The 72089-nt window shown below is 36.2% G+C and overlaps 2 protein-coding genes and 1 long non-coding RNA gene across 5 annotated transcripts in view; all 3 read right to left on the bottom strand.

The window, feature by feature from the left end:
- LOC111482164 overlaps positions 1-549 on the bottom strand; it is a 1471-nt gene extending 922 nt beyond the window's left edge. For all 3 annotated transcript variants that reach the window (XR_002718143.1, XR_002718142.1, XR_002718141.1), the window contains exon 1: positions 509-549. This is a non-coding gene — a long non-coding RNA (uncharacterized LOC111482164). The remainder of the gene's footprint in view (positions 1-508) is intronic.
- A 22796-nt stretch (positions 550-23345) lies between these two features.
- On the bottom strand, positions 23346-23855 carry LOC111482025. The gene has a single exon (XM_023127647.1). It carries the CDS (start codon positions 23853-23855, stop codon positions 23346-23348), a length of 510 nt encoding a protein of 169 aa, XP_022983415.1.
- A 36686-nt stretch (positions 23856-60541) lies between these two features.
- Positions 60542-60886, bottom strand: LOC111482024 (cysteine proteinase inhibitor 5-like). Its single transcript, XM_023127646.1, has one exon. It carries the CDS (start codon positions 60884-60886, stop codon positions 60542-60544), a length of 345 nt encoding a protein of 114 aa, XP_022983414.1.
- Positions 60887-72089: the final 11203 nt, after the last annotated feature.

Genomic DNA, 72089 nt, shown 5'->3' with positions numbered 1-72089 from the left:
TAAAAATAAAATATACATTCCCCACGATTCTTACATCACAAAACTTTAAATTCATCAATCATAGTGAAAATGAAATAATATCTCCGTTCATTATGTCATAAATAAGGAAATATTGAATAAAAATAAAATATTAATAACAAATAGTTTCTTTTGAAGAAATAATTTCTCCGCTCATTATGTCATAAATAAGGAAATATTAAATAAAAATAAAATATTAATAACAAATAGTTTCTTTTGGAGAAATAATATCTCCCCTCATTATGTCATAAATAAGGAAATATTGAATAAAAATAAAATATACATCCCCACGATTCTTACATCACAAAACTTTAAATTCATCAATCATAGTGAAAATGAAATAATATCTCCGCTCATTATGTCATAAATAAGGAAATATTAAATAAAAATAAAATATTAATAACAAATAGTTTCTTTTGGAGATGGAGGGATCAATTCCCGTACAAAAAATAATAGTTTCTTTTGGAGATGGGGGGATCAATTCCCGTACCTTTCGTATGCTAAGCGAGCACTCTACCATCTGAGCTACATTTCCACAATTCTTATATCACAAAACCTAAATTTTCCATCATCAATAATAGTGAAAATGAAGAAATATCCCTGCTCATCATGTCCTAAATAAGAAATAATATATTTAGTAATCAATTCATTTGGAGAAGCAAGGTATCGATCCCGTATGTAACACCCAAAAATGAAGGAAATTAGCTCCCACAAGAATACGCCACCCATGAAAGACTCAAAGGATCAAAAGTGGAGAAATTAAGAGGATTAAGCAAGGACAAGGATCTTAAGAAGTCACTCCAATATCCTAGCAAGTAATCTTAAGGAGATAAGGGTAAGTGACCTTACTATCGGCGTGATTATATTTGATGTTGACACGTGCCTTGTGGTTCTGCACGTGTCATATATATTGATAAATCTGAATTGTCTATGGATCGATATGCTTCCTATATGTTATGTATATGTTATAATATGTGAATTGTATGATAATAATTACGGTACGATGTGTTCAAAGATATGTTTGAGACATGATACAAGAATGATGCACAAAACGAAATGTAATGATAGGAGTAAAATACGTTCATGAAACGTTAAGGATAGGTTGCATACTGTAGGGATATGGATAAGAGAGATTGATGGAAGAATACGGTTAGGTTACAGGTAGAAAGGGATAGGTTTGTGATAGATTGATAGAACGATAGCGTTAGGTTAAGTTCTTGTGATGAGATGACTAAGGTACGTTCACGTAATGATATGTATGTGATAGGTATAAGAACTTTAAGGCTATGATAAGTTAGAGAACAATATGACTACGAAGTGTTTACGTTATGACTTGTTTATGATATGATACATTGTGATGCAATATGTCATGGTATGATGTGTATGTGATGATATGATATGTTAAAAGCATAGAACGTTATGTTAGGTCTCTTAAATTATGTGTATACAACATGATTTGAATGACATGAAATTACAATAAATGACATGAAATATAACCCCGTTAGAATTATGTATGATTTGAGAACTGAAGAATGAGAAACGATATGACATGAATGATGAACAATATTTGAAACGATATGATATGTACACAATGTTAGCGGGGTTATATTAAAGGATAATGAAAATGGAAAAGTTTTGGGACCTCATGCATTATGTGTGCACATGCATTTGGGCGAATACCCCTAACCCATCACTAGGGTACAAACGCGTATATCCAATGGCAGGACAATGATCCTTATGCTTTGCATAGCGCTGCCATGACGGTTACTAGTTCTAGCGGGTATCCGGCCTAAAGGGCTCCCAGAGTATGTCCACTAAATAAGGAAAGTGGCCTAGCGGTGTGCGAACTAGCTGGTGAGCCCATACTCGCATGTATGGGCTGTGTGTAGAGTATATGGTACACGTCCAAAATTATCCGTTAGGACAGCACCGTAGAGAAAACGGAATGAAAGATAGGACCTATCATCTCATTGCATGTGATTGTTGCATTTAACCCCAGTAGTGGGGTCACTTACTGAGTATTTCTTTAAATACTCAAGCAATGTGCTACTACATTTTTCAGGTTAAGACAATGCATTCCTGTACGACTGACGACGACATCACAACTCGAGACCATGGCACATGCATAGAATAGTGGTATTTATTTTCTTAGACTAAGGCTAGAATATGAAGTTTTTAACTTAAACGCTTATTTATTTTATTTAGTCTTTTGTTATGTCGTTTTAAAGAGGTTTTCGAAACACTTAATTCCATGGATGTGTTTTAAGATAAAGGTTATGTTTTATGGAATTTAAATGAAGTCTTCCGCATTCAATGATTATGGTACGTATACAGTAGCGACCTTAAATTAAGTAGAAAATTTTGGATAATTACAGTTTTGATCTGCCTTACTTGTAGTTGCTTTACTCACAAAAATATTAGAATGAATAGGAAGCAAATCAAGAGGTGTAAGTGGATTAAATCTATAAACATCTTCAAGAAGGGAACAATGAGTGGTACTATGATTTGCTCTAAAGAAGAACGGTACTATGAAGAATTGCTCTAAAGGAGAACGGTACTATGAAGAATTGCTCTATTATATGTCATCTCTACAAATGGCAAACATTAGTCCCAAGACTTAATATATTCTTACAAATAATAGGCAATAATCCAATTTATCCCACACCATACTTTTCAAAAGTGACTTAAAAATTTAATTATACCTATCTTTTTTTGCCAAATCACATTTAAAGGCGTATACAATCCATATAAAATATATATCCCATTAAGACACCACCATATTATAGAGCATTTAGGAATACAGAGCGGGGTGTTCGGGGTATCAATCCCCATACCATTCGCATGCAAATAGAGCACTCTACCATCTTATCTACATTCCCACAATTCATGCATAACAAAACCCAAAACTGCGCTTCATCAATAATAGTGAAAATGAAAAAAATATTTATGGGAAATATTGAATAGAAATAAAATATTAATAACGAATAGTTTCTTTAGGAGATGCACTCTACCATCTTAGCTAAATTCCAATTCTTGCCTAACAAAACCCAAAACTGTGCGTCTTCAATAATAGTGAAAATGATTCAATAATAGTGAAAATGAAAAAATATTTCTCCACATTAGGGCAAAAATAAGGAAAAATTGAATAGAAATATTAATAACGAATAGTTTCTTTTGGAGATGCACTCTACCATCTTAGCTACGTTCCCACAATTCTTACATAACAAAACCTAAATCTGTATGTCATTAATAATAGTGGAAATGAAAAAGTACCTTTAATTCGATTGAACTCCTCTGCCTACTTACTTTACTCCTCTCGTCTTCTCGTGGAGCTGCTTCGCACCTTTCCTATTCATTCTGCTGAACCTCTGCTCTTTCGGCTCCCCCTTCTTGAACTGTCTGTTTCATGTCTTCGCTCCTCTATTTATTTATTGGTCGAGCCGCTTCGCTCATTCGCCTAACTATTCGTGTCTCATCGCTTCGCTCCTCTCCTTTGTCTCGCGTCTTCGACTATTTATGCTCATTATGTCAAAAATAAGGAAAAATTGAATAGAAATAAAATATTAATGAGTTTCTTCTAGAAATGCATTCTACCATCTTAGCTACATCCCCACAGTTCTTACATAACAAAACCCAAAATCCTTGTACCTCTCGCATGTAAAGAGTGCACTCGACCATCTTACCTACATCCCCACAATTCTTACATCACAAAACCCTAATCGTCTCGTCATCAATAATAGTGAAATGAAAAACTCCCTTTGATCATTATGTTATAAATAAGAAAAATTGAAAAGTAATAATATATTTTAATAATTGATAGTTTTCCTTTAGAGATGGAGGGTAGCGATCTCCGTACCTCTCACATGCAAAGCAAGTGTTCTACCATTTTGATGGTGTTAATATAACACATGGGGAAGCAATTTGGATCTTAGGCACTCTTAGTACATCAATTATAATAAATTAGCTAGCATGTTCAAAAGCATTAAAACTCAATGAGTTTGAATACTAACCTTTTGTAGTTTAAATTTCTTTTTCCTCACGAACCGGTTTCGAACCACCAGTATTGTCTTCCCTACTATTCTCCGACCTTAGAACGAGATTGTAGAATCGAGTGAGTGACTAAATTTGATAGGAATTTAGTATATGCAAAGAGAGAGTTTTGAGAGAATTTCTCTAAGTTTTTTCAAGAATACTTTACATGTACCTTGATCACTCTATTTATTGATGTTTGTATGTTCATCCAAATTTGAGATTACAAAATTTTGACACTCAAAATTTCACTCAAATTTATGGGATTATGTGGCAAATATGCAAGTTTGGTTAAATCAAATTTTGACACTTGAAATTCCACTAAATTTGTGGGATTATTGACAAACATGCAAGATTGTTAAACCATATATTGACACTCAATATTCCACAAACTCAAACATGGATTTTCCCATGATGTGAAGTCAAAATTTTGAGTTTCTCTATTTTAATTCAACAATTAATTTAAATAATTACTTTCAAATCAAAATAATATTAAATGATTAATTAAATAATTTAATTAATATTTAACATTAAATCAAATGCCAGTCCCAATCAATTCCGGCCCATATTGATTATGAATCCCTATTGATAATTAAAATATTTAAATCTTATTTACATATCTCCAATTCTCACACTTTGTTTAATTCGTAATTAAATAAAAATGGGGTTAAATATATCGTATATACTTAGCACATATTCCCTAATTTGAGTTCGAACACTGAAAACTCACTCGTCCCACTGTTCTAAGGTTTAGTCCGATATGAGCTAGCAGGGGGACCTAATGGACCTATAGATCATGGGCTTCAATGATCTGAGATTAATTGGCTAAACTCATTAACCTTTTAACCATCATTCATTAACTAATAGAACACTACACTACAGCCTAGTAGTTGCACTCCCCTCACTATAGATATATTTTTGTCCATTTGATATAACATGATTAGTAAGTCGATCCTTCACATGTTGTTCGTAACTAGAGTTGGGTCAATTTACCGTTTTTACCCCTAAAGTTACTTCTTGTTCCTTAAGTCCCACTGATCCTCTAATGAACAATTGGTTTGTGGTCCAACCACCAAACCGAATCCCTCTCGGGCCAATGACTTGGAGTTAGTACTTAAGGGAACAACCTCTCTACTATCCCTAAAAGCGGGTAGGAGTGAATTCTATCTTGCACCCTATGTCCCCAGCTATTCACCCAGTCTTACCCTTGAAATGGGAGGCTTATTGAGTCGGCGAACTCGAGCCACTTTCAACCATGAAAATCTAAGAATAATTCTGAATAAACAGGAGTTCATAGTTAGCTCAGTATTAAGGTCAAGTAACCTAGGTCATCGAGTGAAAAAATCAGTCTCATCGGTAAACGACATTTAAAGTGAGAGTGATTTTCTTCATGGTCTGATCTTATGCAATACTCATTGCATAGGACACCCCCACTCACATGTCTCCACATGTACAATTTGAGCTACGTCCCCACGATTCTTATGTTACAAAACCCTAAACGTCTCGTCATCAATAATAGTAAAAATAAAAAACTATCTTTGCTCATTATGTAGTAAATATGAAAATTTTGAAAACAAATATTATATTTAGTAATCGATTCATTTGGAGAAGCAAGGTATCGATCCCGTACTTCCCACATGGGAAGCAATACCATCTGAGCTACATCCCCACGATTCTTACATTAGAAAACCCTAAATGTCCCGTCATCAATAATTGTGAAAATGAAAAAAAAATATTTCCGCTCATCATGTCATAAATAAGGAAAGATTGAACAAAAATAAAATATTAATAACAAATAGTTTCTTTAGGAGATGCGGGGTATCTCGATCCGCATACCTCTGCATGCTAAGTGAGCGCTCTACCATCTGAGCTACATCCCCATAATACTTGCGTCACAAAACCCTAAATTTTCAGTCATCAATAATAAGTGAAAAATGAACAAAAGTTACATCCCCACAATATTTGCAAAGATTGAACAGAAATAAAATATTAATAACAAATTGAAAAGAAAGAACATACTTAATAATAGATAGTATTATTTTGGAGATGCAGGGTATCGATCCTCGTCCCTCTTGCAAATAAAGTGAGCACTCTACCATCTAAGCTACATCCCCACAATTTTAATTTCACAAAACCTTAAACATCTCGTCATCAATAATAGGTCCAAAATGGGAATTTCAAAATGGGAGAAAATTAGGTATAATTTATGAATCATTTCGACATAGAATGCATTGATATTATTAATTCAATTATTATTTAGATTATTTTAGGCTTATCATTTCACATTCACAGTCTCATGGTAATGTATGTATTTAAACTTAGTGTCATTTTTTTGTATTTATTAACTTCATTTTCCAATCAAACTCAAGACCTCTCACACCCAAAGAGAGAATCATACCACTAGACCAATTGCCCTTGTTATGCCACTTAAAACGTATGTATGAATTCTTGGGCCTAGGTATTAAGGTCGTAATTTGTCGTATTGCAAGAAACACATGAAGTCTTCGATGCGCTTGAACTGAAGCCTTGGATGTAGAATGTGTCTTGGAGAACAAAACAATAACATAATAAGAACAAAGAGATTTCTACTAGACCTTCTTAAGATTTGGATAGGCATACTTACCGAAAGTAGGAAACATGAAATGATATTAAGAGCATTATCATTATAGTTTTAATTGCCTTGGTTTTTGTTTTTCTTCTTTTTTTGTTTTTCTTTATTTCCTAAGATGGTAAGTATAAAGTCTTGGGAGGTAAAGAAAGACTTTAGGTTGCTGCTAAATGGCCAAGCCATTGCGAACATGCTTAAGTTTTGATATCTCTTTTATGTTTCCTTTATGTCGACTTGGTTGCCTAACAATTGGTGTAGAGAAGTTAAGAGGCATGTTTGAAAAGTAAATAATAAGAACAACAAGTTCATATAAATATGAAGTCCTTCGATAAGAAAAGATTTAGACATAGGGGCATTTGAGGTTGCACCGTAAGTGAGGGTCATACCACTAAACCAAATGTCTTTTCTTAAATACCTAATATTTAGCTTCTACTCAAATATATTTTTCTCTGAGTGGTTGGACGGCTATAAAATGAAAAGTTGATGGTCTAATATTTTACTTGTGAGTAAGGCATGTTATATTGAATTGTTATAATATACAAGAGTTATAAAATAAACAAACAACCCAACAAAGGAAACAAACTAATCAATTTGGATTGGATTGATTCGGTTCATCAGTTTGATTGATTTAATTCTTTTATTTTGCCTCGTATGACAACAAAATAAAGTTGTATTGAATGCACCTTAATTTCATATATGACAAACTCATATGAAACATAATTGCACTAATAGTACTCAGAGTTGGAGTCTATAAGTATTTCATGAACCTAAGTACAAATCATGCTTCATTAAAGATGAGATAAACCTTAGTTAAGTAACGGGAACTTTAAATTGCTTCATATGGAGCTTCAATTACTCTATGCTAACGAGAACTTGATAGGAATTTAGTATATGTAAAGAGAGAGTTTTGAGAGATTTTCTCAATGTTTTTCAGGCAAACTTTCCATGTACCTTAATCACTCTATTTAATGAGTCATATTTGCATGTTCATGCAAATGTGAGATTACCAAATTTTGACACTCAAAATTCCACTCAAATTTATGGGATTATGTGACAAACATGCAAGTTTGAGTTAACCAAATTTTGACACGTAAAATTCCACTCAAATTTGTGGGGTTTATTTGGCAAACATGCATGTTTGGTTAAACCAAATTCTGATACTCAAAATTCCACTCAAATTGGTGGGGTTATGTGGCAAACATGTAAGTTTAGTTAAACCATCGGTGAAGTCAACATTTTGACTTTCTTTATTTTAATTCAACAATTAATTTACATAATTAATTTCAAATCAAAATCCTTTAGCACATAGTCCTTCGTTCTCCTAAGATACTTGAGGATATTCTTAACGGCAGTCCAATGAGCACGTTCCGGATTGGACTGATATCTACTGATAATTCTCACAACATAGAATTTGTCGGGTCGGGTACATAGCATGGCATACATCAGACTACCGACTGCTGATGCATGGAGAATGTGTCTCATATCCTCAACTTCTTGAGGTGTCTTAGAACTTTGTTCCTTCGAAAGTTGAACTCTGTGCCTGAAAGATAATAATCCTTTCTTGGAGTCCTGCATCTTATATCGAATCAACATTTTGTCGATGTACGATGCCTGAGACAATGCTAGTGTTTTGTTCTTGCGATTCCGTACAATTTGGATTCCAAGAACAAACTGAGCCTCTCCCAAATCTTTCATTTGGAATTGTGTTGCTAGCCAATGCTTAATGTAATGGTGTTAATATAACACATACAGAAGCAATTTGGATATTAGGCACTTTTAGAACATCAATTATAGTAAATAACTAGCATGTTCATAAGTATTAAAACTTAATGAGTTTGAATACTAACATTTTGTAGTTCAAATTCATTTTCCTCATGAACCGGTTTCGAACCACCACTAGTGTCTTCTCCATTATCCTCCGACCTTAGAACGGGATTGTGGAATCCGGTGAGTGACTAAACTTGGGAGGGATTTTGTATATATGAAAGAGTGTCTAAGAGAGGTTTTTCTCAAGGTTTTTCACCAAGAAGAAGACCTTTCATGTATTATGATCACTCTATTTATAGAGTCATGTTTGCATGTTCATGCAAATTGGAGATCACCAAATTTTGACACTCAAAATTCCACTCAAATGTTTGGGATTATGTGGCAAGCATGCATGCTTGAGTTAACCAAATTTTGACACTCAAAATTCCACTCAAATTTGTGGGGTTTATTTGACAAGCATGCAAGTTTGGTTAAACCAAATTTTGACACCTCAAAATTCCACTAACAAGGGTTGTTCCATTAAATGAAGTCAACATTTTGACTTTCTTCATTTTGATTCAACCATTATTTGAATTATTAATTTAAATTAAAATAATATTAAATGAATAATTAAACTATTTAATTAATATTTAATATTAATTCAAATGCTAATTTCAATTAATTCCGACACATATTTGATTAAGATATTTAAATCTTATTTAAATATATCATATTCTCTCTTTTTGTTTAATTCGTAAATAAAACTAAAAAGCGATTGAATATATCGTATATATGTAGCGCATTCTCCCTAATTTGAATTCGAACACTTCGAACTCACTCGTCACACTGTTCTATGGTTTAGTCCGATATGAGCTAGTAGAGGGACCTACTAGACCTATAGATCATGGGCTCCAACGATCCAAGATTAACTGGTTAAACTCATTAACCTTGTTAACCAACATTCGTTAACTACTAGAACATTCCACTATAGCCTAGTAGTTGCACTCCCCTCACTATAGATATATTTTTGTCCATTTGATATAACCATGATTAGTAAGTCGATCCTTCATAGGTTGTTCGTAACTAGAGCTGGGTCAATTTACCGTTTTACCCCTAAAGTTACTTCTTGTTTATTATGTCTCACTGATCCTCTAATCAACAATTGGTTTGTGGTCCAACTAGTAAACCCAATCCCTCTCAGGCCAATGAGAGGGTGGGGCCCCTTGTTCAAGACCTGGAGTCAGTACTTAAAGGAACTACCTCTCTTCTATCCCTAAAAGTAGGTAGGAGTGAATTCCATCTTGCACCCCACGTCCCCAACCATTTACCCAGTCTTACCCCTGAAATGGGAGGCCTAATGAGTCGGCGAACATGAGCCACTCTCACCCATGCAAATCTAAGACTAATTCCGAATAAACAAGAGTTCATGGTTAGCTCAGGATTAAGATCGAGTTACCTAGGTCATCGAATGAAAAGAAAATCAGTCTCAACAGTAAACGACATTATAAAGTGAGAGTGATTTTCTTCATGGTCCGAATTTATGCAATACTCATTGCATAGGACGCCCCCACTCACATGTCTCGACTGGCGTATGGAGGAGCACGACAGGACAGATGAGTGACACGTAGCGACCGCGGGCTGGAAAAATGCATCAGACATGCACAACCGCGTCGGCTTGAGTCTGAACTATGCGAACCGAACTGAACTGGCCGCTGGCTCGCGACTACGCGAGAAGTCGCCGCGTAGTACACCCTTCAGAGCGCATCAGTCGCGTGTGTAGGAGCGTGAGTGACCTTTCAACCTTCGTTTGCTTGTTATTCATCCCAATTTCAACTCTGATCCTATTTTTATGTGAATTAGGACCTATCAAGAAAATTCCAGAATTTTTGGAACATTTTTCGGCAAATAGTTCAAGCTTGGGAAGACACGCGTCAACCAAGTAAGTAGCCATTTAGATTTTTATGAGCAGTACTTGTAGGAACCGCTTGGAATAAGCATACATGCTATCATACCCATAAACTTAGCTAGCCGAACCTAGCAAATTAGTATGAAAACCATGAAAATGAAATAAATAAGGAAGTCTATGACTTCTAGATATGAATGATTATGTAATCTGTTTAGATTGATTTTTAATATGGATGTATGCATGAGGACGATGGGAAACTTGTGAAATCTGCACTCCGGGTGAAGATGGACGTTATCTTCCCGCTAAACATGTTTGTTAATATTGCATGAATCGCTAATGTTAACTCCTATACATGATGTTTGCTTGCGTTATTTTTCTTGATAAATAGGAAGAAATTGTGAGCTTAGATTAGGGTGCTTGTGACTAAGTAGGCTAGACGAGACCCTAGGTTGGGAGACCTCTAGAATACCATGCATTTAGACATGCAAAACGATTATCGGTGGATCTAGAGCCCAAAATTCCAAACATGATAGGTTTGTGATCCCTTGCATGAGAATCCTATAGATGCATGAATCCAAGTCTAAGCCACCAAGTTCCACCCTAGAAAGAATAGTAGGTCACCCAGTAACTGTAAGTAGCCCGCTAAAGTTGAGTAGTGTGGATAGTGTCATCAGAATCTCCACTTTCCTCTCTACTCTGAAAACGTACCGTCGAGACAGAGCTCCGGTACAGAGATCGTTGAGCTTGGCAAATCCAGATAGGGAAGTGTGACAGGTGCCCAGACCTAGTGGTGATAGCTAAGGAGTCTTCTGAACAGGATTCCTGGGCCGTAGAAACCCGTCCCTAAGAAGAGGACGTGGAGACACATAGGATGACTCAGTAGCTGACCGACACACAGGGGGTCGCAGCCCAAATTTAGTGGATGTATAGTCCCGTGTGAGGGTTGTCAGCTAACCTCCACGGATGATGTTTAAAGAGAGTCACGTATTCAGATCTAGCCATACGATCCCCTCATATTTATGAGGTTGCGTCTCACCTCAAGACACTGATCCTTCCACTACATAAGATGAGCAAGCCTCCTAAGATAAAAGAAAGAGAGTTGTAGCATGATTCGCACTCACTAGAACCTAGAGATAAGACCGTGTATACATACTCAGATAAGAATGCGAAAAGAGCCTACAAGTAGGTTGCTTATGAGTATATTTTTATACTCACCCCTTTCTCCCTATTTTTTTTGTTTCAGGTACCAGTCAATACGGGGAGGTGTTCGAGAGCTGCACTGTCACAGAGGGGTGTCATTCCGGAGCGTCAGTCCCTTGTCGGTCTTTTAGAGTCCTTCGTCCGTTTTCATATTTGGAGTCTTCTGTATTTTATTTTATATTTGTAATTCCCATTTGTAACATTTGACTTTGATTTTATATTTAATTTTGGTGTCTTTCCTTCTCTTATTTTAGATTTTGATTGATTTTTACCTTCTATTTTATTTTCTTTTCGAATTCGTCTTTTTAGTCACGATTCGATCTTTCGAAGCCATAGAAACTAGCCATCTGAGCTTCGTAGGCCAAAAAAATTTATGGCTGCAGGTGCGACATGTGGTGCAATGAGGCATGAATACATGTATTCCGGCGATCGAGTTTTTTTTTTTTTTTTTTAGTCTTTACGGAATCTATTTGTGTTTCATTTTCCACAATGGTGTACAACTTTCAAATTTATTTCATTTTTTGTGCTTGAAAATTTTCTATAAAATCTAGACTTTGATATTAAGGTTGGCATCAATATTTTATTCTTCAATGACAACTCTAATATTTTAGTCAGATATACTCATTTTTATATTAAATGTTTCCATATATTTTAGAACTTAACTGATTAACAGACATTTAGTTAGAGCATTAGGCAAGCATGCAACTTATGTAGAAAAGAAAAGATTTGATGTGAAGTAAGGCAAAGGTGATGAATATGTCTAAGGACTTCATGGATGAATGAGCTCGAATACCTTTGTTCTGCTATTATATAAAAAAAAAATCTTCTCATCTTCACGCCAAAGGCAGTGCGAATAGTTGCATTAGTCTTCAAGCCAAATTCTCTTCTTCGGCCAAAAAATCTCAAGCAAAAGCTTCCCATAATTGCTATTAAAGTTGCACCAAAACAATGTTGTCTACAAACTATTTTCTTCGAATTCTCCGTTGTATTCCTATTTGAACTGAAAAATATTCTCCCCTAAATCATAAAGTTATGTTAGATGGGCACACATTCAATTGAAAAAATGAAAAAAATTAGAACCGTAAGAGCCTATACAATTATATAATTAAAGGTTCAATTAAATAAAAATTCTTAAATAACAATTTATGCTTAATTCCACTGGGTGAGGCTATGTATGCAGGGATGAAGAGGTCAAATACTTAAAAAAAAAAAAATTACCCCAACTTAAAAGAATTTTAATTAAATCCTTAAAGATAAAAAAAAATAATAAAATAAAATAGTGATTTTTAATAATCAAATTCATATTTTTTACTAAAACTTGTATTTTTTATTTTTTATTTTTTTTAGGTTGGATATTATACTTTTCAAATTGTGGATTTCTGAAATTCCACCCGGTCAAATAAAAATTAAAATAAACTATCAAATCTATAAATTTAGATATACATAAAATAATATGGTCCCGTTGAGTATTTGTCATTGTGCAACACCCTTATTTACATAAATTGCCATGGGTCAGTAAAGGTAGGTCTTGATAATTAAGAATCATTATTTTCCTTAGAGAATGTAGATATTTACTTGCAAAACAAGTGAAAACGTTAGAAGCATGTCCAAGAGTGCTAGTAAAATTGTACCAAAACATTGTAGTCTAAAAAAAAGAAAAAAAGAAAAAAAAGAAAAAAAAGAAAAAAATCCAGTAAAAAGTCTTGAGAATTTTGGTGAGGGAATCCTCATGCACTCTACCCACATACCCACATGCCCTTCCCAACACCAAGGATAAACCAAAAGAAGCCATGCCCCATTCTGCCCTCACAACACATGCCTAAAATAAAGGAAATGTGAGTAATAGAAAGAAGATGGACGATCATTGTTGTTTTTAGATGAATACAAACTAGTGAAGGCATGAACCCCCATCTCTTGTTTTAAAATTGCCCTCAATCTCCCCTTGATATATAGAATATATCTCCATCAATTCGAGAAGGAAGCATCAAGAAAAAGACCGACATCGTATTCATGGGCGGGGGGAAATTGCCCGTTATAAGGACCAGGTTGACTCAATGACTTTAAAAAGACAGGTAAATTTTTGTGAAATAAAACAAACGAAATTTAAAACGTAACATACATTATATTTATATTATATCAAAATAAAGTTTATATAAAGTATTCAAAACACAACACAACTGTTAAAGTACAAAATAAGGAACGACACAAGACAGTTTAAAACAAAAGAGTTGAGGATGACAAGTGAGGTTTGTCTATGGCATCTGCTCTAGTGTCCCTCTCGACCTCGACTAGCTCCTTATTATCTGAAAAAAAAAAATTTGAGAACTAGGAATGGGTACAAAGAATCAATAAGAAGCCTACTTGTAAGATCTTAATCGTGTCCTTGATAAGCTAGGGTACCACACTCTTTCTTTTTTTTTCTTGTTCTTGTTCGTGTCATAAGTTCTTGTACTGTTTCTTAATTCATTCTCCAAGACACTCCCCTTATGATTTACGGTACTAATCATAAACTTGTCGACCTGTGTCCAAGGCTTCATGCGTTCCAAGCGACACAATCTTAATACCTACGATTAAGGCTTCATGCGTTCCAAGCAGCGTAGTCTAAGTCATGAGCATGATGTACCGTGGGAGGTCTTAGGAGATTCTTGATTCTTGACTAAGGTAACTTACTCTCTTCTTGCTCCATCGTGGCCTTAGACTACTCCCCATGATAGACCATAAAGGTCACGTGATTGATGCATGCATGAACATGGCATATCCTCATGTCATATAAAATAGGCCTTATAGAAAATAGTTGGTAATTTGGAACATGTCTAGACCTTAAGGTAGGATATGACTACTTTTTTTGTTTTTAGGAAGTAAGCCTCAGAGGTTATCATGTCAAGTATCGTGTTTTAGCTTCCAAAGTAACCCTTAATTTTCTCTCCAGGAGTACATAGGTGTAGTTGTCATAATTGTAGCATCTTGCTGGCAAATCGTGATGCAGGGCATCTCATTAGGTCAGCGAAATAATAAGTCCATCATGGCAACATGCTCATGGTACATATAGCAGGGCATCCTACCTAAAGAGAATTAAGGACCTCATGGTACACTTCGTGACAGGATATAATGGTTACTTCGAGCATGGATCCTAGCAACTTGTTAAACATAATATTTGCATTAACCTAGGTGTTTTCTTGGATTCTTGATGATCCTAGGTTTATGAATAACGTCCTGGGTCAAGCTTGGAACTTATAAGTTCTTCTTAGGAATAGCCCGACACTATCTTGTTCACATAGAATCTTATTAGCAACCAAGGGTACTTGTGTAGAATCTTTTATTTCATGGATACCAAGTTAGTCATCCTAAGAGGTAAAAGTCATGGATCATGATGTACGTTTTTCCATATATCTTGGTTTCGTTACCTAACATTTTCCAATGATTCCCAAACTTCATTACCTCATACAACCTCCTGAGATAAGAATTCATACAACACTTCATAATATTTGGAGGTCATTTAGGGCTACACCCGTAGGTAGTATTCCTCACGGGCATTATGGTCGTTTTACCCCTAATTCTTGGTTTTGTTACTTAACAACTTGGAATGACTTTCAAACATTAATAAATCATCATATATCATAAAATAAGATCTACTGTAGAGCTTCATAGCATTTGGAGGTCATCTAGGTCTTGAACTGAAGGTAAATTACTTTAGGGGCATTATGGTCATTTTACACCGTTTCTTGGTTTACCTAATTATCCTTATCCAATGCACCACATTTCCTATATAACCTCAGTATTAAAATTTCAGAAGCAGCAGAGTATGAAAATCCATACAATTCCTACAAGTATTTCTTAACAAAAAGTCTAAGGTGGCTAATTATCTCATCATCGACATTCAGGACCTTCATAATTGAGCTTCCCATATCTGAATTACTTCAAATTTCCTTCCACAGACTTCTTATTGTGTCTAGTTTCTGAAACCATAAATTTTTTCTTGAGAATCAATTTGAAAGGGGTTAAAATTAAGAAAACCCGAGGGAATGTTGGATTTTTGGTTGACTTGGTCGGTTTAGTTGAACCGACCACATCATCGTCTTCTTCCTTTGGATGGGAAGAGGACGCGCACGTCCATTCGCGCTGCAATCACGCCGTTTCTTCCCTCAATTTCTTCATGAAACTTAAAGATGGTAGTACAAGGAAGAGTTGGGGATTAATTTCATACCTTCTCATGGATCGTAGCCTAAGATATTTGCCTCCAAAGTTCGTCCAAAGTCTTATTTCTTGTTGGAGCAAAAACAAAAGATTTTTTATTGGGTAGCCAATCTTGGGGTTTCCAAGGCCTGACTTCTTCTTCATGGAACCTCTTCCATATCCTTTTCTCAAGCTAAAGGAATTGGTTTGGAGGAACATCTTTGAGTGTGGGACCTTAATTTCTAGAAATCGTTCTCGGTATGCAACTTACACGAAACGCCAAATTTTTTATTTCTTGGGTAGCTTGTTCTACGATGTTTCAGCTCTTGATTCCTTTATCAAAGTTACTCAACTTCTTCCTCTGAAGCTAAAGGAATCTAATTTGAAGGAAAAGGGTCCGCAGATAGGAATTGGAAACTTCCCCCAAAATTTTACCCGAAATGAATTTCCTTCAATTGGTCACACTCTAGAAGTTATTTCTCTTCATGGCCTTCTATTAAAACATTCCTTTGAGGTGCAGACACTGATTAGGATCGTTCTTTCTTGATGAATCATCATGTATCCTCATATTGGTTTTTCCAAGTTTTCTTTGAAACTCTTCAATGGTGGATTGGATTGGGGAAATGGTTTCTAGCCCTTTCAGCACTCNATTGCTTCATAGAACTTGAGGGTAATCCATTTTAGAAACTGTAGGAACAAGTTTCTTTCAGCACTCTATTGCTTCATAGAACTTGAGGGTAATCCATTTTAGAAACTGTAGGAACAAGTTTGAAGAGAAATGGTTGAGAATTTTCTCGTATTTAGAAGAAACCCGAGAGTAGGAGACAAAAAATTTAAATGCTTATTGTGTTGAGAATTTTCTCGTATTTAGAAGAAACCCGAGAGTAGGAGACAAAAAATTTAAATGCTTATTGTCTTTGATTAGGTGCTCGACCTTGCTCGATTCTTGTTCTAAACTATTGCCCCAAGTTCAGACTTTATAAGGGAACCTTCCACGGACACCTCAAGATAATCTGTTGAAAATATCGGCTCCGATCATAGCCTTGCCGACCTTGGTTTTGAATACTAACTATTGGATGTGATGATCTGTAAGTGTTTTAGATCATATCCAATTTTAGAGACGATCCAACGGCTGCAATTTGAGTTTTGAAGCATTTTGTTCATATTGTCACCGTAGATGCTGTGATTTTTATCATTGTGGCATTTCTGTAATTATCCATTCATCAAAGGGTATTTTTGGTATACTTCTTCATTTGGTCATTTTCCCTTCTTGAGTATCTTGAAATTCCTTCTAGATAATTTTCCACGAAAAATCCATAATTTTCTTAAACTTCTTCATTTGGTCATTTTCCCCTTCTTGAGTATCTTGAAATTCCTTCTAGATAAGGAATTAAAAATCTGGAGAGATTCTTGATCATCGGAAAAATGACATTTTTGCCATTTTCACTTACTTTTTCCTTTCCAATCTCTTGTCATTCTTTTGTCCTTGTTTAACCATTCAATTTCTTCTCTTTATGATCCTTTAAGTAGAACATGGGTAGCTTATTCTTGTTAGAGCTAATTCTCTTTATTTTTAGGGTGCTACATTAACGACCCAGCACGTGGCGACCCAGCACGTGGCTTCTCCCTCAAGCAATGCGTGTCTCGCATACAGATGTTGACTCCTTTTCAGTCGACTCAAAACTTTATCATTCAGCTCTTATTTTCATGTTCAAGTTTAGAAATGTAAGTTATTAATGAAAATGAGATGGACGTTCAAATAGAAAACAAATTTCGACGATAATTGGAGCAACATCCGGAAACAGAATACAATTGTCCTTGAGTGTAAGGAGACACCGCTAACAGATATTGTCCTATTTGGGCTTTCTCTTTCGGGCTCCCCCTCAAGGCTTTAGTATCAACATCCGGAAACAGAATACAATTGTCCTTGAGTGTAAGGAGACACCGCTAACAGATATTGTCCTATTTGGGCTTTCTCTTTCGGGCTCCCCCTCAAGGCTTTAAAACCCATCTGCTAGGGGAAGGTTTCCACACCGTTATATATGGTGATTTGTTCTCCTCTCCAACCAATGTGGGACATCACAATTGTAATGACCCAGATCCACTGCTAACAGATATTGTCCTCTTTGAGCTTTCCCTTTCGGGATTCCCCTCAAGGCTTTAAAGCACGTATGCTAGGGGAAGGTTTCCACACCCTTATATATGGTGATTTGTTCTCCTCCCCAACCAATGTGGGACATCACAATCCACCCCCCTTCGGGGCCCAGCGTCCTCGTTGGCACTCTTTTCCTTCCTCCAATCGATGTGGGACCGCCCCCAAATCCACCCCTTTTAGGGCCCAGCGTCCTTACTGGCACACCGCCTCGTGTCTACCCCCCTTCGGGGAACAGCGAGAAGGCTGACACATCGTCCGGTGTCTGGCTCTGATACCATTTGTAACTACCTTAATATTTTACTTATTTAATCTGAGGTCATTACTATACCTTGGAATGCGGAACATACATTAAATGGGCCCTATTAATAAATGCGACTCACTCTCGCCTTTTATTACCTCGTGAAAGAGAAAACAAGGAAAAGAACAGAACATTATTGAAAATAAAGGAAAAACAACCAATCTAAAATGAATGTTTTATTCTACCCTATGATTTATTATGCAAATATATTTCAACCTATACTAACCTATACTAATGATGCAAACCGAAGTTAGCCTAGACTACGAAATGGAAAAAAAACAAACGACTATCTTATGCATGTGCCATGGTCCCGAGGTGTACGATGCCGCCGTCGTTGTCACATGGGTGCCTTGCCCTTATCTGCAAAGGTAAAGTAGCACGAGACTTGAGTATTTCTAGAATACTCAGTAAGTGACCCTCTATCAGGGTTATGCAACAATCACATGCAATGAAATGATGGGACCTATCGTTTCATTTCGTTTCGTTTTGTTTCGTTTTTCCTACGGTGTAATCCTAACGGGTAATCGTGGACGTGTACCATATACTCTACACATAGCCCATACGTGCGAGTATGGGCTCACCAGCTAGTTTGCACACCGCTAGGCCACATTCCTTATCCGGTGGGCATACTCTAGGAGCCCCTTAGGCCGGGACCCGTTAAGACTAGAACCGTCACGGTAGCGCTATGCAAAGCATAACGATCGCTGTCCTGCCATTGGATGTACGCGTCCGTACCCTCGTGATGGGATAAGGGTATCCCCCTAAATGCATGAACACAGAATATGCATGAGGTCCCACTAGTCCTACAGTTATCATTAATGAACATAACCCCTTGTCACGTTTTTTTGTTGACATGTAATTCTCATTCTCGTTTCTTTACATATTATACATATTCCTAGCGGGGTTATGTTTCATGCAATTTACCGTTATTCATGCAGTTACATTCAAATATTCATACAAACAAGCCATAATCGTTCAAGGGCCACACATCGTCACATGCATAACATATCACATCAACTAAGCAGCATACATGCATACACGTTCACATGCTTTCGTACTTATGCACATTAAACTAGCTTACAATTTAATGACGCGTGCATATGCACGGGCACGTGCCAACATACAGCAAATAACGCGTAACCTACGACGGGTGAGCCACTTACCTGGCTAGCTTAAGTCGTTGTCACGAATATATCTTTAATGAAAGTTCGATTCCGTCCTTTGAAATCTTGGTCAACCTATATTAGCTCATGACATCAATTTCAAGTTTGAACTCTATAAAATTTTGTTAGACAAAATTTAATGGAGTTTCATGCCTCTGGTCTTTCCTGTGTTTCATTTTTAAATTCTGTTCAACAGATCTTCCCTTCTCCCTCTAATTACTTTTCCCTTCTCCCTCTTTGTAATTATTTTCCTTCTATAAATAGATTTCCAGTTCTGTAAATAAGATATTCCTCTAATTCCATATTTATTTTCATTCTATAAACAGATATTGTGGGCAATTGTTTGTCTACTATCATACAGATTTATGGATTGTGGGCCAATTGTTTGTCTACTATCTTATCTATTTATGGATCTGCCAACTAAAATTTCATTGGTTCTAACCTTATTTCCTATAACTTCCAATGCTAACAAAAAAAAATTTAATTAATTGAATATGGGATCTGATTATTACGTGATCCGTAAAATAAGAAAGAAGATTTGATCCTAAATTGATTTCTTATAACTATAAAGGAAAAAGGAAATCTGAGAGGATTTTAGGGTAATAGCAGACCAAAATCTCTCCACGATCTGCATCATATCCTTATTGAAATGCTATTTTACTTTTTCCCAAATCTGACATTTTTTTCTGTTTATTGATTTGGATGAACTGTGATCTGGTGGGTTTGAGGAAAGAGGATAGGGTTGAAACCATAGGTTAGTGGAGAGAGGTTGGTCAATTTTATTTTTATTTTTATTTTTAAGTAATCCTTTTTAGTTATTTAATTACGAATTATTATTATTTTTATTATTTTAACGTATATATATTTTTTAATTATTTTTATTTGTTTATTTATTATTATTGTTGTTGTTATTATTATGATTATTATTATTATTATTATTTCGGGCTATTACATTACCTACCCCTAAAAAGAACTTTTATCCTCGAAAGTCTCGGATATTTTTTCTTTATTTCCTTCTCTCGTTCCCACGTAGCTTCCTCGATTTGGTGGTTACGCCACAATACCTTAAAGAAACCTATGTTTCTGTTACATAAGGCTTTCACTTCTCGGGCTAGGATTCTAATCGTTTCTCCTGATAACTTAAATATTCCTCGATTTCGAGAGGTTTGTAGTCTATTACGTGCATCGAGTCTGCAATATATTTCCTTAACATGGACACATGAAATACATCGTGTACGCTTGAAAGTGAAGGTGGTAAAGCTAGTTTGTAAGCTACCGAACCTACTCTTTCTAAAATTTTGAACGGTTCAATGAATCGGGGACTGAGATTCCCCTTGCGTCCGAATCTTAGAATACCTTTCATGGGAGCTACTTTTAGGAACACTGGGTCCCCCCTCTTCGAACTCTAAATTCCTATGCCTAACGTCGGCGTAGCTCTTTTGCCTACTCTGTGCGGTACGTATTCTTACTCTAATTTTTGTATTGCCTCGTTGGTGACGCGGACCAGCTCGGGTCCTACCAGTTCTCGTTCTCCTACTTCATCCCAGCACAATGGGGATCTACATCATTTTCCATACAACGCTTCAAAGGGTGCCATCCCAATGGTTGCTTGGAAGTTGTTATTGTAAGAGAATTCCATTAAGTGCAGTTTGGTGTCCCAACTCCCTGTGAAATTCATAGCGCATGCCCGAAGCATGTCTTCTAGAATTTGGTTTAATCGTTCTGTTTTGCCATCCGTTTGTGGGTGGAAGGTGGTGCTAAAGTCGAGGTGGGTACCCATTGCTTTTTGGAGTCCGCGCCAAAAGGCCGATGTAAAATGCGGGTCCCGATCCGACACAATTGACACCGGTACTCCATGCAACCTCACAATTTCTTTAACATACAATTGAGCCCAATTGTCTACGGTATATGTTGCCTTACCTGGTAGGAAGTGAGCCGACTTTGTCAGACGATCCACGACCACCTAGATCACCGTATAGCCCTTTAATGTTTTGGGTAGGCCTACTATGAAATCCATGGCAATGTTTTCCCATTTCTATTCCGGTATACTTAGAGGTTGTAGTAGCCCGACGATTTTCTGCCTAGGGGCTTTTACTTGTTGGCACACCAGACACTTACTCACGTACTCCGCGATATCTTTTTTTATACTTCACGACAGTAAGTGTTGTTTCAAGTCTTGATACATCTTTGTTCCACCTAGATGTATTCAGAAGGTTGAGTTGCGTGCCTCAGTTAGGATTTCATTCTTTATTTCGCTCAAGGGTGGGACACATAAACGCCCTTGACATAATAATCAATCATCTGTTGACTTAGAGAATCCGTCCACTGGGCCTACTTCCAATTGGTCTAGGATTTTACTAAGGCTTGGATCCCCACGTTGTGAGTCTATGATCCTTTGTCTAAGCGGGGGGCGAACTGTTAGTCGGGCTATTTGGCCTGCAACTTCTTTGGTTACTACCGCTATATCAGCCAGTTCGAAATCAGTTCGCACTCGTGGCTCCATGGTGATGGGGGCCAACGAGTGTACTGCTTTTCGACGCAGTGCATCAGCAACTACGTTTGCTTTTTCAGGGTGGTACTGGATGTCTATGTCGTAATCTTTTACCAGCTCTAACCATCTACGTTGCCTCATGTTCAATTCTTTCTGTGTGAACAAATATTTTAGGCTTTTGTGGTCCGAGTAGATCTTGGTCTTTTCGCCATACAGGTAGTGTCGCCAAATTTTTAACGCGAACACTACTGCTGCCAACTCCAAATCATGTGTAGGATAGTTTTTCTCGTAATCTTTTAGTTGGCGTGACGCATACGCAACCACCTTGCCATGTTGCATCAGTACATAACCTAATCCCTTTTTAGATGCGTCACTGTAAATCACATATCCCACAGAACTCTCTGGAACTGTGAGCACTGGCGGATACTAGTCTTTGTTTTAGCTCTTGAAATCTGGCCTCACAAGTATCGTCCCAAACAAAAGGTACACCTTTTTTTGTCAATTGGATGAGAGGCGTGACTATTCTAGCGAAGTCCTGGACAAATCTTCGATAGTAGCCTGCCAATTCCAAGAAACTTCGTATCTCGGTGACCGTTGTTGGGCGTTTCCATTTCATGACCGCTTCTATCTTATTGGAATCTACGAAGATTCCGTCTTTAGAAACTACATGCCCCAGAAATGAAACCTGTCGTAGCCAAAATTCACACTTAGTGAATTTGGCAAAGGCTTTGCGAAGGTGCTCTTGGTGTTCTAGGTCCGTTTTCGAGTATATCAGGATATCGTCTATGAACACGATCACAAACGAGTCTAAGCACTCCTTAAATACTCGGTTCATTAGTTCCATAAATATCGTTGGGGCATTGGTGAGACCAAAAAACATCACCACAAACTCATAATGACCATATCTGGTTCGAAAGACTGTTTTTGGTATGTCTTCATTTTTAATCTTAATTTGATGGTATCCTGATCAAAGATCTATTTTAGAAAACATTATCGCCCCACGTAGTTGGTCAAATAGGTTCTCAATATGGGTAACAGGTACTTGTTCTTTATCGTCCTCTTATTTAATTCCCTATAATCAATGCATAAACGCATTGAGCTGTCTTTCTTTTTGACAAACAACACTGGCGCACCCCAAGGGGACACGCTAGGTCGAATGAAGCCCTTATCTAGCAGATCTTGTAGTTTTGTTTTAAGTTCTTTTAGTTCATCTGATGCCATGCGGTACGAGGCCTTAGAGATGGGTCCAATTCCTGGTTCCAGATCTATTCCAAAGTCTACCACTCGTGATGGAGGAATTCCTGGGAAGTCCTCTTGGAAGACATCCATAAATTCGTTTACTATGGGTTTTTCCTTTCCTTTTGTATTTACTGCACAGGCTAGAATTGCCCACCCCCCTTATTGTATCAGGCATCTTGCTTTCATCATCGATATTATTTTTGGGGTGGTACCTATAGAGGTTCCTTTAAATTTAAAGATAAGTCCGTTGGGAGTTGTGAATATCACCTCCTTCTTATGGCAGTCTATGCTAGCAAAGTTTTTCAGCTAACCAGTCCATTCATAGTATGACGTCAAGATCTGTGATATCCACTACCTTTAAGTCCACATGGATGGTTTGTCCAGCTATTACCACTTGTCCGTCCTTTACTCTATTTTTCGTAACTAAGTCTACCCCTGCTTGGGTACCGACTGACAATGCATGCATTAAGGGTTCTACTACGAACCCTGCTTGTTTAACAAATGGTAAGGCAACAAAGGAATGGGTAGAACCAGACTCAAACAATGTCAACTCAAAGTGTCTTATTATAGAAAGCGTACCTGTCACCCCGGTGCCAGATGTTCCCGCCTCTTTAATGGTCATTACATATGCCCTGGTCTGTGGGCGAGTTTGTACGGTGGGCTCTCGGATGACAGGTCCTCTAAGGGGTTCCCTTGGATTTCCCGAGCTCTTTGTAGGGCAAGTTCTTGCCACATGACCTGCATGACCACAGATATAACACATACCTAAGCCCGCCAAACATCTCCCAACATGTTGTTTTCCACAGTTACGGCACAGGGGCTTCTCCATTGCTAGGTATCGGCCTATTGGGGGTGGAGCAGGTGGCCTACTCTGATATTGAGGTCTCTGGGGGTGGAGCGTTTCCTCCCTGTGATGACCGTTGGCTCCGTTTTCTTTTCCTCTAGGGGTTCCTCTAGGGTCTTGGTCGTCCTTAGGGTCTCTTCATAGGTTTTTGGGTTAAAGGCCTCTAACATGCGGTGGGTTTTCGGGTTCAATCCAAACACAAATTTTTCTATCTGTTTCAATTAAGTGTCAGCTAAAGATGGTGCAAACCTTCTCAATCTCATGAAGTCCTGATCGTACTGATCCACCGTGCGATCACCTTGGGTTAAGTGGTTAAACTCTTGCTATTTTTTTATACGGGTTTCCTTTGGATAATATTATTTTAGAAAGGCTTCCTTAAAGGTCTCCCACGTTGTAATTCCCCCGCCCTGGTTGATGCTCTGTTTATTATCTTACCACCACACTTCTACATCTTTTTGTAATATGTATGTCGCACATGCCACCTTATGTTCATCAGAGCATCTCATTGATTCAAAGGTTGTTTCCATGTTTGCGATCCACATCTAAGCCGCTGTGGGATCTTCCTTTGAATAGACAAAAGGACGGGGGTTATACCGCCTGAAATCCTTTAACCAACTCGCACCCCTATCCGGGTGCGGGTTGTTCACCAGTTGGATAGCTACCGCATCCACCGGTTGCGGGGCCGCCGCGTTGGCTGGTTACGTGGCCATTGCCGCGCTTGTTGCGTAGCCAACAACGTGGCCTATTATGTGTCTAGCATTGTTTGCATAGTTTTTTGGAGGGATTCTAACAGTAACTTTGTGGCGGGGTCTAACCCGGCCTGTGGTGCAGCTTGAGAGGGCGGTGCATATTCAGGAGGTGGTACAGCTTGTGGAGGAGGTGCATATTTAGGAGGTGGTACAAACGCATATGAGCCGGTAGTCGACCCCTCTTGGGAAGAACTTCTATCGGCGTCTCCTCTTCCTCCTCTCCTAATGGGAGGTCATCCTCTCCCTCTCCTACCTTTTTTACGTCCTCTGTGCGGGGCACATTGTGATGTCCCACATTGGTTGGGGAGGAGAACAAATCACCATATATAAGGGTGTGGAAACCTTCCCCTAGCAGACGCGTTTTAAAGCCTTGAGGGGAAGCTCAAAAAGGAAAGCCCAAAGAGGACAATATCTGTTAGCGGTGGATCTAGGTCGTTACAATTGTGATGTCCCACATTGGTTGGGGAGGAGAACAAATCACTATATATAAGGGTGTGAAAACTTTCCTCAAACCTTCTCCTCGCAGACGCGTTTTAAAGCCTTGAGGGGAAGCTCGAAAGGGCCAAAGAGGACAATATTAGTGGTGGATTTGGGTCATTATATGACCTTACTATCAGTTTGGTTAAAAGTTGTTGTTTGTATAATGACATGTTCCTCGTGGTTCTACACGTGATATATGCTTGATTTGTGTGTGAAAACTTTCCCTAAACCTTCTCCAGCAGATGTGTTTTAAAGCCTTGAGGGGAAAGCCCAAAGAGGACAATATCTCTGTTAGTGGTGGATATGTGTCATTACATGACCTTACTATCAGTTTGGTTAAAAGTTTTTGTTTGTATAATGACATGTGCCTCGGGGTTCTACACGTGATATATGCTTGATTTGTGTAAAATGTTTACGAAACGATGTTACTATAATGTGTGTATGAAACGATGTTACTATAGTGTGTGTATGAAACGATATGACTAGGATACGTTTAGGAAACGACACAACTAGGATATGTTGATATAGCTAGAATATGTTTATGAAAAGATAAGACTAGGATACGTTTAGGAAATGACATGACTATGATATATTTATGAAACAATATGACTAGGATATATGTATGAAATGAGATGACTAAGATATGTTTAAGAAATGAGATGACTATAATATATTTATGAAACAATATGATAAGAATATGTTTATGAAATGATATGACTATGATACGTTTATGAAATGATATGACTATGATATGTTTTATGAAAGAATATGACTAAGTTATGTTTATGTAACGATATGACTGTGATGTGTTTACAAAACAATATGACTATGATATGTTTACGAGATGATAAGCCATGATATCTTCGTGATACAACGTGACTATGAGATGATATTTGAATGTTATGACACGTGATATGATGATGTACTAATGATATGATAAATGTTATGGTATACACGTTTGGCGATATAGTACATGATATGATAAAAACAGTATGATACGAAGAAAAATGGACGGAGTTGTCTTACACAATAAAGAATAAAAATTTTGGGATCTCATGCATTATTGTGTGTTCATGCATCAGGAAATGCCCCTCTTTTACGATGGTACAGACGCATACACTACGAGGTAGAAAAATGATCATTATGTTTATCATAATGCTACGATGGTTGCTTTTCCTAATGGGTGTTCGACATCAACAGCTCCAGACAATGCTCGCCCGACCATGAAAGGGGCCCAAGAGGTGTACGAATCGACTAGTGGGTTCATACTCGCACGTGTGGACCATTTGTAAAACAGTAAATACACATCCAACTAACTTGTTTAGTATAGCCCCCTAAGGAATATAAACTGATATGATATGTCCTATACATGATTGTATGTGTTTGCATCTAACACCAAGAGTGGGGTCACTTACTGAGTATTTCTTATAATACTCGTGTCACGTGCTACTGCTATTTCAAGTAAAGGCAAGGCATCTCTGTACGACTTACGACGACATAGTCATTCGAGACCATGACACATGCAAAGGGTAGTTGTATTTATTAACTTAGAGTTAGATCAGAATAGAGTGTCTTAAATTTAATGCTAATTTATTTCATTTAATATTTTGTTATGTCGTTTTAAAGATGTTTTCGAACACGTAACTCTATTGCAGTATAAGATGAAGTCTATATTTTATGATGAACTTAAAACGTTAATTTATAACACAAAATGAATAAGTTATGATGACAGTAGTGACTCTAGGTAAGTACAAATCTAATGTCATTACAGTATTCTTATTTCAACTTAAGGATATGCTCCTTATATTCGAAATTTATGTAAGATGCTCAAAAATAATAACCAAGACTATATGTAAGGTGTTTAGAAAATTGTTACCTTTGAACTTAAATTTGTTAAACTTCTAATTAAACATTCAAACTATAATTATATTTCTTAGGCCGCTATCCTAAGTAAGTTAATTTGATGTGTATTTACTGTTTTTCATACGGTCTAGACATACGAGTATGGACCCACCAGTCGGTTCGCACTTGTCTTGGGCCACTTTCTTGTTAGGCGAGCATTATCTGGGAGGTGTTGATGTCAGACACCCGTTAGGAATACCGACCTTCGTAACATTATAACAAATATAATGATCGTTCTCTTGCCTTATAGTATACGTGTTCGTACCATCGTAAAAGATGAAGGGGTATCCCCCGAAACATGAATACACAATGATACATAAGGTCCCAACATTTCTCCTTTCATTATGTTGTATAATAACCCCTCTGTCATTTTCCTTTATATCATATCATTCTATCATAACTTTCCATGTGTACATCAGGACTGTGCATTATGCCAATTTATCACATTGTTTGTCAATCATATATCTCATCATGTCAAACATATGTCATATCATAAACTTACCATGATTTCTAACGTATTATATAACATTGTATAACATCATCACATCACAGAATAATATCATCATACATTGTACATCACCATCATACAATATAGTCACAACATCATAAATATAAATAATAAATGACACGTGCAAGGGCCACTAGGCACGTATCGTCATACATTAAACAAGTCGTCCAACCTTTCCAATAGTAAGACCACTTACTTGGTTGCCCTTAACCAACGTTCTCCCTAAATTCGAGTACATTTGCTTTTCCTACCTCAAAATTTCTCCTGGTATTATTAGTTGTCATTTCCCATTAGAATGTCTATCTGGATTCATTAGTAACTACGGTTTCTTAACTCAGTTTAACATAAATCGAGAATATGAACCTTATATTGAGTGTAATTTCCATAAACAAGGTCAATTTCAGCTATAGGATAGTCGGAACGGTAAAACATGGGCAAAATTCCCTTTAGTGAGATGAAGAGCAGGATTCTCAGCTGCGAAGCCAAGCCTAGCCAACTAAGCTGCGTAAGCTGAAGAAGTTTCTGGCTGCAAGCACGACATGTGGCGCAATGAGGTGCAAACGTGTGTTTTCCGGTGATCGAGTTTTTTTTTTTTTTGGCCTTTATAGAATCTATTTGTATTTCATTTTCAACAATGGTGTATAACTTTCAAATTTATTTCATTTTTGTGCTTGAAATTTTTCTATAAAATCTAGACTTTCATAGTAAGGTTGACCTCAATATTTTATTCTTCAATAACAACTTCAATATTTTTTTCAAATGTACTTAGGGTTAATATTAAATGTTTCCATATATTTCAGAACTTAAATGATTAACAAACATTTTGTTATAGTAGTATTACAATAAGCACACAACTTATGTAGAAAAGAAAAGATTTAATGTGAAGTAAGGCAAAGGTGATGGATTTGTCTAAAGATTCCATGGATGGATGAACTCGAACACGTTTGTTATGCCATTATATAAAGAAAACCCTTTTTCATCTGCACGCCAAATGCACTGCGCATAGTTACATCGGTTTTCAAGCCAATGTCCCCTCTTCTCTGGCCAAAAAACCTCAAACGAAAGCTTCCCATAATTGCTGCTAAAGTTGCACCAAAACAATGTGTTAAGGAAATAATTCTCTCTGAATTTCTAGTGGTATTCCTGTTTGAACTGAAGGATATGCACCCCTAAATCATAAAGTTATGTCAGATGGGCACAAATTCAATGGAAAAAATGTTAGAAAAACTAATTCAACTAGTTGAGACGATATATGCATCTATGAAGAGGTGAAGTACTATAAAAACTATCCATGCAACATATTTATTAACAAAAAATAAAAAAACAAAAATAATATGGTCTCGTTGAATACTTGTCATGGTGCAACACCCTTGTTTACCTAAATCGCCGTTTTTCAATTTGCAATGGACCAGTAAAGGTACGTCTTGATAATTAAGAATCATAACTTTCCATATTGAAAGTGGATATTGCCGTGCAAAACAAGTGAAAACGTTAGAAGCTGATGCAAAAGTAAACAACAAAATCATATAGAGATTATTCATAGCCTTCATTTTTTATCAACTTAAAATTTGTTTGTGTTTGATTTGGATCCTTTTGCACCATATATATATATATATGATTATTGCAATAAAACAAAGATACTTTTTTAACAACTTTTAAAGATAGATTTTTATGTAAAATGCTATTAAAAGAAAAACCAAAAAAATTGAAAGGATTTTTTTTTAGGGTTTTGTTTGTTAGGTTAAGCTTTGTTTAGCAAGGAATCCCAAGCATCCCCAAACTTAGGTTACCCTTTTTTCTCTCCCAACGCCAATCACATACTTTTCCTAACTCCATTGAGATGTCTCCTTCTCATGCTTCTTCTATTTTGGTGCTAGAAATTTTTTAGTAAATTGGAGACTGTATATTCATTTTGAATATTCATTTTGAAGTAAGTATTTTATTTTTCCGATAACAACTTGATATTTAATTTCGATAACAACTTGATATTTAATTACCATACATGCACTATTTTATTAAAAGTCTTCGTATAATTGAGAACTCAAATATTTAATAGACTTGCTTTTATTAGATAAGTATTGTAATAAGCACACAACTAAAAAAAGGAAAAGATTTCATGTGGAATGGAGAAGTTATGGTTTAGTCTAAGAGGTGGGCAAAAGAATGAGATGGAATAACTTTATTTTACTATTTTAAAAAGAAAAACCCTTCTCATCGACATCAGGGATAAACATGATTTTGGCGAACGATCATACGGTGCCATGCAGCGTTGTCCGGTGTCCGATTGATACCAAATTTGACAAGCATTCATATTTCATACGGACCGACTTAATTCATGAACCGCATGTCTGAATTCCTTTCAAAACCTCGTCTTTCGAGGTTAAGGCCCAGGATTCTACCCGACCCTCAAACAAGCCTGTCTTTGCCACTATATTCTATTCAATGTCGTTATCTTGCTTATGTCTCAACTTGTCTTCAATGCCCATTCTGTGTGGTGTGTTAGATGATGTACCATCCTCTAAGGTCGCATTATGGCCACTTGTCTAGGCCCTTGTGTTGCCGGATGGACTCCACTTCAGGGTTGTCGCTTCTCTTGTCGCAATGTGAGGGTCAACAACCTACTCTCTTCATAGTTAGGTTATGACATAGGGCATCTCATCTAGGTGAGGAAATGAGGCCAAACATGACATCCTACAAAGAAAACATGGTGCAGTGAATCCCACCTAGAAGAGGAAACTTAGGCCTCTAAAAGCACCGCGTGGTGGGAGGTATGGCTCACCATTGTACATGTTTAAAGTATTACCTAGCATTCTTAACTTTCTGAGTTTGAGGACCTTGGTCCCTTATCTTTGAGTGATACCTAGCATTCTTCCTATCTTTGTAGTTGTAGAGCATGTTTGGTATTGTTCTTAGTTCTCAATTTTGTAAGTTCGTAAGGTTCATAATTTCTCGAGGCATAGGTTGTCACATGAATTTGTAATCATATGAACCCATCATAATATCTAGCATGAGTTATTCTAGAAAGTCATAGATTCATATTAGATTCCTTGGAGGGTTCTAGAAGGGTCATGAAACTTGAGGTGTTTCCTTAGGGCATTTCTCAAGTTCCATCTTGGTTAAGGTTCCAAACTTGCTCCAACCAACATGAAATCCTAAACTTATCCTCATGTCATATAAAATAGGCCTTATAGAAAATAATTGGTAATTTGGAGCATGTCTAGACCTAAAGCTAGGATATGACTACTTGTTTCATTTTCAAGAAGTGAGTCTCCGAGGTTGTCATGTCATGCATCGTGTTTGAGCCTTGAGAACTCTTCCAAAGTAACCCTTAGGTTTCTCTCCATCAGTGCATAGGTGGAGTAGTAATAATTGTGGCATCCTGCTGGCAAATCATGATGCAGAGCATCTCATTTAGGTGAGGGAAATAATGAGTCCATCATGGCATCCTTCTCATGATACATATAGCAGGGCATCTCACCAAAAGAGGAATAGGGGCCTCATGGTACACTTCGTTATGGGATATAACGTTTACTTCGGGCATGGATTCTAGCAACTTGTTAAGCTTGATATTTGCATTAACCTAGGTGTTTCCTTGGATTCTTGGTGATCTAGGTTTTATGTATAATGTCTTGGGACATGCTTGGAACTTATAAGTTCTTCTTAAGAATAGACCAACAGATCTTTTGCTAGTAGCATCTATTAACGATCAAGGGTACATGTGGGGAATCTCTTATTTCATGGATACCTCATTAGTTATCCTAGGACGTAAAGTCATATAGACCATGATGAGTGTTTTTTCCCATATCCTTTTTTCACTACCTAATGTTTTCCAATGACTCCAAAACTTCATTAGCTTATACAACCTCTTGATGATTCATACAGCATTTCGTAAATAGTTGGAGGTCATTTAGGGGTTAACCCGTAGGTAATCTTCCTTAGAGGCATTATGGTTATTTCACCCCTAATTCTTGGTTTTGCTACTTAACGAGTTCCAATGGCTTTCAAACTTCAATAAATCATCAAATATAATAAAATAAGATCTACTGCAGAGTTTCATAGCATTCGGAGGTCATCTAGGTCATGAACCGAAGGTAAATTACCTTAGGGACATTATGGTCATTTTACACCGTTTCTTGGTTTACCCACTTATCCTTATCCAATAACCACCACATATCTTTTATTACCTCAATATGCTTTAATATGCTCAACATTAAAATTTTAGAGGCAACCGAGTTCATCTAGTGGGTTATTTTAACGTTACTTAAATTCTGAGAAAGTTGATCGGTTCAGGGCCTTAACTCATGATTCTTTGGGGTTTTGTTTCATATATCCTTAATTCATACTTGGTTTATGGTTCATATGGATATCCAATCGATTCCTACAAGTATTTCTTAACAAAAAGTCTAAGGTGGCTAATTACCTCGTCATCGACGTTCAGGACCTCCTTTATTGAGCTTCCCGTATCCGAATTACTTCAAATTTCCTTCCACGGACTCCTTATTGTGTCTAGTTTTTGAAACTTCGTAAGAATCAATTTGAAAGGGAGTTAAAATTGAGAAAAATCTAGGGAAGGTTGGATTTTGGATTGACTTGGTCGATTCAGTTGAATCGGCCACATCATTGTCTTCTTCCTCTGGACGGGAAGAGGACACGCATGGTCGTTCGCGCTGCAGTCTGAAACTCGAGCTCCACTCCTCCAATCATGTTGTTTCTTCCTCAATTTGTTCATAAAACTTGAAGAGGTATTACAAAGAAGAGATGGGGATTTATTTTATACCTTCTCGTTGTTCGTAGCCTAAGATATTCGCTTCCAAAGTTCGTTCAAAAACTTATTTCTCGTTTGAGCAAAAAACAGAGGATTTCTTATTAAGTAGTCAATTCTAGGGGTTTCCAAGGCCCAATTTCTTCATGGAACCTCTTCCATATCTTTTCCTCAAGCAACAAGAATTTGTTTGGAAGAACGTCTTTGAGTGTGAAACCTTAATTTTCAGAAATCGTTCTTGTTATGCAACTCACTCGAAACGCTAGATTTTTTATCTCTTGGGTAGCTTGTTCTACGACTTTTCAGCTCTCGATTCATCAAAGTTACTTAACTTCTTACTCTGAAGCTAAAGGGATCCTTAATTTGAAGGAGAAGGGTCTGTAGATAGAAATTTGACACTTCCCCCCAAATTCTACCCGAAACGTATTTCCTTCTGTTGGCCACACTCCCGAGGTTATTTCTCTTCGTGGCCTTCTATGAAAACATTCCTTGGAGGTGCAGAAACTGATTAGGATCATTCTTTCTCGATGAATAATCGTGTATCCTCGAATTTTTTTTAAAAGTTTTCTTTGAAACTCTTCAATGGTGGATTGGATTGGGGGAATGGTTTTTGGGCACTCTCAGCACTCTATTGCTTCATAAAACTTGTGGGTAATCTTGTTTAGAAATTGTAGAAACAAGTTTGAAGAGAAATGGTTGAGAATTTTCTCGAATGTGGAAGAAATTTGAGTGTAGGAGACCCAAAATCTAAACGCTTATTGCCTTGGATTGGGTGCTTGACCTTGCTCGATTCTTGTTCCAAACTATTGCCCCAACTTCATACTTTATAGGGGAAGCTTCCACCGACGTTGAAACCTTCAAAACCATCATGATTTGGAGAATGAACTTTCTAGATAATGCGTCGAAAATATCAGGAACGATCACAGCCTTGCCGACCTTGGTTTTGAATACTAGTCTTTTAATGTGATGATCTATACGTGTTCTAGATCATATCCAATTTTGGAGGAGATCCAACGGCTGCAATTTGAGTTCTAGATCATATCTAATTCTGATCAAAGTGGCATTTCTGTAATTATCCATTCATCCAAGGGTATTTTGTAATTTTTCACTTTCTGAATATTTTAATATCCTTTTCCTCGAAAAATCCATAAACAATCGGGAAAGATTCTTGATAATTGGAAAAACGACATTTTTGCTATTTTCACTTCCATTTTCCTTTTCAATCTCTTGCCAAAGACCTTTGATTCCTTAAGATGACTTGTAAAGGTGTAGGAGTTGCTTGCTTAAGTCCCTTGTCCTTGTTTAATCATTCAATTTCTTCCCTTTTTGATCAGTTGGGTCTTATATAGGCCGCTTATTCTTATTAGAGCTAATTCCCTTTATTTATGGGGTGCTACATTAACGAACCACGCACATGGCTTCTCCCTTAACTGATACGTGTCTCGCATGCAGATGTTGACTCCTTTTCAGTCAACTCAATGTAGCTTGGCTCGACTCGACTCGGTGTAGCTTCTCGGCTCAAAACTCTATCATTCAGCTTGGTATAGACATTTTGATACTTATTAATACATGTTTTACTCTCCCAAAGTTGAATCAACTAAGATCTGTATAGCATCTTATTTTCATGTTCAAGTTTATTTAGGCTAGAAATGTGAGTTATTATTGAAAATGAGATAGACGTTCGAATAGAAAAGAACTTTCGATGATATTTGGAGCAACATCGGGAAGCAGAATACAATTTTCCTCGAGTGTAAGGAGAACGTCTGCTAATGCAAACCATGTAACTGACCTTACTATCAGTTTGGTTAAAAGATGATGTTTGTATGATGACACGTGCCTCGTGGTTCTACACGTGATATATGCTTGATATGTGTGAAATGATTACAGAACGATATTACTGTGGTGTGTGTATGGAACGATATTACTAAGATATCTTTAGGAAATGATATGACTAGGATATGTTTATGAAACGATATGACTAGGATACGTTTAGCAAATGACACAACTAGGATATGTTGATATGTATGTTTATGAAATGATAAGACTAGGATACGTTTAGGAAATGACATGACTATGATATATTTATGAAATGATATGACTCGGATATGTAAATGAAATGATATGACTAAGATATGTTTATGAAACGAGATGACTATGATATATTAATGAAACGATATGATACGGATATGTTTATGAAATGATATGGCTATGATACGTTTATGAAATGATATGACCATGATATGTTTTATGAAAGAATATGTCTAGGTTATGTTTATGTAACATATGATTGTGATGTATTTACAAAACAATATGACTATGATATGTTTACGAGATGATAAGTCCATGATATGTTCGTGATACAACGTGACTATGAGATGATACGTGAACGTTATGACACCTGATATGATGATGTACTGATGATATGATAAATGTTATGGTATAAGAGGTTTCACGATATAGTACATGATATGATACGAAGAAAAATGGAAGGGGTTGTCTTACATGATAATGAATAAAATTGTTGAGATTTCATGCATCATTATGTGTTCATGCATTAGGAAATACCCCTCTTTTGACGTGTACACTACGAGATAGAAAAATGATCATTATGTTTATTATAATGCTACGACGGTCGCAAACCCTAATGGGTGTTCGACATCAAGATCTCAAGGGAATGTTCGCCCAACAATGAAAGGGGCCCAAGAGGTGTACGAATCGACTTGTGGGTTCATACTTGCACATGTGGACCGTTTGTAGAACAGTAAATACACATCCAACTAACTTGTTTTGTATAGCCGCTTAAGGAATATAGACTGATATGATATGTCCTATACATGATTGTATGTGTTTGCATCTAACACCAAGAGTGGGATCACTTACTGAGTATTTCTTATAATACTCATGTCACGTGCTACTGCTATTTCAAGTAAAGGCAAGACATCTCTGTACGACTTACGACGACATAGTCATTCGAGACCATGACACATGAAAAGGGTAGTTGTATTTATTAACTTAGAGTTAGATTAGAATAGAGTGTTTTAAATTTAATGCTAATTTATTTCATTTAGTATTTTGTTATGTCGTTTTAAAGATGTTTTCGAACATGTAACTCTATTGCAATGCATGATGAAGTCTATATTTTATGATAAACTTTCAACACTAATTTCTAACACAAAATGGTTAAGTTATGATGACAGTAGTGACTCTAGGGAAGTAGAAATCTAATGTCATTACCGTATTCTTTTTTGAACTTAAGGATATGCTCCTTATATTAGAAATTTATGTCAGCTGGGAAAAAATTAAGTTAAAAAGTTAAGGATTAGAAATTTATGTCAGAAGGGCCACTTGAGCAAGAATCACTGGAGCAAGCGAATTCATCGAAGACTTTTCAATGCGGATCACGGGGCTTGCCAACGGCATCACCATTCTCGGTGGGAGCATCAGGAAGATAGAAATCGTAAAGAAGATGCTACATATCGTCCTTGATCACCTCGAGCAAGTCGCAATTTCCATCGAGACATTACTTGACGTGAACGATCTAACGATGGAATTGGTGACCGGAAGACTGCGTAACGTCGAGCAGCAGAAGAAGAATGCCACTTCAATTGTCAACAAGGAGGGTCGTTTACTCCTTATAGAGAAGGAATGGCTTGCACGCCTAAAGCTCTGTGACAACACCGGCGAGAGCAACAGGTCCTCCAGTCGCAAAGGCGGGGAGAAGCCATGGTAATCTCGCGGGCGCACGCGTATGAAACACGCGGGAAAGAGGGGGATCAAAAGAAGGAGTCCACCGATAGCGGGTCAATCCAGTGCTTGAACTGCAGGAAGAAGAGCCATCAGAGCAAGAATTGCTGGAGCAAGCTCAGGAACAAAGAGAAGGTCCATGCCACCTGAACAAGAATTGCTAGACAACGGGTCCTCCAGCCGCAAAGGCGGGAAGAAGCCATAGAAATCTCAAGGGCTCACGAGCGAAAAAATGCGCAAGAAAGAGGAGGTCAAAAGAAGGAGTCGATCGATAGCGGGCCAATCCAGTGCTCGAAATGCAGGAAGAAGGGCCATACAGGGGGGTCAAAAGAAGGAGTTGACCAATAGCGGGCTAATCCAGTGCTTTAACTGCAGGAAGAAGGGCCACCTGAGCAAGAATTGCTGGAGCAAGCTCAGGAACAATTCTACAATTCTTGTTGGAGCAAGCTCAGGAACAAAGAGAAGGTCCATGCCACCTGAGCAATTATTGTTGGAGCAAGCTCAGGAACAAAGAGAAGGTCCATGTGGCTCGATCCGAGGAGGAAGAGCCAACTCTTTTCATGGTAAGTGCATTGGTCTTATTCAACGTTCCCAGTTTCGATTCCAAATCCACGGAGGTGGAGGTTATCTACGTCGGCATAACTGCTCCTCTAGTGAGCATCGAACTCGAGGAAGAGCTTCAGCTCGTAACAAAAGCACCTGTTGGGGAGCCAATTCAACTGAAGGAGGAGCGAGTGTTCGCTCAAATCGGTGAGAGAGGCGAACATCAGAAGCACCGACGATTGGTCATCGACACAGGGGCAACAAACCATATGACGGGGGCCAGTTCTGCATTCTCTGAGGTCGATTCGGGATTCGCGGGACTGTAAAATTTGGCGACAGCTCTGACATCAAGATCAAAGGGCACGACACCATTCTATTCGTCAGCAAGGGAGGCAAGCACCACAAGCTGACCGGTGACTACTTCATCCCGAGGCTCAAGGCTAATCTTGTGAGCCTGGGTCAACTCGATGAGGCCAACTGCCACATTTCCATCGGGCGCAGGCTACTCAAGGTCTGCGATGATCGACGATGACTGCTCATGCAAGTTCGGTGCACGGCAAACCACCTTTACATCCTAGAGTTGGTGATAGAACAACCAGTTAACCTCTCGGTCAGGACCAAAGAAGTATCTTGGAGGTGGCACGCAAGGTACGGGCACTTAAACTTTCCTGCTCTACAAAAATTACACAGGGAGGAGATAGTGCACGGTTTGCCAGTAATCAAAGAAGTGAACAAGCTATGCGATGGGTGCCTAATCACCAAACAGAGGCGCACCCTCGTAACGTCTAGGACATCCTACCACGCTGGTGAGCCATTGGAGCTTGTACACGGCGATATCTGTTGGCCCATCAAGCTGGCGACCCCAGGCGGCAAGACCCTTTTCCTCCTGCTCGTCGATGACAAAAGCCACTTCATGTAGCTAATCCTACTACAAGAGAAAAGTGAGGCAACAAAGACGATTAAGCGCATCCAGGCGCGAGCAGAGGCTGAATGCGGAAAGAAGATGCGAACGTTGTGCACGGACCGAGGCAAAGAATTTACCTATGCGAGCTTTGGTAGGTACTGTGATCAGCTCAGCATGCAGCGAAAACTAACAGCGCCCTACTCCCCCCAGCAGAATGGGGTGGTGAAATGCCGAAATCAGACCATCGTCGGGACAACAAGGTCATTGTTGATGACGGCCGGGATGCTTGGGAGGTTCTGGGGAGAGGCTGTAATGACGACAGTCTACCTCCTCAATCGTTCACCAATGCGAAGCCTCAATGGGAAGACGCCACACGAGACCTGGTACAACAAAAAGCCAGCAGTACATCATCTTCGAGTGTTCGGCTACGTCGCATACATGAAGAAAGCACGTCCACACCTCACCAAGCTCGATCCTAGGGGGCTAAAAGTCATCTTCATCGGATATATACTCGGGAGCAAGGCATTCAGACTCTTTGATCCGGCGGGGGGGGGGGGGGGGGGGGGGGGGGGGGGGGGGGGGGGGGGGGGGGGGGGGGGGGGGGGGCAAGCTCACGTGTCTCGTGACGTCATCTTCGACGAAAGCACCTTTTGGCAGTGGAATGACGTGATTGAGGCAGACCACGACCCAAATCAATTTACAGTGGAGTACCTCGTCACCAATCTAAAAGAAAAAGGAGCACAATGTCACGGTCCTACATTTTTGGTCGTGTGGCATCGTGATCTTGACACGCTCACCACTAGCCCTGAGGGGGAATGAAGCCCCATATATGTTTTTTGCCCCGGCTTTGTGGCTTCATCAGACCTTAGGCAAGGTTTGTCCTTGCCCATCAAACATCGCTTGTGCGGAATCCAAGCTTGTTCGAACACACACACCGCCTGCGCGTGCATGTTCAATCGTCTGTGACACATTCGACTTGCCTCTACGCTAGGCCAAGTCATTTGGCTCGACCTTGGCTCTACTCAGGCTAAGGTCTCTCAATGCAACGTCGCATCTCATCTCGTCCTCTCAATCCCCATCGACAGGGTCCATATGTCTTGATGTCATCCCGAGTCTTGGGATATCGTCAGCCATCATAACTCATTCGGTCATGCCATCGAGAATGGGCCCACGTGTCGTTCATCTCATTGGGACTTCTCGAACATCCATCCATCCGGATTCTATCGAGAAATAGGCCCTCCCTTGCCCATGTCGAGTCATTTACGGATACCGTACCAGATAGCGGATGTATGTAGCAACCTCTAACACGCGGGCTAAGGCGCAATACCAGCACACCCGTGCCATCCAGTACTGTCCTTCAAAAACCCATTTCAAAGGAAGTCGCTCGAGACACTCATCTCGGCACTCTCACCCACACTGTAACACACGTATGTGCCACAGGGTAGCTCACTTAGACCACAGGGCCTAGGGGTGGTGGAGAGCTTGATGTGTTAATATAACACATGCGGAAGCAATTTGGATCTTAGGCACTTTTAGAACATCAATTATAGTAATAAACTAGCATGTTCATATGTATTAAAACTTAATGAGTTTGAATACTAACCTTTTGTAGTTCAAATTCCTTTTTCCTCACGAACCGGTTTCGAACCACCACTAGTGTCTTCTCCACTATCCTCCGACCTTAGAACGGGATTGTGAAATTCGGTGAGTGACTAAACTTGGGAGAGATTTTGTATATATGAAGAGAGTGTTTGTGAGAGGTTTTTCTCAAGGTTTTTAACCAAGAAGAAGACATTTCATATTTTATGATCACTCTCTTTATAAAGTCATGTTTGCATGTTCATGCAAATTTGAGATAAGCAAATTTTGACACTCAAAATTCCACTCAAATGTTTGGGATTATTTGGCAAGCATGCATGCTTGAGTTAACCAAATTTTGACACTCAAAATTCCTCTCAAATTTGTGGGATTTATTTGGCAAGTATGCAAGTTTGGTTAAACCAAATTTTGAAACCTCAAAATTCCACTAACATGGATTTTTCCATTAAATGAAGTCAACATTTTGACTTACTTCATCTTGATTCAACAATCAATTTGAATTATTAATTTCAAATTAAAGTAATATTAAATTATTAATTAAACTAATATTAATTCAAATATCAATCCCAATTAATTCCGACACATATTTGATTAACATATTTAAATCTTATTTAAATATCTCAGATTCTCTTTTTTTGTTTAATTCGAAAATAAAACAATAATGTGGTTTAATATACCATATATATGTAACGCATTCTCCCTAATTTGAATTCGAACACTTCGAACTCACTCGTCACACTGTTCTATGGTTTAGTTCGATATGAGCTAGCAGAGGGACCTAATGAACCTATAGATCATGGACTCCAATGATCCAAGATTAACCGGTTAAACTCATTAACCTTGTTAACCAACATTCGTTAACTACTAGAACATTCAACTATAGCCTAGTAGTTGCACTTCCCTCACTATAGATATATTTCTGTCCATTTGATATAACCATGATTAGTAAGTCAATCCTACACAGGTTGTTCGTAATTAGAGCTGGGTCAATTTTCCATTTTACCCCTGAAGTTACTTCTTATTTCTTATGTCTCACTGATCCTCTAATCAACAATTGGTTTGTGGTCCAACCAGTAAACCGAATCCCTCTTAGGCCAATGAGAGAGTGGGTCCCCTTGTTCAAGACCTGAAGTCAGTACTTAAGGGAACTACCTCTCTTCTATTCCTAAAAGTGGGTAGGAGTGAATTCCATCTTGCACCCCACGTCCCCAACCATTTACCCAGTCTTACCCCTGAAATGAGAGGCCTATTGAGTTGGCGAACTTGAGCCACTCTCACCCATGCAAATCTAAGGATAATTCCGAATAAACAGAAGTTCATGGTTAGCTCAGGATTAAGATCAAGTTACCTAGGTCATCGAATGAAAAGAAAATCAGTCTCAACAGTAAATTACATTATAAAGTGAGAGTGATTTTTTTCATGGTCCGATCTTATGCAATACTCATTTCATGAGACGCCCCCACTCATATGCCTCCAGATGTAAAATTTTAGTGATCACATTGTTTATATCATGTACAAAAGTGGGCCGCATCCATAGTGTCCCTAGAATAAGGTACTCAGCCTTATCCTTATACTATAGATCATTTTGACTATATACTTAAACTTGATCAACTCTTATGTCTATACATATAGTTCAAGAAATCATACTATAGCCAAAGTGTTCTTAGTTTATTAGATTTAGATTAATGATTGTAAAGTTCACTTTATTCAATAACAATCTTTACTGAATAAACAACAATAATAACTTTATTGAAAATAGAATATGTTTTTGTTTACAAACTATGAGTTTTAGAACATAAAACCCAACAGAGACTCCATGATAAAACTGACTTGACTCTTCTCATCAATGACAGCTTCATTTTCTTCTACCACATTGAAATGGATCATCATGTCTAGAACATGTCCTCTAACTGAAGTCCCTTCTTTCATACAGCAGTTGTAAATGTATTTTATGGCTTCATGTCTAAGGGAGAAGGAAGGTTGTCCAAATATCTCTTTTAGAGATTCCATAATCTCTTTAGCAGTACCCATAACATCATGTTTCTTAGCCAAAACATCAGATATGCTGGCTAGAATGTACACTTGGGCTTTGTCATTTGCCTTTATCCATCTGTCATACGCATCCCGAACTATTCGGTTTGCATTTGAGCTGGGGTTTGGAGGACATTCCTCAGTTAAAACAAACATTAAATCATCAATTGTGTTTAGGTTTGATTTCCAAGTTGCGTAATTGTCGTCGTTTAATTTCTCAAAAGCGAGTAATTGTACTATTGAGTTTGTCATGTTGTGATGTAAAGAAAATTCTATTAGCGATTTGACTTATTCCTGTTTAATCGAATCAGGTATAGCATATGTAATAATGTACCCATAAATTATTAATTTGCAACGATACTTTAGTGAGTTAGAGCAATTGCTATCGAGGGGCAGTCAATCACTCCTTCATTAAACCAAGACATTCTTGACTTAAACACTAATCCCAGAATAACTCTTGTTCCTATAGTGTTTTAGTTATTGCTATTTTGGTCAAGAATATACCAACTCTTAGTAATTTTTCGTAAGTGTGACCCGCCATTTTCAGACCTTAGAGAACGGTCCCAACAATGCTATCAAATGAAAAAACAAAAGTTTGGAACGGACCTAAGAAATCCTATCCATTTCTGGAGTTTGCGTTGTTTCGACTCCCATGTTACGACCCTCCGAATGGGTAGTTGCTCTAGGGCAACGTGCATGCGGAACATGGGAATCTCACGGTGCAACCTAGTGGTGGAGACCATAGGACGTGTTGATATATTTCCTTCTTCCACTTACTATAAACTTTCTCTATTCACCTTGTTATTGACTCATGCAAATACCTTCCGAATGGAGGATGCTCCCAGGGCGACACGAGGCCGAGCATGAATCTCACGGTGTGAATTTTTCAGAAAACATGAAAAGGAAAACGATGTATCTCATATACCTTCTTCCTCCCACTAAGTATTTTAGACGGTTGGGTATACTCATTACTTAGGTATATTTCGGCTAATTAAATATAACCTAAGTCTAGGTGATTTTTCCAAAACTTACATCACTCAAGCATGCTCATAAAACTGGGCTAACTAAGCTCAAGTACTGGTCCGATCTCCCGATAGTAGGTGTTCCGTAAACCGTCAACTTAAGTACCTCCAGCCTTAGACAAGATCATGCCAGGTGAGCTTTCTTGTAAGCACAATTTTACAAGACATCGATCTATTTTAACTATTAAAATTGATCGTGCTTGGTTCTTAACCCTAAGTGAGCATGCACTTATCTTTATTATATATTTTAACGTCTATCTCATTTTATGACGTTGAAAATAACCTATAACATGCATCTAACATGCTTTATATAACAATTATGTAATCATCCATTCCAAGCAATAATATAACAATTTATATCTATCACTCATGGAACCCTAAACATGCATACTACACATTATAACACTTATAACATGAAACATGGTTAGCCTATAGTGGGATTTTAAATCTATATGACATACTTTATGCATATAAATTTTCTATTTAATTAAAACATACATTCATAATGCATAATTAATTAAACACACTAAAGTAGATTGGTTTTGGCATTTTAAAGCAAGCAATTAACTAAATTATTACATTAATAATTAAACGCTTCCGAGGATCACGAACTGGGCGAACCAGCACTTAAAAACATTAAACCAGACCCCAACGGCAGAAAAAACACCTGAACCGCCTCTTCCATCTTCTTCTTCCGTTCAGCTTGCATCTCTTCTATTTTCGATCAATTACAACCTAAAATGCACTCTAACGACTCTATAAAAATTACAAACCTTTCTTCATTCATTAAAACCCATACACATTAGGCTTATTACAATAATTGTATCAAATGGAAGCATACAAAAATGCCAAAACCAAAAACTATCCACTTAAGCAACCACAAAATTTCATTCATGAAATGGTACCCACTATGATCAAATTAATGTAAATAAAGTGCCTAAAACTTGCTCTGATACCAATTGATGGTGTTAATATAACACATGCGGAAGAAATTTGGATCTTAGGCACTTTAAGTACATCAATTATAGTGAACTAACTAGCATGTTCAAAAGCATTAAAACTCAATGAGTTTGAATACTAACCTTTTGTCGCTCAAGTTTCTTTTTCCTCACGAACTGGTTTCGAACCACCACTAGTGTCTTCTCCACTACTCTCCAGCCTTAGAACGGGATTGTGGAATCCGGTGAGTGACTAAACTTGGGATGAATTTAGTATATATGAAGAGAGAGTTTATGAGAGGTTTTTCTCAAGGATTTTTCCAAAAAAGCCAACTTTTCATGGATCACTCTATTTAAAGAGTCATGTTTGCATGTTCATGCAAATTTGAGATCACCAAATTTTGACACTCAAAATTCCACTCAAATGTTTGGGATTATGTGGCAAGCATGCATGCTTGAGTTAAGTTTCGTTAAACCAAATTTAAACACCTCAAAATTCCACTAACATGTATTTTTCCATTAAATGAAGTCAACATTTTGACTTTCTTCATTTTGATTTAACAATCAATTTGAATTATTAATTCCAAATTAAAGTAATATTAAATGATTAATTAAAATATTTAATTACTATTTAATATTAATTAAAATGTCAATCCAATTTAATTCCGACACATATTTGATTAAGATATTTAAATCTTATTTAAATATCTCAAATTCTCTCCTTTGGTTTAATTCGTAAATAAAACAAAAATGCGGTTAAATATATCGTATATGTAGCGCGTTCTCCCTAATTTGAATTCGAACACTTCGAACTCACTCGTTACACTGTTCTATGGTTTAGTCCGATATGAGCAAGCAGAAGGATCTGATGGACCTATAGATCATGGGCTCCAACGATCCAAGATTAACTTGTTAAACTCATTAACCTTGTTAACCAACATTCGTTAACTACTAGGACATTCCACTATAGTTTAGTAATTGCACTCCCCTCACTATAGATATATTTCTGTCCATTTGATTTAACCATGATTAGTAAGTCGATCCTTCACAGGTTGTTCGTAACTAGAGCTGGGTCAATTTTCCTTTTTACCCCTGAAGTTACTTCTTGTTTCTTATGTCTCACTGATCCTCTAATGAACTATTGGTTTGTGGTCCAACCAGTAAACTGAATCTCTCTCAGGCCAATGAGAGGGTGGGGCCCCTTGGTCAAGACCTGGAGTCCGTACTTAATGGAACTACTCTCTTCTATCTCTAGATGTGGGTAGGAGTGAATTCCATCTTGCACCCCACGTCCCCAGCCATTTACCCAGTCTTACCTCTGAAATGGGAGGCTTATTGAGTCGGCGAAGTTGAGTCACTCTCACCCATGCAAATCTAAGGATAATTCCGAATAAAAGTGAGAGTGATTTTCTTCATGGTTCGATCTTATGCAATACTTATTGCATAGGATGCTCCCTCTCACATGTCTCCACATGTAAAATTTAGTGATAACATTGTTTATATCAGTTACAAAAAGTGGGCCGCATCCATAGTGTTCCGAAAATAAGGTACTCAGCCTTATTCTTATACTATAGATCATTTTGACTATATACTTGAAATTGATCAACTCTTATGTCTATACATATAGTTCAAGTAATCATACTATAGTCAGAGTGTTCTTAGTTTATTGGATTTAGATTAATGATCGTAAAGTATACTTTATTCAATAACAATCTTTACTAAATAAACAATAATAATAACTTTATTGAAAATAGAATATATTTTTGTTTACCAACTATGAGTTTTAGGACATAAAACCCAACAGTCCCTCCATAAGGACTTACATTGTATATAGCTTTTGCACTTGGCCGACACTTGTCTTTTCTCAACTCTCGGCTTCTCTACTTGCAACCACTAATACTATTCCTCTAATGTGAATGGTTCTTTGGAAGGCACCGTCATGGTGTTTTCTGTTTCATCTGTCTTGTCTACTTTGGAACTGCAAGCTTTTGTCAGGTTAGCTTAGTTTGCTTGACGGGTAGATCTCCCCATATTGAGGTGTCGACACACGACATTAATGATTTTTGAGTAGTCTTGGCTTCAACCCTCAACTGATTATAATTTTGACCGCAACTGTCCTGCCCACTACGGCAATCTTGACACACTTGCAAGGTCTTCGATCAACTCTTGGGTTCGTTTCTCTGGACTGTCTTGCCCAACTAGACACACAAACTGTGGCTCTGATGCCAACTGTCACGGTCCTACATTTTTGGCCGTGCGGCGTCGTGATCTTGACACGTTCACGAGTAGCCTTGAGGGGCAATTAAGCCCCATATATGTTTTTTGCCATGGCTTTGTGGCTTTGTCGGACCTTATGCGAGGTTTGTCTTCGCCCATCAAACATCGCTTGTGTAGAATCCAAACTTGTTCGACCACACACGCCGCCTGCGCATTCACGTTCAATCGTCTGCGACACATCTGACTTGCCTCTACGCTAGGCCAAGTCATTCGGCTCGACCTTGGCTTTGCTCGGGCCAAGGTTTCTCAATGCAACGTCGCATCTCATCTCGTCATCTCGATCCCTATTGACAGGGTCCATATGTCTTGACGCCATCCCGAGTCTCGGGATATTGTCGGCCATCATAACTCATTCGGTCATGCCATCGAGAATGGGTCCACGTGTCGTTCATCTTATCGGGACTTCCCGAACATCCATGCATCTTGGTTCTATCGAGGCATAGGCCCTCCCGTGCCCATGCCGAGTCATTTACGGATACCGTACCGGATAGCGGGTGTATGTAGCAACCTCCAACATGCGGGCTAGGGCGCAATACCGGCACACCTATGTCGTCCGATACTGTTCTTCAAAAACCCATTTCAAAGGAAGTCGCCCAAGACACTTGTCTCGGCACGCTCTCTCACACTATGACACACGTATGTGCCACAGGGTAGCTCACTGAGGCCACAGGGCCCAGGGGTGGTGGAGAGTTGACACCATGTTACCCCTGTAGTACATTTGGAGCCATTTTCATTCTACCAGGCATAGACATGATTTTAGTGAGTTGTCATACAGTGTCGTGCATTGTCCGTCCAATGTCCGATTGGCATCAAACTTGGCGAGCATTCATATTTCATATGGATGGACTTAATTCCCGAACCGCATATCCAAATTCCTTCCGAAATCTCCACTTTTGAGGTTAAGGCCTGGGGCCCTACCTGGCCCTTCAACAAGCCTATCTTTGCCCTTCATGTCTATTTTGATGTCTCTGTCTTGCTTGTGTCTCAACATGTCTTCAATGCCCACTTTGCGTGGTAGTGTGTTCGATGATGCATCATCCTCCTCGATCGCATCATGGCACTCTTCTATATTGACCCACATATGGCCGGATGGGCATCTCTTGAGGGACGACACTTTGCTTGTCATGGCATGAGGGTCACAACCTACTATCTTCATAGTATTGTTGTGACATTCTCGCCCACTTAACTTAGTAATCATCCTCGATGACTTACTCGGGTCACAATCATATTGCAGATTGTGACATTCTCCCCCACTTACTTGGTTGCCCTTAATCGGCGTTCTCCCTAAATTCGAGTACGTTTGCTTTTCCTCCCTCAAAATTTCTTCTAGTATTATTAGTTATCGTTTCCTATTAGAATGCCTATCTAATGTCTATCTAGTTTCATTAGTAACTACAATTTCTGAACTCAATTTAACATAAATAGAGAATATAAACCTTATATTGAGTTTAATTTCCATAAACAAGGTCAATTTCAGCTTAAGGATTGTCGGAATGGTAAAACTTGGGCAAAATACCATTGAGCTACGTAAGTCGAAGAAGTTTTTGGCTGCAACATTGAGGTACGAACATGTGTTTTCTGGCAATTGAGTTTTTTTTTTTTTTTTTTTGCCTTTACCGAATTTATTTGTGTTTCATTTTCTATAATGGTGTATAACTTGCAAATTTATTTCATTTTTGTGCTTTGATAATAAGGTTACCTTAATGTTTTATTTTTCAATAAAGATTTTAATATTTTATTCAAATGTACTCATTTTAATATTAAATGTTTCATATATTTCAGAACTTAAATGATTACGGGACATTTTGATGTGAAGTAAGACAAAGGTGATGGATTTGTCTAAGGACTCCATGGATGAATGAGCTCGAATACGTTTGTTATGCCATTATTTAAAGAAAAACCTTTTAATCTGCACGCCAAGTGTACATAGTTGCATTAAGTGAAGTCAACATTTTGACTTTCTCCATTTTAATTGAACAATTAATTTGAATAATTAATTTTAAATTAAAGTAATATTAAATGATTAATTAAACTATTTAATTAATATTAATTCAAATGTCAATCCCAATCAATTTCGACACATATTGATTAAAATATTTAAATCTTATTTAAATATCTTCGATTCTCTCCTTTTGTTTAGTTCGTAAATAAAACAAAAATGCGGTTAAATATATCGTTTATATTTAGCGTATATTCTCTAATTAGAATTCGAATACTTCAAACTCACTCGTCACACTGTTCTATGGTTTAGTCTGATATGAGCCAGTAGGGGACCTAATAGACCTATAGATCATATGCTCTAATGATCCATGATTAACCGGTCAAACTCATTAACCTTGTTAACCAACATTCGTTAACTATTGGGATACTCCACTATAGCTTAGTAGTTGCACTCCCCTCATTATAGATATATTTCTGTTCATTTAATATAACCATGATTAGTATGTCGATCCTTCATAGCTTGTTCGTAACTAGAGCTGGGTCAATTTACCATTTTACCCCTAAAGTTACTTCTTGTTCCTTATGTCCCACTAATCCTCTCATGAACAATTGATTTGTGGTCCAACCAGTAAACCGAATCCCTCCCAGGCCAATGAGAGGGTGGGGCCCCTTGTTCAAGACCTGGAGTCAGTACTTAAGTGAACTACCTCTCTTCTATCCCTAAAAGTGGGTAGGAGTGAATTCCATCTTGCACCCCACGTCCCTTGCCATTCACCCAGTCTTACCTCTGAAATGGGAGGCCTATTGAATCGGCAAACTCGAGCAACTCTCACACATGCAAATCTAAGGATAATTCTGAATAAACAGAAGTTCATGGTTAGTTCAGGATTACGATCGAGTTACCTAGGTCACCGAATGAAAAAAAAATCAATCTCAACCGTAAACAACATTATAAAGTGTGAGTGATTTTCTTCATGGTTCGATCTTATGCAATACTCATTGCATAGGACGCCCCTACTGACATGTCTCTACATGTATAATTTAGTGATCATATTGTTTATTTATCATATATAAAAGTGGGCCACATCTATAATGTTCCCAAGATAAGGTACTCAGCCTTATCCCTGTACTATAGATCATTTTGACTATATACTTGAACTTGATCCACTCTAATGTCTTTACCTATAGTTCAAGTAATCATACTATAGTCAGAATATCCTTAGTTTATTGAATTTAGATTAATAATCGTAAAATTTACTCTATTCAATAACAATTTTTACTAAATAAACATCAATAATAACTTTATTGAAAATAGAATAGATTTTTTATTTACCAACTATGAATTTTATAAATAAAACTCAACATGTTCATCTAAGTACCATGAAGCTAAAGGAAAGGTTAATTCAAGATGAAGGGACTAAAGAGATGGAATTTGGAGTTACCCCTAATTCCTTCCGTTCTTATCCAAAATCGAAAATTTCAAATTCCTTTCGCTTTCGAGCTTGTTGGCCTTGGTGATTTTCTTAAGAAATTTTGCTTGAGGGCTTAAAAAGAGAATGGAACGAATTGGAGGAGAACTCTTACTTCTAACTAAATGATTTAAATTATTTTACGGTCGATTAAATGAAAAGAGATTAAGCTTTCGCTCTGGAACTTATTTATGGGTCTCTTTTCTTTTCCTTCTTTTCCGGCGGAAATAACTCATTCACCTCTCCAATTCTTCACTTCTTCACATGAACCTCAATTACTTTCATTTTTTTTCTTAATGAATAGTAAGGTTTACAAGAATATGGTTTATCTCATATTTCCATTGCCTTTAAAGTTAGCATATAAAATTCCCTTAGCATGTTCATTCAAGTTTTTTGCCCTCAGATTCGAGTTAGAAAGAAGAACTTATTTGACTTTCCTGATACAAGTGCACTAACAAATGAACATCGAGAGTCACCCTATAAAGTTAGAAAAAGAGAAAGAGAAATGGAAGCAGAGGAGCTGAGGTTTTTATACTACAACCGACGGATGCATACATTCCATATGGGGAGAACCTTGATTATTACGATGTTCACCCTTTCTATCCCTTTGTAATGAAGGAATTTTCAATGCTTGGTGGTGTTTCTATCTGGCATTATAATATGGAAGGCATGGACTTTGATAGCATATCTGGCATTATAATTTTGAAGATGCCTTTGTACCCTATGAAGATAAAAATAATACTCTCTTCCAACTAAGGAGCTTGTTTGAAATTCTGAAAATGCTAACATCACATCTGCAATCCAATATCTTGGAAAAGCAATTTGAATATTAAGCACTCTAATAATACTCTCTTCCAACTAAGGAGCTTGTTTGAAATTCTGAAAATGCTAACATCACATTGGAGAAGCAATTTGAATATTAGGCACTTTAATAATACTCTCTTCCAATTAAGGAGCTTGTTTGAAATTCTGAAAATGCTAATATCACATCTGCAATGCAATATCTTGGAGAAGCAATTTGAATATTAGGCACTTTAATAATACTCCCTTCCAACTAAGGAGCTTGTTTGAAATTCTGAAAATGCTAATATCACATCTGCAATGCAATATCTTGGAGAAGCAATTTGAATATTAGGCACTCTAATAATACTCTCTTCCAACTAAGGAGCTTGTTTGAAATTCTGAAAAAAAAATGCTAATATCACATCTGCAATTCAATATCTTGGAGAAGCAATTTGAATGTTAGGCACTCTAATTATATCCATTTTAGTAAATTACCTAACATGTTTAAAAGCATTAAAATTCAAGGAGTTTGAGTATTAACCATTTCTAGTTCACATTTCTTTCTTATTTTAATTCCATTTTCTTCACGAATCAGTTTCGAACCACTACTAGTATTTTTCTAATATTCCCTAGCCTTAGAACGAGATTGTGAAATCCCGTGAGTGACTAAACTTAGAACAAATTTAGTATATGTGAAGAGGGAGTTTTTGAAGAATTTTCTCAAAGTTTTTTCGAGAAGTATTCTATGTAACTTGATTACTCCATTTTAGAGTCATATTTGGAAGCTCATGCAAATTTGAGATTACCAAATTTTAACATTCAAATTTTCACTCAAATTGTGGGATTATGTGGCAAGCATGCAAGTTTGTGTTAACCTTTTCCACTAAAAAAATTCCACTCATATTAGTGGAGTTATTTCAATATTCTACCACCTAACATTAAATCAAACGCCAATCCCAGTCAATTTCGGCACATATTGATCATGAATTTCTTATTCATAATTAAAAATATTTAAATCTTATTTAAATCTCGTAATGGAAACAAAATGCGATTAAATATATCGTATATATTTAGCGCATATTCTCTAATTCGAATTCAAACTCTTTCATCACATTGTTCTAATGTTTGGTTCAATATGAGCTAGTAGGGGGACCTAATGAACCTACAGATCATGGGCTTCAACGATTCAAGATTAATTAGCTAAACTCATTAACCTAGTTAACCAACATTCGTTAACTGTCCTTCATTATAGCCTAGTAGTTGTACTCCCCTCCCTATACATATATTTCTGTCCATTTGATATAACTATAATTAGTAAGTTCATCATTCATAGGTTGTTCGTAACTAGAGATGGGTCAATTTATCGTTTTACCTTGAAGTTACTTCTTGTTTCTTAAGTCCTACTGATCCTCTAATGAACAATTAGTTTGTGATCCAACCACTAAATCGAATCCCTCTCAGACCACTGAGAGGGTGGGACCCCTTGATCAAGACCAGGAGTCAGTACTTAAGGGAATATCCTCTCTAAGTACTTAAGGGAATATCCTCTCTACTATCCCTAAAAGCGGGAAGGAGTGATTCCATCTTGCACCCCATGTCCCCAACTGTTCACCCAACCTTACCTCTGAAATGGGAAGTTTATTGAACCGGCGAACTCGAGCCACTCTCACCCATGCAAATCTAAGGATAATTCTAAATAAACAGAAGTTCATAGTTAACTCAGACTTAAAATCAAGTTACCTAGGTCATCGATTGAAAAAATAAGTCTCAATAGTAAATGACATTATAAAGTGAGAGTGGTTTTCTTCCTAGTCCAATCTTATGCAATACTCATTGCATAGGACGCCCCTACTCACATATCCCCACATGTACGATTTAGTTATTACATTATTTATATAATATACAAAGGTGGGCTGCATTCATAGTGTCCCCAGGACAAGGTACTCAAATGTAAGTTTTAGGACATAAAATTCAACAAATTCATGTGTAGGCACAAATGCAATTTATGAACCTTACTCCCTTCGAGCTAGTGATAGCTAAATTGTGAAAGTGTATTTGAGAAACTTTTAGCACTAGACTTATTCACCAAAGTTGTGGGTAATCTTATTTAAAATATGTAGGAATAGGTTTGGAGTTAATTGATGAAATATGACCCTCAAATTTAGAAGAAACATCAGAAATACTTATAACGGAGGATTGGAAGGTTTGATTCTGGTTTTGAACGACCTTTGCTTCAAAATGTATAACATAGCTTGCATCGATATTGAAATTTCCAAAACTTCGTTCCTTTTAAACTTAGATGTTAGAAAGTTTGTCGAAAAAATCTACTCTTATAGCGTGTTGCCGATTTCATTTTTTAAAATTGAATCCGAAGAAATTTGAGTCTTCTAGATTATATTCGAATTTGGAACAAATCAACCGTTGGATTACAAGATTAAAAGGATTTTCTCCGGCTCACCCATTCTAAAAATGAATTTGCAGTAAGTCTTGGTGGCAAGGGCATTTTCACGATTACGACTTAGGGGTATTTTGGTAATTTGTCACTTTATAAATATTTTATTCTACACAATCTAAATATGTTTTAAAAATTCTTTAATTTTTATTTTTTTTAATTTTATTTTTATTTTTGATCTGTCTTGAAATTCCATCTCCATAAGTGGTTAAAAATGTGAGAAGTTTAATAAGAAAAATGAAATTTTTGTATTTATGCTTACCATTTCCTTTCCAAACATTTTTCAAAGGCCTTCTAATGGGATAACTCTAGATTTCTACGGATCTAAAGTTGTTATCGTATGTATTAGTTGACTTATTTTTATATTTATGCTGACCATTTCCTTTCCAAACATTTTTCAAAGACTTTCTAATGGGATAACTCTAGATTTCTACGGATCTAAAACTGTTATCGTATGTATTAGGTGACTTCTTAGGCAAAAATAATCATTTAAAATATTTTTATATAACAATTTTATGGACTTATATGTTTAGTGAAAGGTCTTTAAAACAATGCAACAGAAATATTAAATTAAAATAGACAAAAGTAAAAATAAAACATTAATGTCCTTTGTTAACTTATGCATGTGTCATGGTCTTTAAATTTGTAATGTCGCTGTCAATCATGCAGTGGTGCCTTACTTTTACCTGACATATAAAAGTAACACATGGCTTAGTATCTTTAAAAAATACCGGGTCAGTGACCTCACTCTTGGGGCTAGATGCAAACACATGCAATCATGAATAAGATCTTTCATTTAAAACTGTATCCCCTCATGTGACAATCCTAAACGGGTCATTTGGTGTGTATTTACTATTCTACACACGACTCATACATGCGAACATGGATCCACTAGTTTGTTCGCACACCTCTTGGACCCCTTCCTTGGTCGGGCTAGCATTCTCTGGTGCTATTGTCGAACACCCGGTAGGAGTAGCGATCATCGTAGTATCATGATAAACATAATGATCATATTTATTTTCGTAATGTATGTGTCGTACTCATTGTAAAGGGGGTATTTCTCTGATGCATAAGGTCCCATCATTTTTCGCATTTATTAAACCATGTAAAAACATCTTCCATTTTCCTTCAAATCATATCTTCAAATCATATCATATCATTTTATAACATAGCTTTCAAACATATACGGGGTTGTACATCATGCCAAAACATATCTATTATGTATCATTCATGTCATCCATCGTAGTATGTCATATCGTGCACATAACATGTCCTTCAACATACCATATATATCATACATAACATGTATCATATCGTCAAATATATCATATCATAACAAGTATCATATCATAGTTATATCATATCACAGACATATCATTTCATAAACATCTCATACATATCAAACATATGACACATGCAGAACCACGGGCACATGTCATCATACAAAATACAAACTTCTAACCATGCCGATTGTTAAGGATATTTAGTAATAAATTATAGTTTACCATATATATTATATTTGATATTTTATTATAAGGCAAATATTATTTGCCTTATTACCATAGGTATCTTTCCATTTATTGTTATTTTTATTTATTACTATTTTCATATCCTTATAATTTATTTGATTATAAATAAGATAACTTTCACACCATTTAGGTGTGGTGGATTAATCAAACATTCTTACCAATAATAATACCACTTACTTGGTTGACCTAGGTCGGAGTTTCTGATTATTGTTTGTACTAACTTGAATCTGCTCCTCAACATCCAATTTAACGTCATATCAATCTTCTTGATGATATAAATTAAAACAAAATGACTTCAAAGATTAGTCATCTTCAATTATTTTAGAATAAATAAATATTTAGACATATCTATTCAATCTTTTTTTTTTTTCTTTTTTTCCAAATCAAGTCTATTGTTCTATATTTAAAATTCTTGAAATTAAAAAATCATGTGGAGTTGGTTTTGTAAGGACCCTAAATTTTCACTTAATCTAAGGTGACTACTGTCATACATATCATGAGTATTGAGTGCGGAAATACATAGTTTAAATTTCTTCATAAAACATAATTTCATCTTAAATCATAGTCATGGACTTACATGTTCGAAAATATTTTTAAAATGACACAATAAAATACTAATGGAAATAAATAAATGTTAAAATTAAATACACGTTATTTTAACCTAAGTCTAAGAAATAAGTACAACTACCCTATGCATGTGTCATGGTCTCGAATTGTGATGAGTCGTCAGTCATAAAGAGATGCCTTGTTTTTTTACCTTAAAAATAAGAGTAGCACGTAGCTTGAGAATTTTAAGAAATACTCAGAAAGCGGCCTCCTACTGAGGTTAAATGCAAACACATACAATTTCATGAATAAGATCTATCACAATAGCCTATTTTCCTTTGGTGGCTATCCTAGACGGGATAATTGGATGTGTATTTTTTGTCCTACACATGGTCCACACGTGTGAGCATGGACCCACCAGTTGGTTCGCACCTCCATGGCCCTTTTCTTGTCGGGTAAGCATTCTCTGATAACTGTTGATGTCAGACACCCATTTAAGAATAGCAACAATGGCAGCATTAGGATAAATATAATGATCGTTTTCTTGCCTAACCGTCACAACATTATGATAAACATAATGATTGTTTTTCTGCCTGGCCGTCACAACATTATGATAACCATAATAATCGTTTTCCTACCTCGTAGGGTACACGTCCATACCATTATCATGTATAACAACCCCTCTAGTGTTTTCGTTCACATCATATCATTATCATAACATTTAAAGTAATTTTGGGATTGTGTATCATGTCAAAACATATTATTGCATGTCATGCATATCATATATCTTATCATGTCAAGTGTATCATATCATAAACATATTAACTCTCCCAACATATCATATCATATCATATTGTACACGTATCATATCATAAAACATATCACAATATGTGTCGTATCGTCAAACGTATCCTACCATAACATATATCATATCATTCACATATCATATCATAATATATATATATATATAGATATGTCATTCACGTATTATATCTCAAACTTATCGTCAAACGCATCGTACCATAACATATATCATATCATTCACATATCATATCTCAAATAGATCCTAAAATGCATCGTACCATAACATATCTCAAACGCATCACATCATTTCACAAACATTTCACACATATCGAGCATATGACACGTGCAGAACTATGGGGCACATGTCATCATACAACATCAATTACTTGGATGCCAAATTAGCTTGCTTTCATCCCCAGGATTCAATGTCGTTCCCACTTATGCTATGGTGTTTCGTCATATTAAAGACTCCTTCAAGTACTTGGATGCCAAATTAGCTTGCTTTCATCCCAGGATTCACTGTCGTTCTCACTTATACTAAGGTGCTTCGTCATATTAATTCGAATTCCTAAATCTTTCCATTTAGATTTAATGATACCCCTTCATCTCCCTCTGTACCTATTAATGTTCGAACCCGTGCATAAAAAGTTGTGTATTAGCGAGGTTTTCATTTGGATATCCCTCCATTGTACCTACTAAGGTTTGAACCTACGCACAGCAAAGTTGTATTAGCACGGCTTGGCCTCTCTTTGAAGCGGTGTGAGAATTGGAGGACTGTAAGCGGTGTGACATGTTACTTCAGGTAAAGTTCTCGGTCCTATGGGAAATAGCAGGACTATAGGATGTTAGTGTTGTAGAGATTGAATTCCAAGTTCATTCTTGGGTAGTTGAAATAATGCTAAATGCTACAACTTTCCATAATTAAATAGGACATAAGTTAATAATTAGCCCTCAGAAATAGGAGTGTGATCAAAGGAAGATATTCCTATAAACTACCAACTAAATACTTACAAATAAATATACTCCTAACTAACTTTTAAAAATAAGATAAAATATACTACCATATACTACCAACCAACTCGGAAAAAAAATCCTAACTAATTACATGTACATAAAATACATTCTAACTCTAATTACAATTATACAACAAAATATATTCCAAAAATATCTTTATATCTTAGATCTCTTAAAACAACCCTTCAAATTGGAGAATGTAGGTCAATAACATCCAACTTGTCATTTATAAAATCAAATTGTTGTATCCCCAAACATTGAGTGAAAATATTCTCCCCAAACAGTGAGTGAAAATATTTGTCGATAGCATTTTAGTTGAAACATAACATGGTTTGATGATTCAAACTTGTAGTTTTTCTCGAACTATATGGCAACCTATTTCAATGTGCTTCGTACGTTCATGAAAAATTGGATTGGTTACTATATGCAATACTGTTTGATTATCACAATACAACATGCTGGTTTGAACAGCGGAACTTTCAAGTCTTGAACAATGTATCTCATCCAAGTTAATTCTAAACAAGTATTTTTCATAGCTTGATACTCGACTTCTACTGATGATCTGAACACATTGGTTTGCTTTTTAGACTTCCAAGAAATAATTGAATTTCCCAAGAAGATGCAGAACCCAGAAATATACCGTCTGAAAGTTCGACAACCACCCCAGTAAAAATCACAATATACTTGTAATCTCAAGTTGTTTTCAGATGGTAGTAGAAGTTCATGACCAGAAGTACCTTTGATGTACCTTAGAATTTGAAGAGTGGCCTCCTAATGTGGTTTTTTGATTCATGCATAAATTCACTAAGCATACAAACTGAATACACTATGTCAAGCCTAGTAACATTTAAATATATTAATCTATCAATCAACTTTCGGTATTTGTTTGGATCATTCAACTTCTCTCCTTCTGTTAAGGAAGTTTCAGATTTTGCTCCATAGGAAATTTGTCTGGATGTGCTCTTGTAAGACCTGTGTCTTGAAGAATGCCTAAAGCATACTTCATTTGAGACATAAGAGATTCTTTTCTAGATTGAGAAAATTCAATGCCTAGGAAAATTTCAAATTTTCTAAATCTTTGATAAGGAATTTCTCGAGTAAACAAATCTTGAGATGTTGAATTTCTTTGAGATCATTGTCTGTCAATAGAATATCATCAACATAGATAAGAATTGCAGTGAAAAAAGTAACTATACTCTTAGTAAATAAAAAGTAATATGTTGTTGACTAACTGTAGCCTGCATTTTGTATAGTGGTAGAGAATATGGAGAACCACTTCCGAGAAGCTTGTTTTAACCCATAAAGAGATTTATGTAGCCAACATACTGTATTCTCCCCCTATTGGTGAAGACCTGGTGATAAAGACATGTAGACTTCCTTGTCTAGATTACCATGGAGAAAGGCATTTGAACATCTTGATGAGTGAACCATTTTCGAGAAGTAACAATAGTGAGTAAGCAACAAAGTGTAGTAATTTGTTGTAAGAGAAAATGTCTCGTTGTAATCAATACCTTCAACCTGAATGTATCTCTTTGCTATCAGTCGAGCTTTAAAACGTTCAACAGAACAATCAGAGTTGTATTTAATCTTGTAAACCCAACGATAGCCAATAGTTTTATAGCTAGGTGGTAGGAAAACGAGGAACTAAGTGTGATTACGTTCCAAATCTGCAATTTCAGCATTCAAAACCTACTGCCATAATGGGTTTCAAACTGCCTCATCATAGATTATAGGTTTTGTCTGAGCTGTAATAAGAGATAAAAATGCATGTTGAGTAGGAGAAAAATGAGAGAATGAAAGGTAATGATGAAGGGGATACCTGGTGCCAATGCTGGGACTTGAGCTAGAGATTAAATGATTGGCTGCAAAAGACATCTCATAATCATTATGGCAAGGTGAAGGTTGTTTGGTATGAGTAGAACGTCGGAGTGGAACTGATGTATCAGGTGGGATATGATTAGAATGAGGGGGTGAATCTAGAGAAGGAATAGAAGGTGAAGGAGATGAAGAAATAGGAGGAAAATGAATGTTTGAGTAGGATGAATCATGTAGTGGAAAAATGGGAGTTGAAGAAGCTAATGTCAAAGTTTGTGAAGCTGATGAAAAAGGAAAATCATCTTCACAAAATTTAACATCATGGCTGATAAAGAATTTGTGAGATTGTATGTCATACAACTTGTAACCTTTGTGACCACTGGAATATCCTACGAAAACATAAAGAATTGCTCAAGGTTCAAAATTTTTATTAAGATGTACTACAATTGCATAACATTTACCGCAAAAACTTTAAGATGATAAATGTTGGTGGTTGTTTGTAGAATGCTTCAAAGTGTGTCTTGTTAAATAATAATGGGGATGATGTTTTATTTATAGATAAACAGCCGTTAAAATGCACTCCCAAAAATTAAGTGGAACCTATGACTAAAAGAGGGGAGACCTAGTTACATTGAGGATATGACGATCCTTATGCGCTAGACTCCATTTTGTTGTGGAGTATAACAAGTGAGTTAAAATTCAATGCCAAAAAATTGTTGCAATGATAGAAACTCGGTCCAATTGCTTGATCGTATTATCTTGATAGTAGTGTGAAATTGGGTTTGAACAAATTTAACAAAGTTCATTAACCAATGATGTACTTCTAAGTTATCTTGCATAAGTAAAACCCAAGTACATCAAGTAAAATCTTCAACAATAGAGAGAAAAAAACACAAACCATAATGGGTAGAAATTTTATGATGTTCCCAAACATCAATATGTAATAAATCAAAGGCATAATAGGTTGTTATTGAGCTTCTTGTAAAAGATACCCTAGTTTGTTTTTTCAAATGGGAAAATACTACAGTTATGAGAAAAAGTAGTATTATTCAGATGCAATTGATCCTCTATAAATTTAAAACGAGAAAATGAAGGATGACCTAGATGTAAATGCCACAAATCATGGCTGAGATACTTGATGAAGTGAAGATTTGATTGGAGATGAACAAATATGATAGAGACCACCGAATTTTTTATCCGAGTCAATCATCTTCCCCACGCCAATTCTTGCATAACACAAGAAATGACTGCAGCCTTTCGTTCCGTTATAATAGAAGCTCTGAATATTATATGATACGTAGCTCTATTATCGAGAATCCATGAATTAGAAGTAACATTGTTAATGGATAATGCATGTAACGCCCCACGCCCACCGCTGGCAGATATTGTTCTCTTCGGGCTTTCTCTTTCCTCTCAAGGCTTTGAAACAAATTTTCTAGGGAAAGGTTCCCACATGTTTATAAATGGTGTTTCATTCTCCTTCCCAACCACAGCAGGATATCATATCATTTACGAAATATTTTTATTTTTTTATTACGTGTCATACCAAAATGACAACCAAATTTGGTCATCTTCATTATCTTTGGTCAAACAAGTTGGATTCACTATTGCGTGCCTTGTCATTATTGTGTTCTTACTCAAGTGGGAAATGGATGTGGACGATGATGACACTCATTTTAGTCGGCGGAACATAAGCCAAATCTACCATTTTTGTCTTTCTTTACGTTTGAGGTTTTCTCTAAATTTATGAACTTGAGAAATTTCAACTCTAAGGGTGTTCGTAAGTTATCTTTACATTATTATTGAGCTTCAAATAAATTATTATAATTTTCTCTAGGCATGGGATTCTCTTACATGTTAGAATGAGTAGAAGAGGTTGTGATATTTAGCTCGATTCATGATCTGAAACGACGCTACCGGATATAATATATTGAACAACTACACCAATTCTAAAGATCCATAAGCTTAATTGCAGATCCGACACAACAACAAAAATGTTTACGTTGTTTGGTCTGAGATTTTTATTTCAATTTTGAATTTTGTATATCTAGCAAAAAGATATACCATAGTATCTTTGTATTGTATTCGGCTCAATTCTTTTAATAAAAGATTGGACCGAGTTTTGTTTAATTGAAAGTCAATTAAAAGAACAAAGAGTAATTACTAGATTACAAAGTATCTACTACCTCAAATTTGAATTTGATCGTCTTCCATACTTCAAAAGCAGCAGCTAGTTTAAGACTCCGCCTCACGGATAAAATTTCATTACCCTCAAGAGCAAAATCACGAGAAGACTCCTACTATAAGGATGATAATGTATTGTTAGATATATGAGATAAAAATTATAAAATCATCACTTTTGTATCCAAAAGCAAGTGGTATGAATTGTTAACCGAATACAATTGTATGATATTGTCTCCTTTGACTTCTCAAAAGACCTTTGATTATAAATACATAATAATTCTCTAAATTAGGAGAGGTAAGACTTTCATTCAAATTTTTAAAATAAATGTAGAACTTTTTTTTTTATTTTTTTTTAAAGATAACTATAAAAAGTTGAATGGTTGATAAAAAAAAAATAATAATTACAAAGTATTTTTAATTTTTGTTTGTTACTGTATTTTTTTTTTTTTTATATTTTATAGATATTGTGTTTTCTAATCCAATGAAATGGTATTGACTTCGATAATGCAGGTTCGAATGTGTTTCCATACTTCATTCATTCATTTCTAGAGCGCGGTAGGAAGCATTTGAGATATTAATAACTTTTCCTTTTCCTTTTAATTTAACATTACATACCACATTTTAGATAAGATTATCCAAGAAAAAAGAAAATTAAATTAGGGTTTTATTGATGAGTTAGGTGAGACGCGTGAAGGACACGAGCTGCTTGGAATGCTCCCATTTCTTCTCCAACACGACGGCCTGATATTGCGCATCTGAACTCCCATCCTTGACCTCGATAACGAGGCGGTAGTTGATTCCAGAGACGACTTGTGATTCGCCGCTAACGACCCTCTTGTATACGAGACTGTTTTTGGATTCCAAGTTGTTCTCTTTCACAGCGAACTTTCCGATCTCTTGAATTTGCGGATCATTCACGTTTGCAATCGGCTTCCAAGAGCCGACTTGATTCTCGTTTTGAGCGATGGCTAGGATCGGGAGGAGAAGGACGAGGAAGAGTGAAGTGGAGTAGGATTTCATTGTAAGCGTAGAAGGAGCGGGTGAATGAACAAATGATAGAAAGGAAAGTTTTGGTGAGGAGTGTGGTGTGTTAGAACAATTTATAAAGAATTTGGTCGTAAGGGATTCCAAATCATACTTATGGCAACCTAACCCTACTTTTTGTTTTTTCATAGGATTAAGAGGCACCATTTCTAAAATTTACCATGTTCCAAAAACAATTAAAAAGAATGTTTTGACATTTTTTTTTGTTAGTTTTTATTTAGCCCATTGATTTAAAAAGGTTATACTTCACTCCTAAGTTTTGAGTTTGGTTTGTCAAATTTAGTTTGAAATTATTTTTAATTTATTTTTGCATCACTATTAAAATTAATTACAAAATTCTATTTCATAATATTTCATAATATTTCACCGTCTAAGTATTTCAAAGAATATTCAGTAAGTGATTCCACTATAGGGGTCGTGAAAAATATAAATTCATGCAACAATGCTCTAGGGACCTATGATTAAAACATCCTAGGGGGACTCCAGTCTAGACTAAGTTGAATGTGTATTACTTTTCTACATACGACACACATTTACGAGCGTGAATTTTCAGGTGGTTTGCACCTCCCTGGACCCATCATAGTTAAGCTAGTTGTCCGTAGCAACGTCTGGAAGTCAGTAGACCCCTGAGTGTTGTGCTTTAGGTAAATTTAAAAGTTCAAAACTAAACTCAAAACTTAAATATTTTCATGGACTTATATGTTTGAAATAAAATGTTGTTCCTACTAAAAATCTATCTAGTTTGGGTTCCACGGTCTTTTTAGTTGAAGTCGCATTTGAGCTAAGAAAAATGTTAAATATAAGTTAAGTATTAAAAAATATTTAATAAGTGATCTCATTGTTGGTGTGGATAAATATTATCACATGCAACATGCTTTATGGTGGGACCTATTTTCCGTGACTATTCCTTGGGTTCTACTTTCTTTTTCAGGTAGGGTTGGATGCACAGTACTTCTCTACGCACGGTGTAATACCAGAGCACAAATGAATATTAACTTTCTCAATTTTTTCTTTTAGGTTCGAATTTCCAAGATTTTATTGAGAGCCTTAGAAGTTTGGATTTCTGAGATTTTATTGAAAACCTTAGAGTATAAATTTAAAGATGGTAGAAGAGATAAGAATAATTTCAAAAACCTAAGTAACCTATAAAAGAAAATAGTGAAAAATTAATAAAATGTTTGGTTAAAGTCAACCAGATGGGCAAAAAAGTAATTTTGTTCCCTTTGAATTAGGGGCCTGAAGTAACCCTAATTGGCCATTCGAGGAGAAAAGAAAGGAAAACAAAGAGAAAGAAGATTAGGATTTTGGAGGAGGAAGAACAAAAACGTAAATTCATTAATTATGGCAATTGAAGTTAGATTTTGGCAAGAGATCTTCACAAGAAACGTTCATGCTACTAAAATGTGGAATATCTCTTAGAAAAAAATATCATCTATATTATAAATGTTAAAAATATTTAAAAACACCTTCCGAAAAAAAAAGTCATGATTTTAAGTGCTTAATACGAAATACTAAAAATTTAAAGAAAATAAAAAATAATACAAGACAATTTAAAACAATGAAATGCAAAGAAACCTATTCTAACCAAAGACTAGGAATTTAAATATGAGTCTACCCTATGAACGTGTCATAGTCTCTGCTCGCTTGCTGTCATCCATACATGGACGCCTTACCTTTACCTGAAAAATGATGTGGCACACGGCTTGAGTATTTCGAAAAATACCCAATGAGTGACCCCACTATAGGGGTCATACTAAATGCAATCACATGCAAATATGCTCTAGGGACCTATCTCTTATCTCTTTCTCATGCTAGGATTGGTCTCTAGTCCCAGAGTACTATGAATGTATAGTACTTTCCTACACACGACCCACATGTGCGAGTGTGAATCTCCATGCGACTCGCACCCACTGGACCCTCTCTGGTCAAGCTAACTATCTGTAGCGACGTCCGGAGGTCAGCAAAACCCCTAATGTCATGCTCTCCATGAACACCCACATCATCACACTATGTGCGCCTGCACTCATCGTCTCTAGGGGAAGTATCCCATACTTATGTAAATACAACATGCATGAGGTCTATGTAGTTCTCATCTTAACATCTCTTTTGACACAACCCTAGTCGCATCTCTTTGTTACGTTTAGTAACACATACTCATTAGATATTTATATTAATATCATTTTCATAGTATTAAGGTTATGTCTTAGGTCGATTTATCAACCTGATGCAATATGACATTCATCATCATATAGCATGCTTAATATGGAAAACATCAACATATTAAGATAAACATAATGTAAACACATCATACTCATCATAACGCTATTAAGTGAATTAAGCATGTCAAGTACGTCATACATCGTAATATAACTCACGTACATCATCATACATCATAGCTCATACATCATCACATAACTAACATATGGTATCATAAGATACAGATCATACATCATCATAGCTCATACATCATTTACAGATATAAAATTGATTAAACCGTCTTTTATTGTCAGTGTAATTAAGTAGCCGAATAATGTTGGAAATTTTTGTATGTATACGGCCAACCCAACTTAATTTCTAAAAAAAAGAATCACTTATTATAGAAAAAAAAAAGAATTGTATTTTTGAAATATTAAAATAGAGAATACTCCAACTTTAATATCAAATTCTCTTCTTGATCCTGATTTTCTATAACAAGAAAAGGATAACAAAAATCAAAATAATTGAGTAAGATAAAAGAAAAAGGAAGATCTAAGTTACCCGTAAACTTTTCTCTGTCTTTGTGCTTTTTTTTTCTCTTTCCAAGAAAATTTGACATATGTTTTTTTTTTCATTTTTCCAACCATGGCAACATCATGGAAATTTACCCTTTTTTGTTTTCTTTTCTTAAGCAGAATTGTCTAACATTCTACCGTTGAAGGAGGTGGTGAGGAGAGATATTTGGAGGGAGTAGTTAGTGTTAGATTTGTGGAGAGATGAGATCACTTACACTTTTATTATTATTTTTTCTGTTACAAAAGATCAACAGATTTCTTCAAGAAATGAGGAAGATGAGGATAGGTAGCCCCGTTATGTTTTGGACTATGCTCGCTTCCAATTTCGTGTATATGAATAAGTTTGATGAGAGTATACAAGTAGTGGGTTATTAAGTATATTTATACTCACTCTTGCAAAATTTCATGTTTTCAGGTGAGCAGTAAAACTCTGATCATGGTAGGAGTATGCTAGGTCGTGTAGATGTAGAGGGGATCTCGTCAACCTTATTCTTGAGTCTTATGGTTATTTGTAAATCTTTGTATTTAAAATAGCACGCTCGTGTGAATGTATGTATTTAACTGGTTTTAATTTAATTATTTAGTTACTTGTTTGATGTCTTCCGTATTAAAAGCGAAAATTTTTATTATTATTTTATAACCCATTTGATCATGACGGTTCATACTTCATTGCATTGAAAAATGAGTTGTGACTGGTTGCAACACCTTCAATCCTCTGTTCGTCATAATTCGTGAAGCATTTGTCATGCAGTTCTCACTTGTTGACACATCAGTAATTTTTTAACATACAATAACTTGTCTCCCTCGTTCCTTTGTAAAACACTATCATTACACTCTTCGAAACTTTTATAAGGTAAAATTCTTAACATGTAAGCCCTAATCCATATGAGTCATAAATAATTCTTTTATCTACACGAATCTTTCGAAAGCATCTTGTCACATGGATTTTTTAAAAAAATTGATTTCTTATAAAGAGTCTTTACGAGTAGTTTTGTCTTTTTCCTCTTAGAACCCAAAAAATATTCTAATCCCCTTTAGATGCTGCATACTTACCCTAAAGGTCATAAATGAGTCTCATATAAAATCTTGGGAAGTTTTTTAGAATTTTTATAGGGGTATTTTTGTCATTTACCACCCCAAACCTTTGTTTACATCCTTAAATATATTTCAATGGCCTTGAGACTTTTCATAATCTCTTTAAACTATGACATAAAGTTCCTTATTAAATTTCATGTCATTTAGAGGCCACTTAGTTTGGAAGCTAGTAGTACATAATTACAAGGACATTTTGGTCATTTTTACACATATCCTTGGTTTAGCGACCTCTTGACATAATCTAATGACCACCAAATTTCACACAAAATCTTGTCCAATCATATTAAGACCTTAAAACTTAATGAGCAACAAAGTCTATGTAGAGGGTTTGTGGCTAAGGTGCTTTCATTGAAATCAACATATTCACATGTATACTAACTTTATCACTTTCTTGAAGATGACTTCCTTTCTTCCATCAACCAGATTAATCAGTTTCATTCATTACATTGTCCTCCGAGTAAATTCTTCAAACCTTGTTAAAGGTCTAATAATTGACCTCTTTGCTTATATACCCTCACGGTCTCGTTTTAACAATTTTCATATAACCATACAAAAAAGCATTATAACTAGAGAGGGTTGTTTCTTCAAACTCTTTTGTAACACTAAGAAAGGAGCTTAAAAAAATTCTCTTCTCAAAATTGGTATTGCACAAGTATAACGAATATTCTTACGTGTAAAAAAACTTTAGATACTTAAAAATCTGGCTTCAAATAAGAATCTTAAAACCTTAACGATGATACTACCTTTGAAACATCTTAACATGGCTAGAAGAATCCAACATTACTTTCCACAAAAATTAGTTTATACTATGCTATTGAAATGTATTTGCATTGGGGTACATGGGAGATTACCCCGGGACTTCTAGTTGATTTATAAATAATAATTTCTTCATTTATAATCATTGTGAATCCACCTCAAATCCATCTTAAATTATGGTTTCCTAAATTTAAAATATATATTGAAAATCTCATACTCCAGACCAATTTCATAAATACCTATAAAACTTTAACTATGATCGCCTCATTCATATTGTAGCTCAATATTTTTAAATTACCTCATAACTTTCATATTTGCCGCCGTCGTTAAACTTGACTTCAATCTCACATTTAGAACCAGACAGACTCATGTATATATTCCCTAGACCTCATTCATCGGGTTAGTGCACGCTCATGCTACCGGAAACCACATAGAGAAAAGACCCAGGTAATATCAGGACAAACATAGATATCGTAATGGACCCATTCGTATTAATCACAATTGGAAAGTATCTTGATACAAATGACACACATAAATGCATGAGGTCCCCATAGCTTAAAACCATGACATAAGTTTATGATTCAAGTCATACCTCCATTCATTCATGATATAACAAGTTTGTGAGACATGCATACGTAATAATTGTCATATCTTTCCTAATAAACATAATTTACATAGTTTGGTGTATGGAGTTTTATGCATCATATCATCAATATCATAAATATAATTCCACAACATGGTAACATGGTATAGTCGTATTATAGCATAGCTTATAACATAACAGAATACGACATAGCGTAATTTATTACATAGCATCTCATCACATAATACATGCAAACAATCATAACAATGACATGTGCAGGGTTCACTAAATTTCTTGAGTTGATTTTCATTTTATCCTACTCATCTAGGAATAGTTCAAAACTAACTCAAAATCGACTTCCTCCATATTTTTTTCTCTTCATCGTGTTCTCCAAATTGGCGTTGGCTAGAAATAAAAGAAATGATAGTATGGAAATTGAGAAATAACACACACACCTTAAGATTGGTATAACTCTAGGCACTTCTCCCTTGTTTATGATTGTATCTCCTAATCCTAGAAGTAAGATTATTTACTAAATATGTTTGATACTCAATATTTTCTATTTTTTAGGTAAAGGCAAAGACATCTTAAGCAGCATAGTGACTGCTATAGAGAGTTTCGATAGAGTTTTGTTTATATTACAAATTTTCATGCTTTTAATATCTTATGCAAACTCGTTTTCATTTGAAACAAGGATGAGTTTCATGTTATCGAAGTTTAACGGTCCAATTTATGTTTTATGATTCCTTTGGGATCCGAAATAAAAGTTGTATTGTCTACTCCAACTACCATTTGGCTAATAAGCCCGTGGCGAGGTTCCACAAGCAGTACTTCCTGATACTGTATTTGAAGCAGTTGTTCGAATTTCTTATGATATGCAACTGAAACAAGTTCTTACGAATCGGAAAAAGGGCGGTTTGAATGTGTAAGCTGTTCTTATTTTACCCGTAGGGGTTGAATCCCCCGATCGTATTTCTCCCGAGATGAAAGAAAAGATGGGCAATCTCTCAGAGCTATCGTCCCACTAAAAAAAAGATTCTTGTGATAGGGCCGGTGCGACTAAGAAAGATGTTCACTTAGGTAAATTTTTTTTTTTTTTTTGAAATCTTTTATCCACAACCATTTTCATCTTAAGTAAAATTTAAAAGACTTTCCAAGCATGCTTGTAATAACAATCTTAGTCTTGTCATGTTTTAGAAGTTGTATTGTTATGTCATACTAACAACAATATATACCAAAACTCATTGTTAACATATATTTATCCGCTTTGACTCATTATATATGACGCCAATTTTACAATTTACTACGGAGAAGTTTCCAAACCCTTATAAAAAAAATGTTTCGTTCCTCCTTCCAACTACGTGGGATCTTATATTTATATTAAAAAAAAACATATTATATTTTTAAAAATTATTTGTGCTAAAAATAATTTCTAGATTATCATCTATTACCCACTTGTCTTGAAGGGATTCTATCAAATATTATTTTTCAACCATGCATACCTCAATAATTTCTTTTAAAAAGTATTTGTTATCTTATTATCAAACATCACTTGGTTTATTTTGTAGGCCATTTGACATTTTTATAATATTTTAGAAACAGACAAACTAATTGAGAACCCATCCTCTCAAATCAATTCCTCACAACTTAATAAAGTAAATGAAAAAGTTTGGTGTTTAGTATCAACCAATTTATAAGGAATTTGTGTTAAAATACAACAAATTCCCAAACCCCATCTATAAAAACCCTAACGCTTCTCATAATTCTTCACAAGCCATCACACAAACCTACAAACCCTTCAATATCTCTTCACCGATGGCTTTCAAGCTCTCTTCACCCATTTCCCTCCTCCTCAACCTCCTCTTCTTCACTATGGTCAGCTCCACCTATGTTCCTTGCCCACCGCCGCCACCCAAGCCCCAATAACCCACCCCGTCAAGGCAGCCACCATCACTCCCCAAGTGCCCCAGGGACAGCCTCAAGCTTAGCGTCTGCATCGACTTGCTGGACGGTCTAGTGCATGTAGTGATCGGCTCACCACAAAAATCCCCATGCTGCACCCTAATCCAAGGCCTTGTTGACCTAGAAGCTGCTAGTTGCCTTTGCACTGTGGTGAAGGGCAGAGCTGCTAGAAGCTGCTAGCTCCGTTTCCCTCAGCTTGCTTTTGAACTACTGTGGAAAGAAGGTTCCGTCTGGCTTCCAATGCCTTTCTTGAAACCAAATCCTTTCATTTCCCTTTCTGGTTTCTTCTTCAATTTCCCATTTCAATGTCGTGTTTAAATAATCAGTTTGGTCGTACGTCGTGTTATGATAGGTTGGAAATCTTCTCAGAATTCCACCATCTTTTTATAGTTTCATTACAACACAATGTAACATAATGGTACGTAGTTTTTGCAAATAAACATCGTTGTTCATCTGTTCTCTTGTGTCTTATTACAAATTTGACGATGCATATGTTTGAAACCTCAAATCTTGTTTCACCTGTGTTACTGGCATGAAATCATAATAAATCTTTAACTTCAAAATTTTCATGATGAAGTATTAAACAAAGTAATATTAACACTAAGTTTTAAATGACAATGTTGACAAAAAATGTAGAGACCTCAATTTAATAAAAATATGGATGTCAGTGTAATAGCCCAAGTACGCCGTTAATAGATATTATCCGTTTTGACTCGTTATGTATCGCCGTCAGCCTTACGGTTTTAAAACATGTTTGTTAGGGAGAGGTTTTCACATTCCTATAAAGAATGCTTCGTTCTTCTCTCTAACTGACGTGAGATCTCACAATCCACTCCCTTGGGGGCCAGCGTTTTTGTTGGTACACCGCTCGGTGTCTGGCTCTGATACCATTTTTAATAGCCTAAGCTCACCGTTAGCAGGGATTATCTACTTTGACCCGTTACGTATCGCCGTCAGCCTCACTGTTTTAAGATGTATCTGCGAGAGATGTTTCCACATTATTTTAAGAAATGTTTCGTTCTCTTTTTCAACCGACGTGAGATCTCATAGTCTATGAGAACTTTTAAAAAATTTATAAGAATATTTAAACCGTCGTATAAGAATTTACTACTTTAAACGAGGAAGAGGATTATTATTAATATTATGGGTTGGTATATTTATTAAATATAGGGTCAACTTTTATACAGTACGATTAAAAAGTGGATTTGGTTGACAATATTAGATATGGACACTAATGAAAAAAGAATATAATGGTCCTGGTCAATACTCTCTATCAAGGTCAATGAAAAGCAAATTGTAGAGATAATTCCTACATTTTTCTTTTTCTTTCTTTCTTTATTTAATTATTTATAGATCGAACTTTAATTTTAATTTTGAAAAAGATGATGAATAATTCCTGGTTCACTAAGTTGGCAATTAATTTTTTTTCTAATAATTATTCATTACCACCTTTTCATAATTTTTGAATTGTTAAACATAAAATTCTCATTATTTACATCATTATAGGCCTCTTTTATCTCCATTAATAAGATGTATTTTAATATATTTAAAATTGTAAAATATGTTTTTTTTATTAATTTAATCTATTATTATTTTTGTTTTATATATTTTTTTTCAAAATTATCTATTGACATTGACATTTCCATAAGATCGAGACTTAGAATATTTTTTTGTCAACATTAACATTTTAAACATTAATGTTAAGTAACTAATTTTGATATCTAACCTAAGAGCTATAACTTGAATAGAAAATGCAACTATCATAACTTCCTTTTCATAGCCTATATAGTGACACTACATGGTTGTCTTACCTTCACCTGGAAAAAATAACACTTGGTTTGATAATTTAAAAAATACTCAGTAAATAATCACACAGTTGCAGTCGAAAAATGCAAATACATGCAACGATCTCTACTTTTCAGTATGGATAGAGTTGAATGTGTAATATTTCTCTACACATGCACACATAGATCCACCTAGCAGACTTGTATACGTATCCTCTAAGTCTACTTGTTGCTTGCTTACACTCACGTTGGCAGAAGCTATGGAGGGAAAGGAGCGTGCATAATATCACGACGTACATGATATCGTAGTTTATGTAGTGTAATATATGGAGGTTCGTGCATCATACAACATTAATATCACAACATAGTTCCATAACATGACATAATCATATTATAGTACATCTTGTATCATTGCATAAACATAACATAACATAAAACACATCAAACAATCAGTAAAAATTCGTCATTCGTACATCATACATGTAACGATCCTAAATTTCCACATATTTAGCGTCGCCATTAACATCTTATGCTCATCTATAATGCGGAAATATAACTCTTACATGAACATCATTTATAATGTAAACTTCGAAAATTTTTTAAAACAACTTTTTCTCTCGAAAACAAAGTCATGGTATTTCGTGTTTAAATACAAAATACTAAAATTTAGAGAAAATAAAAACAAATACAAAATAATTTAAAACAATGGCATACAAAATAACCTATTCTAATTTAAAACTAAGAATTTAAATATGAGTCTACCCTATGCACGTGCCACAGTCTCTGCTCGCGATGCCGCTGTCCTTCGTACAAATGCGTCTTGTCTTTACCTAAAAAATGATGTGGCACACGACTTGTATTTCAAAGAATACTCAGTAAGTGGCCCCACTATAGGGGCTATGCAAATGCAAACACATGGCATCATGAGTTAGGGACCTATCTCTAATCATCTTTGAGGTGTCCGCCAGTCTCGAACAAATTGGATGTGTAGTACTTCCCTACACACGACTCACACGTGCGAGTGTGAATCCCCAAGGCGCTCGCACTCCCCCTGGACCCTCTGGTCAAGCTAATCTATAACGACGTCCGGAGGTCAGCGAAACCCCATAGTGTCATGTGCCTCATGAACACCCTCATATGTGTGCATTCGCACCTGTGCACATTCGTGCTCATCATACGATGCGCGTTTGCTCTCATCATCTCTAGGGGAAGTAGCCTTATGCTTATGAACATACAATATGCATGAGGTCCCTCTAAATCCATCATAATGTCTCTTCTGACACAACCTTCTAGTCTCATCTCTTTGTTACTCTAGGTAACACATACTCGTGGATATTTATATTAATATCATTTTCAAGCTCTTAGGGTTGTGTCCTATGTCGATCTAACGACATGATGCAATATGGCACTCATCATCATATAGCATGCTCAATATGGAAAACATCATCATATTAAGGTAAACGTCACGCAATCATCATACTCATCATATCGCCACATAGTGCATCAAACATATCAAGTACGACATTTATCAAAATATATATATATACTGCGCACATCATCAAGTATCGTAACCCACACATCATCATAACTCATACAATTTTTAGCCTATCCTATAGTAAGACCACTTATTTGGTTGGCCTTAGCCGAAGTATTTTCTAATTTAATTAACATAAGCTCCCGTTCCTCGTGAACTGCTCCAAAGGTTGCTGGAGTTCACTTCATATCCCATGGTTCGTCACCTTTCGTTAGTATTTCACATTTTAATTAATAATCAAACTAACATGTGAAATACGGCTCTAAAACAATCTTAGTAAAAATCGAATTCCACGTTTTCCTTGTTTCTAAATTTTTGTTGGGTAGTAAAACTTAAATTGAAAATATGTTAATATTATTTCATGCTGCTTCAATCATTCAATCCAACCATGGTTTGTTATAATATTATATTATCTGGGTTCAAATAATAATAATTTCTCACATCTGTATAATTTTTTTTTTTCTTTCCTACAAATGACTATGCAATTATGAAACAATTTTCAATCAATTCTGTTCTCCTCCATTTCCTAGTATGACTGTCCAATTAACCGGACCATTTTCAATCTATTCTGTTTTCTTCTCTTTCCTAAAACTACTATCATTAACCTAAGCCATTTTCAATCTATTACGTTTTCTTCTCTTTCCCAAATGACTATCCAATCAAAGAAGTCATTTTTAATCTATTCTAATTTTCC

The sequence above is a fragment of the Cucurbita maxima genome, unplaced genomic scaffold (genome assembly GCF_002738345.1).
Source record: "Cucurbita maxima cultivar Rimu unplaced genomic scaffold, Cmax_1.0 Cma_Scf00007, whole genome shotgun sequence".
Classification (NCBI taxonomy): Eukaryota; Viridiplantae; Streptophyta; class Magnoliopsida; order Cucurbitales; family Cucurbitaceae; genus Cucurbita; species Cucurbita maxima.
Note: the sequence above shows the minus strand (reverse complement) of the source record. Positions and strands in the feature narration are given on the sequence as shown.

What these genes read in the sequence shown, in the direction of transcription:
- LOC111482025 (XM_023127647.1), bottom strand. Translation starts at nt 23,855, where the DNA reads ATGGAGAAGCCCCTGTGCCGTAACTGTGGAAAACAACATGTTGGGAGA.
- LOC111482024 (XM_023127646.1), bottom strand. Translation starts at nt 60,886, where the DNA reads ATGAAATCCTACTCCACTTCACTCTTCCTCGTCCTTCTCCTCCCGATC.